General features: G+C 34.7%; 2 protein-coding genes and 1 non-coding gene across 4 annotated transcripts in view; 1 reads left to right on the top strand and 2 right to left on the bottom strand.

Moving 5' to 3' along the window:
• Window positions 1-3,480, bottom strand: part of LOC127253817 (dihydropyrimidinase) — a 3,579-nt gene extending 99 nt beyond the window's left edge. The window contains exons 1-12 of the mRNA XM_051278591.1: window positions 3,142-3,480; window positions 2,417-2,584; window positions 2,282-2,333; window positions 1,944-2,213; window positions 1,636-1,847; window positions 1,436-1,556; window positions 1,268-1,355; window positions 1,016-1,182; window positions 906-946; window positions 609-661; window positions 373-529; window positions 1-286 (exon numbers count right to left, since the gene is read on the bottom strand). The exon at window positions 1-286 is cut by the window's left edge and continues 99 nt beyond it. Coding sequence (XP_051134548.1) covers window positions 86-286; window positions 373-529; window positions 609-661; window positions 906-946; window positions 1,016-1,182; window positions 1,268-1,355; window positions 1,436-1,556; window positions 1,636-1,847; window positions 1,944-2,213; window positions 2,282-2,333; window positions 2,417-2,584; window positions 3,142-3,237 — 1,626 coding nt within the window. The 5' untranslated portion in view covers window positions 3,238-3,480 and the 3' untranslated portion in view covers window positions 1-85. The remainder of the gene's footprint in view (window positions 287-372; window positions 530-608; window positions 662-905; window positions 947-1,015; window positions 1,183-1,267; window positions 1,356-1,435; window positions 1,557-1,635; window positions 1,848-1,943; window positions 2,214-2,281; window positions 2,334-2,416; window positions 2,585-3,141) is intronic.
• A 47,140-nt stretch (window positions 3,481-50,620) lies between these two features.
• On the bottom strand, window positions 50,621-53,338 carry LOC127253705 (F-box protein At2g32560-like). 2 transcript variants are annotated; one of them, XM_051278424.1, is made up of 6 exons: window positions 52,859-53,336; window positions 51,867-52,338; window positions 51,702-51,781; window positions 51,413-51,591; window positions 51,240-51,314; window positions 50,621-51,045 (listed from the first exon to the last, which is right to left on the bottom strand). In XM_051278424.1, the coding sequence occupies exons 2-6, from the start codon at window positions 52,269-52,271 to the stop codon at window positions 50,858-50,860; spliced, it is 927 nt and encodes a 308-aa protein (XP_051134381.1). In that variant the 5' UTR covers window positions 52,272-52,338; window positions 52,859-53,336; the 3' UTR covers window positions 50,621-50,857. The 2 variants fall into 2 exon arrangements, with proteins under 2 accessions (XP_051134381.1, XP_051134380.1); XM_051278423.1 differs by having other exon boundaries at window positions 51,867-53,338.
• Window positions 53,339-57,690: 4,352 nt separating this feature from the next.
• LOC127253943 (small nucleolar RNA R71) lies at window positions 57,691-57,797 on the top strand. The gene has a single exon (XR_007839378.1). It is a non-coding gene; the product is annotated as a small nucleolar RNA R71 (small nucleolar RNA).
• The last annotated feature ends 14,292 nt before the right edge of the window (window positions 57,798-72,089 follow it).

Genomic DNA, 72,089 nt, shown 5'->3' with positions numbered 1-72,089 from the left:
AGATACCAGTTTGAAGTATATCTATCAATGGGGGAATAAACACATTTCTGAACTTCACATTACCATCTGAAACAGAAACCAGAAGCTAGGATGACGTGGCTGCACGCGCCGCCCGTCTCACCGGAGCTTTTAGGGACGACAAGTAGTCGGCATCAGCTTTATCTATCCCTTCAAACAGGTAGTTGAAGGGTCGCATTTCCACATACCTACCGGCGCCACGAACAACCTTCAGTTCGTCGTTTTCCCATACGATCCTCCCTCCGGCTATAGTCACAACTACTTTTCCCTGTCGAATAAAAAAAACAAACAAACGTGACCGATTCCACGCAGAAAAAACGTCGGAATTGAGATGCACAAGTTGGTCGCCGGTACCTTCCCTTTCCGACCTTCATAGGCATTAGTGTCTGTTCGGTAGTGATGCCGTTTCGAACTGATTTCAAATGTCGAATTTGGGTCGAGTATAATGATGTCCGCATCCGAGCCTACCTGTATTGCGCCTTTTCTCGGATAAATATTGAAAAGCCGCGCGCTGCCAAAGGGGACGAAACCGCAAGCAAAATGAGGTTGCCGAGTGATAAGACAGCGTTAGGAAATGAAATTTACCGTACCATTCCGTGCTCGTCACACGGACAAAATCAGCTACGGATAATTGTCCCGACACCTGCAAGAGCAGAAATCACGACGCATCAAGAATAAGGCTCTAGTAAAAAACCCTCACAATAAGAGAAAAATAGGTTCCGATACCGTTTTAAAAATTTAAAATTTTGAAGGAAAATAATAAAATTGTCTTATTGATTGTCAAAATAAGAGCCTCTGTAAACTCAAATAAATTTAAGTAACCTAATCTATAAATAAGATTAAATCTAAATCTATAGACTGAATATCTAAAATATCTGAGTATGTACCACCATAGCGTCCCAAATCAGATGCATTCTTTCCTCGAGACCTGCAGGAAAAAAGACGGTCATTGCCATGATTAAGGGTAGGCGAAGACCACCCGAACACTTCTAGTTACCATTAACCCCGTTGGGGATTTTGCGGAAGTCATCGATCCCCAGAGCTTTCTGCGCCGAGTTGAAGGTGCAATGATCGGTTCCTACTAGCTGTAGAACGCCTGTCGAGAGCGCTGCTTGAAGGGCCTTACCATGTCCAGCTGCTCGGATCGGCGGGCTCATAACAAACCTACAAAAAAGGAATCTCATTGTCAGTGCGCGATCTTGTAAGGAAACCAACGGTCTAAAATGGTCGAAAGATGAGAGAATCTTGCGTCGCTGCTATCTGGAAGTCGGGATTCCAGAGGACGGAATCATCCAGAAGTAAACCGGAAACCACTGGCTCCCCGATAACCTTCTGACCTGAACGTACAAAAACAGGGCTCGCAATTTACTCGTTTACATTAGTAGAAGACGGTTACGACGAATTCCTATTTATCGACCTGATTTACGCGCTTTGGCGATTTCTTCCATTGCGTCGATGCTCATGACATGAACAACGTACAGAGGCGTATTCACAAAACGAGCTAAACGTATCGCTCGACTGGTCGCCTCGCCCTCCAGCTGCATCGACGATATATAAGCACAAGTCAACATATCATCGACTACATCGAGCTATGAGCATTTGCAGTAAATAGATCACCACAGGCGGCCTCGAGAGTGCGTGCCCCTCAGGGCCGGTGATCCCGAGCTTGATCATCCTTCTCTGCCCTTCAAACACGGCATCGCCGTTCTCGGCATGGACCATGGCCAAGGCACCGAGAGCTTTGCATTTCTTGAACCCCTCAATCAGAAGCTCGTCGCTGATCATGAACGACCCCTTGTACGACATGAAAAATTTAAACGAATTGATCCCTGCAGAGGAGAGCAGCTGCTACAACAGTCAGAATTCATCTCGAAACAGATTCATATATATATATATATACATATAATTGTTTCTTCGAGGCCCACCTTTCTCCGCGACCATGATCTCCATCTCCCTCGAAACAGTGTCGTCCCATTTTGTGATGGCCATGTGGAAGCCGTAATCCATGACAGACGGCGCAGACTTTTTCACATAAGACTCGTACCCGGCAGATAAGCTCCCATTCACGGGTATCACAAAATCAATGTGCATCGTAGTACCACCGGCTAGCGCGGCTGCCTGCCCGCTGTAAAAGTCGTCAATCGTTTCTGTGCCCATAAACTCCATAGCCAAGTGCGTGTGTGGATCGATCCCTCCTGGAGTAAAAAACACAAAATAATTGAGCCATTGATTCGTATACACACATATATATATATATATATACCTGGCATGACATACATTCCGGTGGCATCGATGACCTTCACATCATCTCCAACCTGAAGTTTGAGACAACAACAGTATCAGACAGCATAAAAACTCGGATATCTCATTCAGAAAGAAACATGGATGGAGTTAATACCACTAAATCTTTTGTGACGGCGAGAATGAGACCATTTTCGATATATACATCAGTAACCTCTTGATGATGAGCATTCACTACAGTTCCTCCCTTAATCAGAATCTTTGCAGGATACGAAGACGAAGCCCCACAGCCAAAGTTGTCGAAACCAACCCCAGCATCACAAAACTCCATATCCAGAAGCAATTCATACATAACATACAAAATTCTGAATTAATAACAACAACAACAACAACAAGAAACAGAGTGTATCGATTTAATAGGCACAATGAGTCAACATTTCATACATAAATAACTAGTCGTAATATGCAATAACAGCATGTTAATAGCTCTAATTCTTTGAACTCTCGTTTTGGCATGGTGATACAGTTAATCAAATGCCTATATTAAGCTTAATATATTATGAAAAAACAAAAATAATTTCATTAGTTCAGTTCAAAATTTTACTATTCCCAATTCTTATATAAAAAATCCAAACCTTAAAGAACACAAAGTATATGAGTCGAATACAATGAGTTGAATAAAACATGTAATCGCAAACAGCAGCCACTCCTGATTTCCTAAACCCCAATCCCAATCCCCCAAAGTATCACTTTCGAAATTAGGGAATCAACAGACAGATAGATATAGAAGAAGAGGGAGAAATCGAAACCCTCTTTCAAATCCACTTTAAGGACTCTGTTATCTCTGTATTAAAAAATACACAAACATATATATATATATACCTGATTGGCGGCGTGGAGGGCAGATGGGAGCGAAAGAAAAGCAATGGCGATGAGAAATACTCGATAAAATCTTGGCGGCGGGCAGAGGGATTCCATGATTTGATTTTGTTGGTGGTGAAGAACAGCAGCAAATTAAAGTGGTTGAAGCTTTCTTGCTCCTTCTTCAATGGCTGCGCTGCTGCCTGCTTGTTGATTCATCGGTTGACCTGACCAGGTTCGAATATTTAACAGAATCATCGTACATCGGGGGGCTCTTTCTTCTATTTGTCGTTGGGAAAACTGATCATCATTGGTTCCTCTTTTGGGCTTCGTTCTTTTTTTAATTGTTCTTTACAATGGGGAAAATTTGAGGCCTGTCCAATTATTGTGGGAATTGTCAAAGATGGTACTCTAAAATTTTGGCTCATCTGAAAGCATGACACGTGTTCCAATTAATCTCCTTTAACTTTGTTTTGGGGATAATATTTTGCGGAGGAGATGGACCGTGGGGTTCTTTTTAAAAAAGAAATGATCTAATTCAAATATAATTTAAAAATTTAATTTCCAAACGATTTTTCAAAATTATTATATTATAATTTATAGCAGTTTCTAAAACTCTCATTTCTAAATTTAAGAGTTTTAAAAATTTTAACTTATTAAATATAGTAAATTTTAAAATTACTATGAATATTTTATTAAAATTAAAATTAAAATCAATATCAATATAATTCAAATAAATCCTAAAACCTATGTTTCCTTTAATGGCTATATTTCTTTACCGCTCCTATATTGAATTTATATATACATATAAATCTAATCTAATCTAATATATTTACTCCGTTCAACATAGCACCATTTATTTTTGCACGTAAATTTTTGAATATTAATATTATATTAGTTTGTAGTAAAAAAGATAAAATACCGTTATTAATATGATGTGTTATAAAATTAATGATATTTGTGTAATATATTGTAAGTTGTAAATATATTTATTATGTTAAGCAGATAGTACAGTTACTAAATTAAGAAATAGTATCTTTGTTTTGAAACGAACAAAAATAAAAAATAATATAATTTAATTATGATTTAATTAGCAATAGCTTGAGATTGGTTTAATTATCTAGTTTGTTTATGCTATGATTTAATAATTATTTCCAACAGGATCACTTTCTATTATCATCCATCTCCTTTACATTTCTTATTATTTTGTGCATGTGTGTGTGCGCGCAAGTGAGAGAATTGAAGGAAGTCAAAGTAGCTATGAAGAGTAGTGCCAAATAAATTCATCAGTGATGCTAGAAAATTACAAATTTCCTCTTTTGGCATGAAGCTTAATTTTGGACTTTAATTGTCAAAGTTCAAATATAACCACTTGAATACAAATATAAACTCCTATAAATTTTTAATGTATAAAAATTATAATAACTCAAGGTACTACTATTAGCAAAATGGTATAAAAATAAATACAACAATCAAAATATGCAATATCACAAAATTAGAAAAAATATATATACCAAAAAAAATTTCAAATATGATAAATAAAATTTTTGAAAATTAAATCATTATACAATAAGAAATAGTAAAAATAATAATAAAATAAATAAGATGATACCATGTGAAGAAGATGCTAGTGAACAACCCGGATTGAAGTGGTGCACAACATAGACAGTGAACTGAACTTTCAAAAATTTTCAACAATCCGATCGGAAATTAGGGATATAGTGAGAGAAGTGTTGATTTTAGAGAAAAGAGAAGTGAAATTCGAATTTATATGAAACTAATCAATTCAAAACACAAAGATTTAGAACAATAATTTTATCAATTTTTACATTAATCTCTCCGCCCACCAAATGTATATTCCAAACCAACAAATAAACAAAATAGAATGAATGGACAAAAAAATTGGAAAATTGATTACCAAGATCGGCGGTAGAAGAGCTGCACCAGCGGCACTGGAGAATGGCTAAAAAGATAACGCCATGGAAGAAAATAAGAGATTTTGGGTTTTTCAAATTATGATATTTATTTTTATTTCTCATAAAAATATTTATATTAGTTTTAAAAACTACTATATTTAATAATTTAAAATTTTTAAAAGCTCCTAAATTTTAAAAAGTTAAGTTCTGAAACTATTATAATTTATAAATATAGTATTTTTGAAAACTACTTTGGAGGCTAGAATTTTAAATCACACTTTGACAGTTTTTTTAAAAAACATGGCTTATGTCAAAGTGTAACTTAAAAATTTATTCCTCAAAAAGTTTTCATCACTATTATATTTATAAACTATATGCAAATGGCCGTGGAAGAAACAAAAAATATCAAATAACAAGATTATTATGTGTACATATTTTTTTTATTTTAGTTTTGAATGTGTTGTTTTCATGTCTTAATTTCCTAATTTTTTTTCACAATACTGATACTTTTTAATTTTTTTTTCCAGACGAAGATGCAAAAGAAATAATGCCAGATGCAAAAAATATCAAATAACAAGAATATTGAAATATATTTTTCTAAAAAAATTAATATACTATACACATTCATTATTTTTTATATTATCTACAATATTTCGTATACCTCATATTAAAAAAATTTCTTCAAACCAAAACACAAAACAAACACACTCTAGATTTTTTTTTATTATATTTGTTATATTTATTTAATTTTTTTTAATCATACCGGTTTATAGAATATATCAATTTCGATGAACAATTGTGTTGTCTTCAAAAAATCACTTCTGACGGCTTAATCGGAAGCTTGCCAGAATCGATTTGTTTCGAAGGGTTCCCTAGCCTACTCAAGAAAGGATCCGAGCTATCTCGCAATGATCGAAAAATTAATGTAAAAAGAAAACAGCTTACACAAGAACAAAGCTTGAAGAAAAGAAGAAAGTTGTAAATTAATTTAAAGAAAAGCCTGAGAAAATATAGAAGAAATACAGAAAAGTAATGCAGAGAAAATAAATTAAAGAAAAAGAAGATAAATTGATGAAAGGCCTCTTGTCCCCTCTGATCCGATTTGCTCCACTTATCTGTTTATTTTGAATTATGTTTGGATAAGATTTTATCACTAAGTATTCTCAACAACTGCAACCACTTTCACTTCCACTTTTTTCATCAATTGACTGCTCCAAATACACCAGGCCGGCTGGGTCTTTGGGCTAATCTGGTCCGCAAGCCCACTCGTTGATCTGGACCTTCTGCTGGGCCGCGAACCTCGAGGATTTTGGCTATACTTGTACTGGGCCAATCCAATTAATTTTAGGTGTGTACAAATATCTCCCACAAAATTATTTAGACAAAATTTAACTTGTAGTTTGGATAATTTTGTTAAAGCTCCCCAAAGTTTGAATTGAGTGGTGCACGCAAATTTCGGATTTCCCATAAAAATAACTCGTCCACGTATCATGCCCCGCACTAAGGTTTTTTTCAATTCCAAAATCTCCTTTTCACTGCTATGTTCACCTTCTGGTTACTTACTGGTAGCCAACGTCCAAGATCTGCATTCGGAAAGGTTGATTTTTGCTTATTCGGCTTGACCAACAGTGTTTCCGTCTTCCGTAAGGTCGTAGTCAACCACAACCTGATTGTGCCTTCATTTCAACTCCCAAAGAGAAGGATAAAACCTTTTAAGATGTCTTCCATTGATAAGCATTTTCAGCTCATCTCCGTCGGGCTCCATTAACCTATACGCACCGTTAGAAGACTTAGCCGATACGATAAATGGCTCTTCCCATGTGGGTGACCACTTTCCAAGCTTCGCGTCTTTGGAGTTTTCCGGGAGGTTGGCCTTTTAGACCATGTCACATTCCCGGAAGGTCTGGGACTTCACGTGCTTCTGGAAGGTCGATTTGGTCTTATTCTTTTGATGCTAAATGCATTCAAGAGCTTGCAGTCTCTCTTCGGGCAAGGCTTTAAGCTCCTGGAGTAGGGCCTGATCATGCTCTCCCATCGGCAGCTGGTTCATCTTCAAAATTCGAAGAGAGGGCACTGTAATCTCTAACGGAAGCACGGTGTCATGACCTTAAGTCAGCCTGTAAAGGGTGCTGCCGGTCACGGAGGATTTGGCGCTCTGGTATACCCATAAAGCGTCTTTCAAAGTCTTATGTCAACCCCTCTGATTGTCCTCCAGCCCCATCTTGATGATAGAAACTAGAACTTTGTTCATTTCCTCGGCTTGTCCATTAGCCTGAGGGTAATACGGAGAGAAATGGAGCAGCTGGATTCCGTATCGGGCTGTAAAAGCCTTGACCTTCACGCTCATAAATGCAGTCCCTTAGTCGGTGGTTATCATATTTGGAATGCCAAACCTGTGAATGATGTTATTCTTAATAAATCGTATGACATGATTATGTTGTACCCTGACCAATGGAACGGCTTCCGCCCAATTCGTGAAGTAGCCCGTAGCTACGAGAATGAAGGAGTTTCCCTTGGAAGATGGAGGATGGACCTTGCTGATGATGTCCATCGCCCACCCATGGAAAGACCAAGGTTTGATAATCAAATGAAGTTCTTCTACGGGGACTCGTTGAAGTGGTCCATGGCGCTGACATGCTGGACATTCTCGAGCATAATCAACGCAATCCTGCCAGATTTGTGGCCAAAATTAGCCGTAACGGATGATTGTCCACTTCATAACTGGTCAAGCCCTATAGCCACCTTCAACACCATCGTAGACTTCAGCCATGACCTTCATAGCATCTTCGTGACCCAGACAACATGCTAAAGTCCAATCGGATCTCCGTCGGTATAGCTCTCCATCGATTTGAGTGTATTTTAGAAGCTGATGACGCACTGCTTTTGAAGCAACCTTTCCAGGGTCTGTTAGACCTTCCAGGTGTGGGGTTTGCCAGTCTGGGTCCTGATCAGCCTGCAAACATTACTATTTTAGTTGTATTTTCCTTTTTTTAAATCCGGAAGCCCATTGCGCCAAGTCATTTGCCTCTAAATTCTCTTCCCGAGGTATGTCCTCCAATATCACTTCCGTAAGCTGCTGAAGAAGGTCGTGGGCTTCTCAAAGAAGGTTCTTAATTTGTGGTTCCTTGCACTTGAATTCTTAGAAGGCCTGTCAAATAACCGGTTAGGAATCCCCTTGAACAACGACCTTCTTGACATCCTTTGCAATAAAAAATTGCAATGCCAGAAACACCTCATATTTGGCTTGGTTATTCGCGATACCTTGCAAAAGTTGGTGGGCGAAGCGCCATAATTCTTTTTCTGGACTGGAGGTCACCACGCCTGCTCCGGTGCTCTCGAGGCGCTGGAACCATCGAAAGTCACCAGCTAAGGTTTTAGCCCCACATAGTCCAAAGGAACGGCCTGAACCATCCCAGGATGTTTGGCTAAGAAATCTGTGATGGCCTGTACTTTCATGGCCTTAAGGGGTTGGTATGTCAAGAGAATGGTGCCAACTTTAACTCCCATTCAACTAAACAACCTCGGAGGACTGGCATGTTTAATAAATAGAATGGGAGGTTGACTTTGCATATGACTTTAGTTTCAACCAGCATAAAATAATACTCTAATTTCGTGCATGCAGTATATAATGATGAACAAAGTTTTTCAATGCATGAATAGAGAATTTCAGCATTAAATAAGGTCTTACTAAGATAATAAATAGCGCGTTATTTACCGTCATCATCATCTTGGGCAAGAAGGCAACCTGTTGTATCGTCGGTCGCGGCTATGTACAACTTCAAGTTCTTCCACTGATTGGCAGCATTAACACTTTGGGAGATGCTAACGCCTGATTAATCTGGTCTAGGGCTTCTTGTTGGGCTGCTCCCTACTCAAATACGTCTTTATTCCCATGCAACAGTACCGAGAAGGCCTTCATTCTCCCAGCTACATTGGCGATGAATCTCCTCAAGAAATTGACCTTCCCCATCAAGTTTTTCAGCTCCTTAATGTTGCCGGGGGGGCCCCAAGGTCCTGGACAGTTTTGGCCTTATTTTTGTCAATTTTGATCCCCTTTTGATGGACCAAAAAACCTAAGAAATTCCCTGCTTGTACTACGAAAGTGCACTTTGCCAGGTTCATCTTGAGGTCATGTTGTCTCATCCGCATAAAGGTCTTTCGAAGGTCCAGCGGGTGGTGATCAAATGCTCAAAACTTCACGATCACGTCACATATATACCTCCATGCAAGCACCGATCAGGTCGTGAAAAACTGCATTCATCGCCCTCTGTTACGTTGTTCCGGCATTCTTGAGGCCCAAAGGCATTAGTATCCACTCAAAAATTCCAATTGCTCCGGGGCAGCAGAAAGTAGTTTTATGGGCTTCTTCTTCGGCCAAATATATTTGATTATAGCCACAGTAACCTTCCATAAAAAAAATGATCTCGTATCCAGTCCTAGAACCACGAGCATGTCGGCAATGGGCATCACGTATTCGTCCTTCGGTGTCGCTAAATTGAGATTTCGGAAGTCAATGCAGATCCGAATCTTTCTATTCTTCTTCTTTATTGGAACAATGTTGGAAATCCACTCCGGGTACCTGCATGTTCGAATAAAGTTGGCTCTAAGGAGTTTTTCGACCTTCTACTTCACTTTCGGCAACAATTCTTGGTTGAAACACCTAGGGGCTTTTTTTGTGGCCGAAAGAAGCTTTCGTAGGTAACCGATGCTCCAATAAGCTCCTTGATAGCCTCGGAATCTCATTGCAATCCCATGCGAAACAATCCGTGAATTCTCGGATCAAAGCAATCATTTGCTATTTCTTCTCAATATCCAAAAAGATGCTGACCCGTGTCATCCGAGGGGCTATCTCATCCCCCAGGTTGACATCCTTCAATGGGTCTTGTGCCTCAAAAGGTGGAGTAACTCTTCGAATCGGTGAGTGAATATCCTTTTTGTTCTAATCGTAATTAGGCGGCTGGAGGGACGACCTTGCCTGTCTGTCAGGAGGTTGAGCGGCGTGTTTTTTAACTTGTATAAATGGAAAACCGGACTTGAATGCTCTCGCCTCCAGATCCTATAAAATCAAGATGTTAGACATGATAACTACCTGAATTATTAGGTTGTACGTCGGCCTCGACTTTGATTTCGAACCCCTTCATGGTTAGGTTACATTATTTCCATATTCCAGCATCCTCTAGCATCATGGACAATGCGTATACATCAGGGGAGTAATAAATAGCCTTTGCGGAATGGACCTCCATGGCCGGATCAGCCTCGACCTCCACCGTCTCGACTTGATCCCCGTTCCAAAAAATAACTCTTTGGTGCATAGTCAAAGGAATGCACTGGGTAGTATGGATCCAATCATTCCAAAGAATGGCTGAATAAGTTGGCTTCCCTTTGATGACAAAGAAAACCACCTGGCCCGTCCTCATTACGACTGTCACTTTCCCGCTAAAATGTCTGTTGTCGTATGCGCGTTTCCAGTGAAGTCAGTTGTTTGCATGGTTGTCGGGATGAGATCGTTTTTTTTATTCTTGATCTTTCTTAGAGTAGACAAGGTCATTATGTTGACGGAAGCTTCTCCATCGACTAGGATCTTGCTAACTGTCCACCCATCGAGATATACAGTGAGGAACAAGGGCTTCAAATGACGCGTACTCTCGTCCGTTAATTTCTGGAAGACTACTGGTTCCAGACCTCTTTTTTGAATGTTAGAATTTTGGTCCACCCAACATAACGAACCAGCTCCTTCCAATAGAACATCTCCCTGGAGATAATCGGGTTGGACTAGAGGAGCTTCGAATTCTCGAGGTAACACACTTATCGTATTAACCTTGAGGTCTCCCCCACAGTACGAAGGTCGTTCAAGGTCTTGGTCAGAAGCAATGATATCCAAGCTAACCTCCGACGCCTCATCGAAATCGAGAGCACCGATCATCGGCTCACACTCAAGAATTTGATCATCCCCGAGTGTTGCAGTAAAATGAGGTTCGGTAGGGTATTCAACCCTTGTAAAAACTCTTTTTGATCTCCATTCCTTTCATGCCTGAAGTTGGTGACGAAGGTCCTTTCTACTAAGCTTCGGCGTTCCAGCGTCAGCTCCTTCTGAGCTCTGGGTTTGCTACCCTCCGGCCTGACCTTCGTGGTCGTGAGCCTACTGCCTCTCAGCCCGGTTTTCCTGGGAAAGGCGAGCGGCCAAGCGTTGTCGATGCATCCTCTTTCTTTGAGTCCTAGTAGGAGGTCGCATCACCTGCTCCTTCTGGTTCTTCAGCTCCTGTCGCCTAAAGCCTTCCCAGGAAGACGGGTCTGATGGGGTGTGATCACCACCTGATCTACGGAGGTTACTCGCCAAACCTCGCCTCCCTTTTTGAAGTTTACTTCCGCAATTGTATTCGTAGGAGAAGTCTGTCCCACACCGAACTCTTTCTCGGAGGTTTCATTGACCTTTCAAGCCTCTCAAACATTAGTTTTTTAGGGTTTGTTCTCTTACAATATGCTCCAAACCCCAAATTTTCCTTTCTGGACCTAGCTGGACATACTCCGACAATGTTTATCGGCGCGCAGAACGGCTCCGTGTCTATTTTTATTTTAGGTTTTTCGGCCAGCTTGAGGCGGCCTTCCTTGATGACTTCCCTATGGGATTCAGCCATAAAGGTCTCCTCTTACTCCTCATCGATCTCGGCATCTTTTTCTTGAGCAAACATGCAATGATCTACACTCCAAAACTTCTGATTTCTGGACATTTGAGCTTCTTTGAAGGGTTGTTCGGCCTTCACAACTTTGGACATCGGCTGCCGAAAGTCGTGACACTCGTGGAGAGTCAGCGAGTCACGCAGCTGATGCATCATGTTATTTATTGACACATTCACCACTTGGTCCTTTGGTACACGAACTTGACATCTAGTTTTGGCGCTCGTGAGTTGTTCCAAGAACTTCTCGACCGACTCCTTGCTGCGCCGATCGTCATACATTCTATGAATCGCATTTTCTATTACTTGTGGATTTATGATGGGATGTGGTAGCAACCCCATCTCTGCCTGCCCCCCAGACTGTTCGGAAGCTGCCTAAATGGACGGCGGATTGTTTAACGCCGACTGCGAAAAGGCTTGATGAGAAGGTCTCTATTGTGGGAAACAAAATCGAGGCCTTCCGTTGGTTCTCTAAGCACTAGAACCTATTGCAATGGTATATTTTTGGGGGCTGGTTGGTCAGGATATTCGTAGATTTCTTGCAGCCCGGAACCAATAGCAAATCAACCTTCCCCAGCAACTCCCTGCCCCCGGTGTATCTGGATGGTGTTGGGACTGGCCCCCTGGTTCTCAAGTCATTCCAGAAGGTTTTGGGACCAAGGAAGGTATTGGTATTGTTGTCTGCTCTACCCCCCATGCACTGGAAGTCTCTTGTCTGGCCATTAGACTTCTTCGAAGGCCAGGAGTGATGACAAGGGTGCTGAAAGTATTTCTAGCAAATAGGGGATTATTTTGCACATGTGGTGCTGATGGGACTGACCCGAAGGTCATCCCAAATCCGTCGGTTGAAGGCGGCCTAAAGAGAGCCTGTCCGGCCGATGCCCGAGATTCTCCGACCTTCTGGATGGTGATCGGAGGTCCTTCAGATCTGGCACTCCTACCGAACAGAGTAACATGGCCATACTTAAGTATCTGAGAGGTCGGATCTGCTGCGAAGTTGGTTGTAAGGCCCGCGGGAGGCCAAATCTCTGGCTGGCTGGAATCGACCTTCCGGACCTTACTTTTTCAAGTTTCTTCCTCTAGAAGCAGCATAAACTCGTTCCGAATGATGGGTTTCAGAACGTAGCTAATGTATTTTGATAGTTCTTGGCGAATCCTTAAAGGGACGACCGAATTTCCCCACGGATCTACTCTTGAAAGACGCTGGCTGGAAGGCTAATGTTCTGGTCCGGCCTTCCCGCAGCAGCAAAAGCCTCTTCGTGCGGGGCAGCTTCCTGTGCAGGGCGCGATGACGAATCGCTGATGATTTTTTTGTTTTTTAACATCTCCATAGTCGTCGGTGGTATCAGTTTTCTCTCGAAGTTGCATGTAAAAATCACGAGATGTCGGTGTCCCACCAAGTGTGCCAATTCTATTGTTGTAAAAACTTCACCTCCGGCCGCTTAATTAGAAGCCTTTTATAATCGATTTGTTTTGAAGGGTTCCCCAGACTTCTAAGAAAAGGATTTGGGCAATCTCGCGACGATCGAAAAATTAATGTAAAAAGAAAGCAGAATAAACAAGAACAAAGTTGGAAAAAGAAAAAGAAAGTTGTAAATTAATTTAAAGAAAAGTTGAAAAAATCTAGAAAAAATACAGGAAAAATAATGCAGAGAAAATAAATTAAAGAAGAAGAAGATGAATTCATAAATGGCGTCCTTTCTCCTCCGCTGTTCTGATATGCTCCACTTATTTCTTTATTTCGAATCATGTTTGAATAAGATTTTATCCCTAAGTATTCTAAACACAATTCCAACCACTTTCACTTCCACCTTCTTTCATCCGTTGATTGCTCCAAATACACCAGGTCGGCTGGGTCTTTGGGCTAATCTGGTCGCAAGCCACTCACTGATCTGGACCTTCTGCTGGCCGCGAACCTCGAGAATTTGAGTTGCACTTGTAGTGGGCCGGTCTAATTAATTTTGGGTTTGTACAATTTGTTCACTTTTCTTTTTTTCTTCCTAATGTGTATAAATAATTTTATATGATTTTACGTTTATTTTACAAATATTCGATTGTCGTATGTTGTGCAGGTAATTTTTATGAATAAGATTATAAAGTTATTTATTTTTATTTTAATATTTAATAATAATTAATCCTCAAATATTTAAATCTTATTTTTATCATTTTGTTTCAAACATTTAAATAACAATGTACGCAAATTCTACATATTTAAATAACAATGTACGCAAATAAATTACATTGTAGAACCAAGTCCCATACTTGCTACGTGATCCCTGAAATTCCTTAGTGGCATGGCTTTAGTCAAGGGATCGGCAACCATCAACTCTGTACTAACGTGTTCAATGAACATTTTATTTTCCTTGACATGTTCTCTTAGGGCTAAATAATTGATGTCGATGTGCTTACTTCGACTCTCACTCTTATTGTTTTTAGCCATAAACACCGCAGCAGAGTTGTCATAGTACAATTTGATCGGTCTAGAAATAGAGTCAACGACTCTAAGCTCGGATATGAAACTCTTCAACCATACATCATGCGAGCTAGCCTCGAAACATGAAATAAAATCAGCCTCCATAATAGAAGTAGCAGTGATAGACTGCTTCGCACTTCTTCAAGAGATAGCTCCACCAGCCAACATGAACACATAACCCGATGTGGATTTCCGAGTGTCAATGCAGCCAGCATAGTCCGAATCGGAGTAGCTAATCACTTCCAAAACATCAGTTTGTCTATACATGAGCATGAAATCTTTCGTACCTTGAAAGTACCTCATCACTTTCTTTGCAGCTATCTAGTGGTCAACACCCGGATTACTCTGATATCTCTATAATATTCCAACAACATATGATATGTCAGGCCTGGTGCAAACCTAAGCATACATAAGACTTCCGACTGCAGAAGCATAAGAGATATTTCTCATGTGTTCTCTCTCAAAGTCATTTTTCGGACACTAACTCAAACTGAGTCTGCCACCCTTCACAATGAGAGCTACACTAGGCGAACAATCTTTCATATGAAATCTTTCTAGAATTTTCTTGATATAGGCTTCTTGAGACAAACCCAAAATTCCTCGATTTCTATATATATGGATCTTAATGCCAATGACATAAGATGCCCCTTCCATATCTTTCATATCAAAGTTCTTTGAGAGAAATTGTTTCACCTCATATAACACCCCTTTATCATTAGTTGCAAGAAAAATATCATCCACGTACAACACAAGGAAGCAAATACAACTCCTATTAACCTTCTGGTATATAGAATGATCCATGATGTTTTCTTTAAAGCCGAATGAAGAGATAACATCATGAAATTTCAAATACCATTGGCGGGAGGCTTGCTTCAATCCATATATGGATTTATTAAGCTTACCAACTAAATTTTCTCCCCCACTAAAGGTAAATCCTTTAGGTTGTTTCATATAAATCTTTTCCTCTAGATTACCATTCAGGAATACCGTTTTCACGTCTATTTGATGTAACTCAAAATCAAACTGAGCTACTAATGCCATGATCACACAAAGAGAATCTTTCTTAAATACATGAGAAAATGTCTCGGTGTAATCGATTCCTTCCCTTTGAGTGAATCCTTTGGCGACAAGTCTTGCTTTATGTCTTTCGATATTGCCATTAGAGTCTTTTTTGGTTTTGAAAACCCATCTGCATCCGATCGCTTTTACACCATTAGGCAACTCGATGAGATCCTAGACTTTGTTTGATGCCATCTCGTCTTCATAGCATCGTGCTATAAATTGGATTCTTTAGAACTCATGGCTTCTAAAAACATTTCAGGATCATTTGCAGTTTCTATATTGTAATCGGATTCTTGAAGATACACCGTAAAGTCACTAGAAATAGCTGGTTTCTGACTCGTGTAGATCTTCTCAATATTGTCTCATCATTATTATGAAGAACTTGTTGACCAACTGATTCATCATCAGGTTGTTCAATATTTTCTTGATGTTCTTCATTAACAACTCGATCTACATGATCATTTTCAGCAGCTTGTGAAACTTCATTAGTTAATCGTCTAATACACGCTGGAACTTAAGAATTGTGGAAGACAATAAATCTATCACTCGATTCAGTAGCTTGATCTTTATAGTGATATCTTTCAGATGAGTATCTTGAAAATGACCACTCTCACTAATCAAGTCATTCTCGAGAAATTTAGTATTTCTTGATTCCACAATTCTAGTGCTATGAGATGGACAGTATAATCTATATCATTTGGACTTTTCGGCATATCCCATGAAATACCCACTAATAGTCGTCGGATCTAGCTTCTTTTCTTGTGGATTATAAATTTTCACCTCAAACGGGCATCCCCAAACATGTATATGTTGCAAACTCGGTTTCCAACCCTTAAATAATTCAAAAGGTGTCTTTGAGACAACCTTGGTTGGTACCCGGTTTAATATATACACAGCCGTCTTCAGTGCTCTAGTCTACAAGAATTGAGGAAGTTTCACATTACTCTTCATACTCCTTACCATGTCCATTAATGTTTGGTGTCTTCGTTCTGAAACACCATTTTGGTCTGGAGAACCAGAATGGACCTGCAGCTTATCCACTTTCTATGTATCTTCCGTAGTAATCACCACCTCTATCAAATTTGACGATTTTAATTTGCTTTCCACATTGTTTTTCTTCTTCAGCCTTGAAAACGTTAAAGACTTCTAAAGCTTCATCCTTATATTCTAGTAAGTAGAGATACATGTACCGTGAATAATTGTCAATAAAGGTGATGAAGTATCTCGGACCACTTCCATGACTGGACAACAAATGTCTGTATGAATAATTTCCAAAGGATTCGAACTCCTTTGTGCACCCTTTATGGACTTGTTAGTTTGCTTGCCTTTAATGCAATTCACACAAGTCTCGAAATCAGTGTAATCCAGAGTACAAGTATCCCTTCATTCACTAATCTCTTAATTCTGTCAATTGAGATATGCCCCAATCGACGATGACATAACATATATGAGTTCTCATTCATAACACATCGCTTTAAACCAGCTGCGACATACAGTGAATCAAAATTAGTGTCATTTTACAATTTAATCAAATAAAAACCATCATTTATTTCACTACAAACAACAGTTCTAGATTCAAAATCCAAAACAAAACTAGAATCGATGAAGTGAAACGAAAAAACCCAAACATGATAGTCTCGATACAGAAATTAGATTCATGGAAAAACTAAGAACATAAAAAGTCTTTTCCAATGTCAAAACAAAACCGCTACTAAGCACTAAATTGCATGTCCCAATGGCTTCCACAGGTGAATGCATCCAACTACCAGAATAGATGAACTGTTCACTTCTCATTGGTTTCCTTATGCTTTCCATACCCTGCAAGGTATTGGAAACATGGATTGTAGAACAAAAATCAATCTACCATGTGTTATAATTAATATTAACCATATTAAATTCATAACAGATAAATGCAGAAGGGATACCTTTCTTTTCGAGCTAGGTTTTGAACTTAATGCAGTCTTTCTTCATGTGTCCTTTCTTTTTACAGAAAAAACACGTAGATTCTTTCTTTATAACCCGCTCGGCTGGCACAGGTCCCTTCCCCTTTGCATCATACTTTCTCTTCTTGCCATGAACCGTCAGGTTCACTTTCTAACCTTCCTCCATCAACAGTCTCTTATCTTCTTGGACACACTTGGTCATCAATTCATTGATGGACCATTTATCTTTATGTGTGTTGTAGGGTATCTTGAATGGACCATATTGATGAGGTAAGGTGCGCAAAATATAATGGACAAGAAAAGACTCAGACATTGTCACCTCTAAGCTTCTCAGCTACGCCGCAATGACCCGTATGTGCATTATGTGTTCGCGCACACCCCTCACACCCGTGACTCTCATGGTGGAGAACTGAATGATCAGCGTGGTGGCAAGAGCCTTATCAGACTTGACGAATTGTTCGTCAATAGCCTTCAAAATCTCTCTAACATTTATTATACTGATTGGCAGACGCACAGATGCCAGCAAATATCTTGGTCTTTATGAGCATCATAGAAAGACGGTTAGATCTCTCCCACCGCTCATAAAGATCAACATAATATGGCTCACTAGTTTTAGTAATACCCAGCGATTCGTCTTTCCGAATAGCATAATCAACGTCCATCCAGCCTAAATGAAGGAGAATCCTCACATTCCAGATTTTGTAATTATCACCAGTCAATTAGAGAATATCACACTTAGTATTAGAGAAATTTATAGGATTAAACGCTGCAAAAGTAAATATACATGCTCATTAATAAAAGAGACAAATAAATTACATGTTCTACCAATGTAAACATGTTAAGACATGAATATAAACACATAAGACTTGTCTGTGGACAAAAGTTCTACTCAATTAGATTCAAACAAAACCTAACAATAAAACTATCAAATTGCTTTCCCTTTTCTTAATTCATGTGGGTAGATTAAGAAATACAATTTGATATTTTATCCTAATTAATCATATAAATATAACAAGACTGTAGATCTCATCACATTGTACATGATAATTACAATCGATGTCTATTAATGTGATTTCAAATTAATTAACAAATAAATTTTGATATGCATTGATCACTTAGATTAATGTAGCAGCATGATTAAATTAAAAAAATAATAATAATAAATAATAAAAATAGTGCATGAGTGAAATTCTGCATCTTGTAAGTAATGCTGCACAGTACAACTTTCACATAACAAATTTAATTTAGTAAGGCAAAAAGTTTGCTGCAGTTGCTTTAGAATTAAGTAGGTTATACAATTACTTATTGTAATTTGTTGTGAAACAAACATTCACACGCACAACATATTGGCCGATATTTTTTTTTAAAACAATTGCATTTAACAGAAACAGACAACAAAAAAATCATATCAGTTTCGTCCACTGAATTTGACATATATATATATATCCGAATCGCACATAGAAATAATAACAAAATTCAGATTTTGAAATCAATTTCTGCAAATTTTTGAGTTCTTAAAATAAAAAAAGAATTTATCAAACGTAAAGGAAAAAAAAAAATCTTGATCAAGGAAGTACCCGCAAAGAAATTGTTGAAAATTAAAGGTCAAGATATTTCCAAACAGAATGTAAAATCTCCAGCCATAGCTAAAATCAAATATATGCTTCAAATCTTATTCTTCAAGAAACAAGTCAGTTGTAACCCTAAGATGATGTTGTCCTAGGATGAAACCCTTACTCCCAAACAACACGATAGTGTATTCCTATTTTGTTAAAGTAGGTTTAGTAACCGTACGTAACAGTATTTATAATTAAAAGAAAAATAGCAATGTGATGAATTTAATGAGAGAAAAAGTGTGCTTTAGAGTTAGTTATAATAGACAAATTAATATATATCTTGGACTAAATAGCAAAACTAAATATAATTAATTAAACAAACAGATCCTACAAATTTTTAAACTTGAAAACCAATATTGTTATAATATTTTATATGCAGGTAAGTTGATTAGGAATACATACATATCTTTGATGGGTACGGTGGGACTTGAATTCAAGAGCTAGGGCTCTGATACCATGTCGGATATGCAAAATGACCGTCTCACTTAAAAGGTCAAAGTATTAGAGAAACACATCATTAATTTATTTATTCGCAGACGGAAGCCTTAACGATATCTGAATTGAAATGAGAGAATGACATGCATGCTTGCCGAGAAGTCAATTCTTGAACCATTCACCATTTTATTATTGATCATGTTCAATTGCCCCATGCTGGGCTCGACCAGATATTGCTTTCCAGTTTCATAATATTTCAGCATGCAGGGGTTTAAAGAACCAGATCCTTGACCTATGGAAGTAAACTCGGTCTTAACTTCAATACCCGGCTCACAAGATTATCGGCACCTTAATTCTTTTTCCCCACCATCTCTTTATTTGGTAGCCTGTCCTTCTTGCGGACGCTTGCAGGTACCTTTCAGCAATGCCTTAATGACAGAAATGCAAATTGGGTGACCTGTTCCTGAGCGCATCTTCTACTTTTTCTCATATCCATTTTTTTCTGATTCTGCCAACATGAAGAAGTGGCAGTGGTGGATCCGAACCAGGCAAAATGATGAAGAGTAACTGAATAATAGAAATTGGTTTGATTATGCGCGCGAACTATGGACGGAGGAGCTTGTAGAATGCACATTGTTGAGACTCCCATAGTATGTTCGGGTTGTCCTACAAGTCACTGATACTTTTCAAAAAAGTTATGTTAAATATAAATTTTCAAGAACCTAATAAAGTTAAAAGACCATTACATCTTTTAAGATAATATATCAATTTTCAATTTTTGAGGCTTAAGTTTATTAAAGTCAATATCACCTATAAATTTGGTTAGAAGTTAACTAGTATTCTTAAGATAACTATTTCGAATGCAATTTTGGAAGTTTTTATAAAGTTTAAGTCAAATTGTCACTTTTGGATATGAGGTTTTAAGTAATTGTCCCTTTATATATGTATATATATTAAATACTACTTTTCAAGTTTTGAAGTAGTTAAATTTAGTGCAACTTTAACGAACATTTTGAAGTAGTTAAGTCAATGTTATTTAATTATTTAATACAAAAACTGTATATTTGTTTGCAAAGCTCATCTTCCAAGCTTGAGATTGTGATTGTCCATCCATTTCCTCTTCCTTTCATCGGTTTGTAATCAGATCAATATAATGGTTTCAAAGCCTCACACAGCAAATTAAGCTTCATGGGGTCTCATGCCTCCTTCAACTCAAACTAATCCATGTTAAAGAGATGTTACTTCTTCATTACCAATAAAACTTTCTGTCATAACTCTTCATTGCTCCTCTGACTTTCTTCATCACTTTGGTCGTTAAAGTCTTCCCTTGTAATAAAAGTATAATCTGTCTCATTAAAGATTTTGGTCACAATCTCAAATGGTAAGCGTCGAACTGGCCTCACCGGACGCTGACCTGACTTTCTTCAATTCTTTCGATTGCACAAAAAAAAAACAAAAAAACAAGCATAATGAATGAACCAAGAAAAACATTTTAACAAAAACTATGATAATTGTTTCAAAATGAATTGGATGCTTTTGAGATTCTTTATATCAACAATTTCATTATGATTGTGAGGAACTGATGAACATTATTCATTTTAGTTTTACTTCCCCAAAAAATCCTTGTAGTGGGAAAGTGTCCAAAAGGACATCATATGGTTCAAAGTCTGAACGACAGCCCCAAATAAGAGTAAGAGAAAGAAAGAGACAATGATAACCAAAACTGATCCTATAAAACCAATAGTGTAATAAATTGTTTAATGCTGGTAAGTTAAGAGGGCACTGTACGTATCATGTATGTTAATCGTGTGCATAATGATTGAATCAATATACTTATCTTTATGATAATTTTTTTTGGAGATCTAAATTAAGAATCGAAAATAGGCCAAACAAAGGAAAGCACAAAGTGGTAGACAGAAATGCAAGGATGCAAATGATGATGGTCAAACAACTGAAGTAACTTATTACACGAAAGCCCAATAAATATTACCAAACCAGTTAATCTCTTCTATCATCGCACTAGGTAAAACTTGGCCGCCGGGACTCAAACAGAACGCCATTGATGACGTACGGAGTTCATGGAGGTCGACTAGTGGAAATCTAGATTCGAGTGTTTGTTCATTGTTGGAGCGCTTCCGAGGAGCAACCTTGAATTTACTGTAGTTCTCAAGTAGAAACCATGGAAATTCTAGCCCAGGGAGCCCCAGTGAAGGTGATAAGAAAAGGTTAAGGCACCCGTATTGGTCTATGACCCCCATAGTGGAAATACAAGATCCTTATGCAGGCCATTGCAAATGCTCTACATGGCCATTGTCACTCCAAGCGGGCGGCAATGGAACATGATCGGAAAAAAAAAATGGTAAATGGTGGAGGGTACTAGAGTATTGAAGCTGCATACATAAGGTTTCAAGCAATATCCTCATATTCATATATACAAATCAGATGAGTATACACATGGTGCATATCATAAAGATAATAGATCGATCTAATGTACTCATTATAGTTTTATGTTAATATTTTCAGTAAAAATAATAATAAATCTTGTTTCGAAATAACTTTGTCTTTATTATGATGTTTTGTTCTAGTATTGAAATTTTTAATTATAGATCATTTATATAAGAGTGCAAACACCATTTATTTGTTTGCAAAGCTCTGCTTTCTTGAATCAATCTTTTTCACTCTGATTGTCGCTCATTCATTGCTTCTTTTTCCATACACTTTGTAATCAAATCAATGCTTTCGTCGCTCATCTTTCATATCTCCAACATCAGTCAAATTACAAATTTCAGACAGTGAGACAAAGAACAAGAGAGAAGCAAGAGCTTCTTTGAGACAAGTTTCAATTGTGTGACTTTTGCGTACTTTAATGGCTAGGTTTCCATGGATGAAATGAGCGGAATGATGATGGTGTGATAGCGAAAAATGTTGGGAACACACACAAGGGAAGAAAGAAAAAGGCAAATAACAAGACACGGGAATCTAACGTGGTTCGGTCTCACAACACACCTACATCCACGCTCTCAAAATCGGATAATTCACTAAAATATTTGTTACAATTTTTGCACGGACAAAATTGTAAATCACTTCTCACAACTACTAACCAAAGATCAATTTCACTCTCTCTAGTTACTAAAGAAAAAAGGCTTGTTGGTCATGTCTTAAAATAAGACCCAAAGGGGTCAATTTATAGGAGCCAATGCCCCCGCCTTTTTATCACACTTCCTATGTGGGACATGGGAAGTTACACAACAAAAAAAATGTATAATTGCGGGGCGGCTCGGAGGAAGGAGCGCGATCGCATTTGCTCACTTAAGCCGATTCTCGATTCGGTTGGTACTTGACCTTAGGGGATTTACAACGAAGCTTCAGCGACACCTGACGAAGAATATTATTTGCTAGAAAAGCTGCTGTCACCGGACATTTCTATGACCCAATACACCAACACCTATGCCCCATGAATTATTCTTCCAATCGTTCCGCTAGTGGTTCTACCCCTTTGATACCTCTCTTTAATTGGGGTTAAATTCAGAACAACAACTAAGCAAATCGATAAGGCTCCCGCGTAATTAGTTGCTAGAAACCGCATAATCTCTGTTAATTAATACAATGCGATCATAGGCATGGATAATTAACCCTTTTGTCGCCCTTCCGCAACCTTGTCGAAATCTAGCTTGAACAATTCAAATCGAACATGGAATTTTTGGGTGAAAGTGAAGTGGAGAAATATAATAGGAATTTTAGCTAAAATAATATGTTGGAACTAAAAGAAAATAAGGAGAAAATTAGTTTGTTCGTGACACAAAACCGAAAATCTCGTTTTATTAAACTAGATAAAAATATGGAGGAATAAAAATGGATAAAATGGAGTGTATGATTATGTGTATAATATACACTTAAAGGGGATATATATACGGGAATGAAGCTTCTAGAAGCTTGGCAGTTACAACCGTCCATAAATAACTACCTTTAAAAATAGCTACTAATTACCTCTAAAAATAACTACTAATAACTACCTAAAAAATAACTACTAATAACTACTTATTAACTTACTAATAACTACCTATTTTGTAGAAATTTTTAGAATAAAATTATAGAAAACAACCAAAAAATTGGCTAAAAAATAGTGCAAGAATTAATTAGGGAAGCTGGGAGAATGTTGTGCAGTAATTGCAGCAGCTGGGGACGCAGGAAACATATTTAATGTTGGATGGCCAAAATAAATGCAGCCCGAAATTCTGTGCAGCTGCCGCTTTGCTCACCTCCGTACATGACCTTCCATGTGAGTAAATGCGGCCGCCGCTCACAGATTCTGCGCGGCCGTTGCTTGTTTTCCGCGCCAGCATTGACCGTTGACTTTGTCCCGCTGGTATTGATAGTTGACTTTTGTTAACTTTTGCGCCGGCGGCTGTTTTTCACTTCTAAAGCTATTTTTTCACTTTTTAAGGCCAGTTTTTTACTCTGACTATTTTTCAAACATTATTTCACCTGCATAAATGATAAATACCTTATAAATATTTATTTAAATAAATATAATTACTAAATAAAATTAATTTATCCAAAATTAAATACTTAAATTACACATAAATAATGACTAAAAATATAATTTAAGGAACACATCAATTAATTTAATTTATACACCAAATAAATTATAAATTACACCTAAAAACTAATAAATTAATATTTTTTTACACACAAGATGAAATAAATTAATATAAATACTACCAAATTTTGACATGAATAAATAATTAATTAAATCAATATAAGCTATAAAATATGACAAAATCAAGAGTTATCACCGATTCTCAGATCTAATCGCCAATAAAATCGACTCATTCCTAACATACCTTAAAACCGACAATGTACCGCCTTCTAAAACCAAGAATAAATAATACAGGAGGATAGAAATCGGAGTTGGAGATAATTTCTGGTGAGTTGAGGCGAAAACCCGTAGATTCAGTTCAGCGTGGGCGGGGAACAGGGGAAAAGGAAAAGGTGAACCAACCCTAAAATTGTTTGAAATCTATTCCCCTTTCTGTAAAACAGGGAAGAAAGGAGAGAAATCGCTAGTATCCAAACTCCGTTTTCCGCATTTTCTTTTTTATTATTTTTTTATTTTGAATTTTTTTAAAAGAAGAAAAATATATATAATACATGCTAATTTTTTACTGAATAGAAGCATAACTAATGTATTTAGGACAAAATTTCGTTATATTTGTAAGAGTAATGAAATAATTACGGTAACAAATAAAAATGAAATGTTGACCACTATAATTTTTTTTTTGTCACAATAAATTTTGTAATTAAAAACTATATTTGTTACGAATATATTGTTACGATATTTTAATCCGTAATAAATACCTATTTTTTTTGGGTAGTGGCCTATGTGAAAAGTTTCTACTACTCCACTATCCTCCCTACTCCACTACTCAATTACTAAATGTTAATGTGAACTATATGAAAGGTCTCCACTACTCTCCCCAGTCCTCACTCTCCATGTCGGTTACTTCTTTCGTGGAAGAAAGTAATTGAGACATGAATTTTAGAATTTTTAGTCCCCTAAGCATCACTATATAAAAGCTTCTATACCATCTAGAAAAATAATGCAAGTGCTTAGAAGAACCAAGAAAAATTTGCATTCGAGTTTGACACCAATGGCTGGAGGTATATTTTTGTGATTCCTTTTTTGTTTTGATTCTTGAGTTCTATTCCGCATTGAATTGATTATAATGCTTACATTTGGTATTAGAGCTTGTTTTTACTTCTGCCTTGATGTTCCAAAATTTTTATGCAAACGGATTTCTTTGGTTTGAGATATTTTTATAAAATTGATGTTGAAAATTATTATGAGATCGATGTTCTTGCAATCTTATGTGATTATTGTAGTTTTAATTAATCTTAAAATAGCCACAAATTTTCTGATTAATTGAAATTATATTTGATATTTTTACAATCACATAACATAAATCGTAATTAATCATACCTGATATAATAAAATTTACCCACAAGAAATTTGTTATATTTGTATGGCTAATTAGGATACTATATCAACTATATTTCTAATTTACCCAATGGATTTAAAAAGAAACATAATTGATAGTTTTATCATATGATTAAATGAATCTAATCGAATTAAAATTTTAGCCCACAGGCATATTTTATGTCAATAGATTCATATTTTTCCATGTCTTACATTGGTAAACATGTTGTATGGTTTATTTGAGCTTCGATTTAATTAAATTTTGAGCATGTTTATTTGTTTATTTTTTATTGCAACAATTCAATCTATTAATGTCTCTGATATGAAATCAGATATTCCCGATCTTAATAGAGACAATTACAAAGTTTGGAATGAGAGAATTCTTCTGTATTTGGGGTGGATGGACATAGATTATACCATCAGAAAAGATGAACTGCCTCCTATTACTGAAAATAGCATTCCGGATGAGGTCGATCGTTATGAAGAATGTGAGAGATACAACCGTCTCTGCATTATGTTCATAAAGACTCGAATATCTGCTGGAATAAGGGGTTCTGTTGAGCATTGTAATAATGTTTGTGCCTTGTTGAAAGCTATCGATGATCAATTTGTGACATCTGATAAGACACTGGCTAGTACTTTGATAATGTAATTTTCATCCTTAAAACTTATCGGGTTTAGGGGTATGCGTGGATATAGCGGCTCAATTGAAGTGACTGGAAGTTGATATGTTTGATTTCTTCCTAGTTCACTTTATTCTATGTCCTCTTCCTCCGCAACATGGTCATTTTAAGATCTCATACAAGACACATAAGGATAAATACTCAATAAATGAATTGATGACTATGTGTGTTCAAGAGGATGGATGTCTGGCTATGGAAGAGTGAGAGAAAGTGAACATGACGGTTTTGTTTGAAAGAAATAACATGAAGCATCAAGCCAAGAATAAAGGAAAGAAAAAGATTATTCCACAAAAGGACATAAAAAAAGACAACACCTGTTTTTTCTGTAAAAAGAAATGACACATAAAAAAAAATTGTCCTAAATACTTCAAGTGGCTTGAGAAGAAAGGTTTTCAACTTTCATTTGTATGTTATAAATCCAATATGGTTGACGTCAATTATAATACATAGTGGATTGATTATGGTTCTACAATCCATGTTATGAATTCCATGCAGGGATTACAAAATCGGCGAAAACAAGTGGGAAGTGAGTTGAGCATCTATTCTGAAAACAAGATGTCGTCACATGTGGAAGCTACTGGACGTGCAATCTAGTTTTCAGTAGTAGGTCTATGTTAACTTTGGAAAAGACTTTCTATATTCCTAGTTTTGCTGCAAACTTAATATCTGTTTCAAAACTTGTTTCAAGTGGCTACTGTTTTAATTTGTCCAACTCTGGTTTTAGTTTATCTTTCAAATCAAATGTCATTGGATACGGAGTTTTGAGTGATGGTATTTTTCGCCTTAATCTTCAAAATATTGATTGCCTAACTACTTTACACATTCAAGATAATATCGGTACTAAACGATGTATTATGGGTGAAAATTCCTCTATATTGTAGCACCGGAGATTGAGACATATCTCCATTGAGAGAATTAAAAGATTGGTAAATGAAGGAGTACTTGGTACCTTGAATTTTACTGATTTTGAGACTTGTGCGAATTGCATTAAAGGTAAGCAAACCAACAAGTCTAAAAGGGGTGCAAAGAAGAGTACAAACCTATTGGAGGCTATACATAGATATATTTGTTGTCCAAACATGGACATAAGTAGTACAAACGATGTATCTCTATTTGCTCCATTCTAAGGATGAAGCTTTCGATGCCTTTAAAGTTTTCAAGGCTGAAGTAGAGAATCAATGTGAAAAATAGATTAAAATCATCCGATTTGATAGAGATGGTGAATATTATGGTAGATATACGGAGAATGGACAAGCACCTACCCTTTTGCAAGGTTCATTTAAAAGCATGGGATTATTGCCCAATACACTATGTCTGGTTCTCCTTACCAAAATGGTGTTGCTGAAAGAAGAAACCGGACCTTAATTTATATGGTGACAAGTATGCGGAGTAATGTAAAACTCCCTGAGTTCTTGTGGACTGAAGCTCTCAGGACGTAGCTTATATATTTAATCGAGTTCCAACTAAGGTTGTCTCAAAGACACCTTTTGAGTTATTCAAATGGTGGAACCGAGTTTAAGACATATACGCATTTGGGGATGTCAGTCTGAAGTGAGAGTTTACAATCCCCAAGAAAAGAAACTAGACCCGAGGACTGTTAGTGGGTATTTCATTTGATATGCTGAAAGGTCCAAAGGTTATAGATTCTTTTGTCCATCTCACAGTACTAGGATTGTGGAATCAAGAAATACAAAATTTCTTGAAAATGAATTGATCAGTGGGAGTAATCGTCTTCAGATCATTGTTTCTGGAAAGAATCATCATGAAGCCCAACCGTCGGGTTCAAGTGATAGATTAGCTGTCGTTTATACCCATCAAATGCAAACCAGTATTTGAAAACCAACTATCGCAATTCCACAAGCTGCTGATATTGATCAAGTAGATCGCACTGTACACAAGGAACAAAAAGAAATTGTTGAACAACCAGTTGATATTGTTGATCAACCGGTTGCGCAACAAGTTTCTCAAGAGAATAATGATACAGTGTTAAGAAGATCTACTAGAATAAGAAGATCAGCTATAAGTAGTGATTATGTTGTCTACCTACAAGAGTGTGATTGCAATATTGGAGTCAAAAATAATCCTGAAATGTTTTCACAGGCTGTGAGTTCATCAAAATCGAAATTGTGGTATAATTCTATGAAAGAAGAGATGGATTCTATGACATCCAATCAAGTTTGGAATCTTGTCGAGTTAGCTGATGGTATAAAAGTCATCGGATGTAAGCGGGTCTTTAAAACAAAGAAAGACTCGAAAGGTAACATTGAAAGATATAAAACATGACTTGCTGCCAGGGGTTTCACTCGAAAGGAAAACATCGACTACACAGAGACTTTTTATCTTGTATCAATGAAAGATTCTCTTCGAATCATTATGGCATTAGTAGCTCATTTTAATTTTGAGTTACATCAAATGGATGTGAAAACAACATTTCTTAATGACACTCTAGATGAAAAGGTTTATATGAAATAACCTGAAGGATTCTTCTCTAGAGAAGGTGAGCATTTAATATGCAAGTTAAATAAATCCATATATGGTTTAAAACAAGCCTCTCGTAATGGTATTTAAAGTTCCATAATGTCATTACTTCATTTGGTTTTGAAGAAAATGTTATGGATCAATTTATATACCTGAAGGTTGGTGGGAGTAGGCTTTGTTTTCTTTTGTTATATGTGAATAATATTTTGCTTGCTACTAATGATAACGATTTGCTATACGAAGTGAAATATTTTCTCTCTACAAATTTTGACATGAAAGATATGGGAGAGATATCTTATATCATTGGCATTAAGATCCATAGAGAAAGATATAAAGGCATTTTGGACTTGTCTTAAAAGACCTATATCATTAAAATTTTAGAGAGATTTCAGATGAAAGATTGCTCAGCAAATGTAGATTCACTTGTCAAGGGCGAAAAATTCAGTTTAGATCAATGCCCTAAAAATGATTTTGAGAAGGATTATATGACTAACATTCCATATGCTTCAGTGATCGGAAGCATCATGTATGCTAAGGTATGTACTAGACCTGATGCAACATATGTTGTTGGAGTGTTAGGAAGATATGAGAGTAATCCAGGTTCTGACCACTGAAAAGCTGCAAAGAAGGTATTGAGGTACCTTAAAGGGACAAAGGATTACATGCTCATGTACAGACGAGCCGATAGTTTAGATGTTATTGGTTACTCCGATTCAGACTTTGTTGGTTTTTTTTATTCTCGAAAATCAACATCTGGCTACATTTTCATGTTAGCTAATGGAGCCTTATCCTGGAGAAGTGCAAAACAGACATTGACCGCTACTTCTACCACGGAGGCTATTTCGTGTTTTGAAGCTACTTGTCATGGCGTATGGTTGAAAAGTTTCATATCTAGGCGCTTAAGTCATGGATTCTATTGCTAGGCCATTGAAAGATATATTGTGACAATTCAACTGTGGTTTTTATTGCTAAGAATAATAAAAGTGGTAGTCTATGTAAGCACATCGATATTAAGTACTTAGCCATAAGAGAACATACTAAAGAAAATAAAATGGTCATTTAACACGTTAGCACTGAATTGATGATTGTTGATCCCTTAACTAAAGGCATGCCACCAAAGAATTTTAAAGATCATGTGGTACAAATGGGAATTGGTTCTGTGATGTAGTTTCACTTGTTCCTACATCTTTGTATTAAATAAAACTCTTATTCAGTTGATATTTGTTTCATTTGGTTTTATGCTTATATTTGTCTTGGGAAAATTATCGTAAAGGTGAGGACCTAGAATAAACATAAGGTTTATTCATTAAAATGTTTGAGTGGTTTTAGGAATCAAATTACATTGTAATAAATGGATATATAATACTCGTTGAAGAGAGTCTATCGCCATGATTCATGTCTTTTGTTTCTTATGGAGTAAATTATAGACCAAGTGAGAGAATGTTAATATTATGAGTAATGGCCTATTTGAAAAGTCTACACTACTCCATTATCCCCACTGCTCGAACTCTCCATGTCGGTTACTTCTTTGATGGAAGGAAGTAATTCAGACATGAATAAGGTTGGTTTCTCAAGTTGTTTCTGCAAGTAATATGCTGAAATGTTTTCATTGTTAATAGTGTAAATTAGAAGAATGGGGGGGAAGGGTTTTGAGGAGCATCGATTTGGTGTATGGAGGAGGAAACATAGGGTTGATGGGCTTGGTTTCACAAGCTGTTCATGATGGCGGTCACCATGTCATTGGGTGAGCTATTGTTTCTTCCTTGTAATTGTTCCATATTTAAATCATAATCTCTGACCATGCTTGGTTTCTAAGAAGGTGAACACAACAACGACAAGAAGGAATGTTGAATACCAAAACTGATATTTGTCTGTGGTGTCGTCTCTTCCGCAGGGTGATTCCCAAGACATTCATGTCTTGAGAGATATGTATAGATGTATATATATATATGTATATGTTGTCTGCTATCGCTGAAAAAGTCTGTTGCCTTTTCTTTCTAAATAAAAAATTCCATAACTGTTCTTCCAATTTATTTAATCAGTGATTTTGGTGAAAGCAGTTTGACTTTTTTTATTTTGTTCTGAGAAAATTTATGTGTCCATGTAAGTATATATCACATTGATTTGGGTTACTCATCACTTTCCCTTCCTTTCTTGCTGTCTTACTCATGTATCTGTAGATGAATCAGACAAATGAAAGTCCATATTCATTATATTCATTGCTTCATCTTCATCTTCATTCTAGCCTCACTTTAACATGAGTTTTGGTGCTGCATCATGTTGGGGAATTTATTGGGTAATAACGAGAATGGCTGGATATAACTCTGTATCGTGATGAGCTCACTTTCCGAATACGATATTTTGACCCAATTCCTACCAAGGGTTACACAAAATTCGTACTGGGATAGTACAAAGTTCAATCTCGAATTCTGGTAGAAAATATCGAGACAAGGTAAACGTAGGGAACAAATATGAGTATGAAGACAATAATTACTTGCAGAGATATCAATCAATTAATTCTACAAATTGGACCAACCCATTTATTTAAAGATTATAAGTAATTTTCATTCAAATTGAACACAATGGTTCAATTTCAATTTCAATTTCAAAATGAATGGGTGTGTTCCTTCAATTCAAATCTTAATTTGAATTCAAAATAAATTGATGTATTGATTCAATTTAAACAAAAGTTTGAATTCATAATTTAAATATTATTAGACACACCAATTCATAAATAAACACAATTTTGAAATTAAAATTCTAGGAAAATTCCAGAATAGCATGTACCACTTAGTCATGGCCATGACTAAGTTAGCTATTACATTCTGTCCCATAAATTTAATTACAGAACTTTCATATTTGTAGAGGGCAGACTTAGTCATGCCCATGACTAAAGCCGTATAAACAATCTGTCCCAGAATTTGTGTTGCTTGTCAAAATCATGTCGAAATTAGCTTATTCGAGTGCGCACTTCATGCATCCCATCCCGAAGTTCACTTAATCCCAACATTCATTGGTATCGAATAAATCCAATTACGTTAAAATTACCAACAATCCTCCCCCATTTTAGTGTAATCCTTAATTTATTCACAAATTAAATCACAACCATACACAATAAATCCATGCATAAACGATAATGTCACGAAGATTGAATTTTCGCATTAGTACAATACACGTTACAAATATTCGAGAATCAGGGTGTCGCTAAGGATTTAACCCTTTCACCTCATTTGAATACATGTAGGCAAAGTACACACGAATTTACAATTCTCTTGGTTCTAACTTGACTCTTTTCAAGCCATGTGTCCCTATCCATTCGCGAGCACATCGAAAGAAAGTCCGAACTTTCTTGAAGCTGCAAAACTTCATGCTCGTATAGGTAGCTCCTTTAGTCTCGCTCCTGCATAGCAATTTTTCAAAGGAGTTATTAAAAGATATAATCTCAACCTACGAATCTTGCATGTCTGAATGCATACCCGGGATGTTTGAATAAAATACGTTCCAATCTTCCCAAAATATGAGCTTTCCATATGTAATTCAGCTTCAAGCGTCATACTAGAAGGGAATTGGGTGTCTCACGCTAGGAAGATTTAATGGACTTCAATCCCATCACAATCGACGACTTGTACACTAAGTCTCTCGCCAACCTTTTTGTCAAACAGTCGGCTAAATTATGTTCCAACCGAATAAACACAACCAATATCACCCCATTCATGATAAATCATGAATCATGCTATGTCTCACATCTATGTGTCGAGAATACCATTATAGATTTCGTTATAAGTTTTAGACATTGTTGAGTCGCTATCACAACGAATAGAGATGGGTGGCACCGGTTTTGGCCATAATGGAATCTCATATACCAGGTTATGAAGCCATTCAGCTTCCTTTCCAGCCGCGACTAATGCTACAAATTCAGATTTCATCGTAGAACTTGTGATGCACGTTTGCTTCTTGGAAGCCCAACAAGTTGCACCTCCCCCAAGCAGAAACGTCCATCCAGTGTTGGAAGAATGATCTTCTGCATGGCTTATCCAACTCGCGTTCGAGTATCCTTCCAAAAACGAAGGAAAACCAAAATATGACAAACCATAATTAACAGTATTTTAATATTTATCCCCCACACAATTTGAGGAACTTCCCCAATTGCAGTATGGGTGTGCAGATTGTTGCTGCCAGACAACTTGTACTCTTGTTGGCGTTTCGAACGCTACTAATGATATAAGGCAATATTGGTAATCGCCACTTAATCTAGTAGCCGATTACAATCCATGGAGATTTCTCACATCCATTTCAAATTCACTCGTAAGGTTATAAAAATCAGATTACTAATAATCTCAATAACCTTATTTGAAAATTATTTTGTATAAAATTCCAGATGTTTCAATTCATATAATCTCAATTACATCAATTTCATATATTGAAAACATCTATTTCACAAACTTCAGCCATAAAATCAAACAAACATTTTAACCGAATGTAAGTAAAGTAACTTAACATTAACATGCTTGAATTTACAGCATACACTCGACAATTTACGCAATGTCGATCATATATTATTTATATACAAACATGTCTTAATCATTTAAGACATTAAATACTAATTACTTGCAGTAATTATTATCAACTATGTACACAATGTCTTGAGACTCAAGATATAAACCACTAATTATTTTCTGTAATTAGAATTCATTCGACTTATTAAAATAAGTCGATTCCTTGGCACGGTGATTCCCCTTTCCAACTCGGCAATCACGTTTGAGGTGACCGGATTTTCCACAAATCCAACAAGCCAATTTTGACTTCTTCATGGATCTTTTGTTGGATTCAGAATGCTTGCAATTCTTACCATGATTGAACTTGAAATTATTTTCTTTATGCTCATCAACCATATTTACAGATAGTCCTACAATATCATTGTCTTGATCATTTTCTTGCATTATTGTACATTCTTCTATGCGCAAATGACTTCCGAGTTTTACTAGTGTCAACTCTTCCTTCTTGTGTTTAAGTGTTCGCTTAAATTCCTTTCATGCATGCCGCAACTTGTCGATGATGCATGAAACAACAATGGATTCATCCATCTTCATGTCGTGCTGCATGAACTGACCAAGGATGTGAAGGAGCTCATTGTACTGCTCCATCACAGGCCTCGAATCAACCATCTTGTAGTTGTTGAAATCGCTGACCAAGAATTTCTTGCTCGAAGCGTCTTCAGCCATGTATTTAGATTCGAGTGCCTCCCAAAGTTCCTTGGCTGAACCCATATTTTGATAAATATCAAAAAGTGGATCAGACATTGCATTGAGAATATGACCACAACAAATGTAGTCATCATTCTCCCATTTGATCCTGCGATGCGTTGCCTCCAAAGTTTCATCTTCGGTTTCCTCGGGGCATGGAGTGCTCAGGACATACAAGACCTCCAAATTTGTGAGAAGGAAGTGCATCTTCTTCTTCCAGCGACGGAAATCGACGCCTTCGAACTTTGTCAACTTGCCAAACTTGGTCGTCATGTCGCTTAGAGTTTCGCTCGCCATGTTCGTCACTAAATATCATATTCGATTGTTGGGGAATTTATTGGGTAATAACGAGAATGACCGGATATAACTTTGTATCGTGATGAGCTCACTTTTCGAATACGATATTTTGACCCAATTCCTACCAAGGGTTACACAAAATTCGTACTGGGATAGTACAAAGTTCAATCTCAAATTCTGGTAGAAAATATCGAGACAAGGTGAACATATGGAGCAAATATGAGTATGGAGACAATAATTTCTTGCAGAGATATCAATCAATTAATTCTGCAAATAGGACCAACCCATCTATTTAAAGATCATAAGTAACTTTCATTCAAATTGGACACAATGGTTCAATTTCAATTTCAATTTCAAAATGAATGGGTGTGTTCTTTCAATTCAAATATTAATTTGAATTCAAAATAAATTGATGTATAGATTCAATTCAAACAAAAGTTTGAATTCATAATTTAAATATTATTAGACACACCAATTCATAAATAAACACAATTTTAAAATTAAAATTCTAGGAAAATTCCAGAATAGCATGTACCACTTAGTCATGGCCATGACTAAGTTAGCTATTACATTCTGTCCCATAAATTTAATTACAGAACTTTCAGATTTATAGACGGCAGACTTAGTCATGCCCATGATTAAAGCGTATCAACAATCTGTCCCAAAATTTGTGTTACTTGTCAAAATCATATCGAAATTAGCTTCTTCGAGTGCGCACTCCACGCATCCCATCCCGAAGTTCACTTAATCCCAATATTCATTGGTCTCGAATAAATCCAATTACGCTAAAATTACCAACATATCATCCGTTGGCAGATAACAGGTGTAACACTAGGGGAAGTGAAGGCAGTAACTAGTATGCATCAAAGGAAAACTGAGATGGCTAAGTATTCTGATGCCTTTATTGCCTTGCGAGGTTCGTATAAACCTCTGCTAAAATTACCATTCTTGTGCTAAAATCCAATATTCGATTCAACCCATGTACTGAAAGAGGACCAACCTGATAAAATATTCTACAACTTATCCATCCCTAATGTGAGATTGGTTTGGCTTTGTATGTGTATATATATATATATATGTGTGTATAGACAGGATGAGTAAGCTGCTGTAAGTTGTAACAAAACATTGGAGTAACGAAGTTAAGGGAGTATAATGAGATGATTGCACATGATGTGCAGGTCGGATTACTGAATGATGATGGGTAATAACTGCTTTTTGAGCTGGGAGATGGAGCAGCTAGGCTACTCTCAGTCACATGATATTTCCAGGTGAGGAATCCGACTTTTGCTGGAGTGTGGGAATTTCGACTTGGAGAAAACTAACTGCATTTTGAAATTTGAAGTTTTGCTTTAGAGGGGTAAGTTTTTGTAAATTTTATCTCGAAAACACATACACAGAGAGACATATATATATTATATGTATATATGTTATGTGTTAGAAATTTTGGTGGAAAATAATGAGATTGTCTTATTTATCATCAAAATAAGTAGCCTATATATAGACAATACAAAATAGACTCGATAGACTCAAATTTAAGTAATCTAATATATGGATAAGATCAAATCTAAATATAAAAATACTAAATCTAAAATTGAATATCTAAAATATCTCAACATCCGCCCTCAAACTCAAGTGGTATAGAAACAATATTCTCAATTGAATTAGAGTCGAAAACGACATGGCTCTCTACTGGAGCTGAAAACGACATGACTCTTTACTAGAGCCGAAAATGACAAGAGTACTCTCCACAAAGTCGGAAATAACGGGACTCTCATTGCAATCAGAAGCATGGCTCTGGAGAAACGCAGCAGACGGATCGCACAATCATGCGCAAACATGACTTCTATCGTAGACAAAATTAGGACTCAAGATAAAATCAAAATCAGAAAAAGAATAGGCTGGAAACTACAGAAAAAATTTCAAAATTTAGACCTCCGGGTACATCCTATGTTGAATGTACCCGGAGAAACGCGGGTTGGTAGGCTATATCTACGGCGGGAGAAAAATAAGCTTTGATACCATGTTAGAAATTTTGGGGAAAAATAATGAAATTGTCTTATTTATCATCAAAATAAGAAACCTATATATAGACAATACAAAACAGACTCATAAACTCAAATCTAAGTAATCTAATATATGGATAAGATCAAATCTAAATATAGATCTACTAAATCTAAAACTTAATATATCTAACATTATGTATGTATGCATGACACGCCTTCTAGCCTACCAAGTTTTCCCCCTCAGTTGATGAATTGATTGATGATACTGTATTACTTAGCTTTGCTATGTGTCAGCCATAATCCCTTTTACCATTGCCAAGCTTCTTCATTTACAGTAGAAGGCTTAACCATGCTACAGCTCGAAAAGATGAGAACTACCTTCTTACATTCGCGAAGACCATGCAGTTCACAAGCTCAAATTAAAGAGATTCTGGACAACTTATTGAATATTAATTTAACTTTGACCTTTTATTTTTTACCTTTTCAAAGTTAAATATACATATAATTATGAATTGCAAAGAATTCTCCTAAAAATACATATCAAATTTATTTATAATATAAGTACACCACGCGACGTAGCGCGCTTTCCGAGTTCTAGTGTATAGATATATATATCTATTTATACATACTTTATGGTTTGTTTGGATTATATTTTGGTTTTGAGTTTTTTGTTTGAGTGTTATTCTCAACAATTATTTAATGTGGTATTTTATAAGCAAACTAAATCTTTATTCAAAACGGTGTGAATTGATAGTAAAACAGTTTGAAATCAAAATTGAACAAACCCTTTTAATTCCAAAAATTACAACTTGTACTTTGATTAAAAGGAAAATTGCAAATAATGCTCTGTAGGTCAAATTATCATTTTTGAGCTGCTTTTTTTTTTTTTTTTTTTTTTTTTTTTCACTTTCGCAATTTAGGATATTATGTGTATTTCGGACAATTTTTTTGCCCACCGACACCCAAAAAAGCAGGTGATCGTCACGTGTGCCTTCGTGGTATGACCGGCGCATACGTGGACATCGTCGTTGCTGTGTTGTCATCCGCATGGTAGTCAGATAGGTGACATGTAATTTTTTTTCTCAGTTTCACAATATTTAGGACATTATATATGTGTACTCCGGGCAATATTTTTGCCCTCCGGCATCCAAAAATCGCAGGTGATCGTCACGTGTGCCTTCGTGGCATGACCGACGTATACGTGGACATCGCCATTGCTGTGTTGTCATACGCGTGGTAGTCGGATAGGTGACATGTAATTTTTTTTCTCACTTTCGTAATATTTAAGACATTATGTGTACTCCAAGTATTATTTTTGACCTCTGATTCCAAAAAACAATTTGTTCTAAGGTCATCGGATAGGTGACGTGAAATTATTTTATTTTTTAGAAAACAATTATATTTTTTAAAAATTTTAATTTGACCATATTTGCAATTTGATCCAATTGGACCAAATTGAAATAAAAAATCCTAGAACAAATTATTTTTCCAGCGTAAGAGGGCAAAAATAATGTCTGTACTACACATAATGTCATAAATTGCAAAAGTAAAAAAAAAGAATAAGTCCACGACACATGTCCGACGACCACGCGGACGACAACACAGCAACGGTGACGTCCACATATGCGTCGGCCATGCCAAGAAGGCGTATGTGATGCTCACATGCATTTTTCCGGCGCCGAAGGACAAAAATAATGTCTTGAGTACACATAATGTCTTAAATTGCGAAAGTGGAAAAAAAAATGTTCAAAATGATAATTGGCCTACATACAGGACATTTTTTTTACAATTTTTTTCTTGATTAAATTGCATTTTAACCATTGGGATAATATTTGAAAACTATCTGGTGTTTGATAATTAATTATTATATTTTAGTTGTTAGCTAATTCAATTAGCTGAGTTGACAAGTTGAATGAGTTAGCTACATGTGGTAGAGCGTTTGCTAAATCAAATATTTGATATCAGCCGTTTATATGTAAAATGACAGGTGAAAATATTTTCTATTTTATTTTTAAAATATATTCATATATTTTTTTAATGTGTAGATTTTTTGTTTAAAAGATTATTATTAGATATTGAGAATAATAAAAGTATTATTGAAATATTTACTTTTATTATTTCAATATATTTTGTAAGAAAAATAATTTATCTTTATAAAAAAAAAAATGAGTAATTTGTTTTATTAGAAATAGTGTAAAAATATAAAAGAAAAAATAATTCATATATATATTTTTATTATGTTAGTTTTTAATTAGTTTATTTTTACTAAATTTATAATTTCAACAAAATTTATATTATTTTGTTCATGTTTAATACAAAATTTTGTGATAAAAAATTATACACAAAAAAAAAATAAAATTAATGATATTACTATTATCTATTTTATCTTAATTTTTAACAAAAGATAATTATTTTAAAGATAAAATAACTCAAATTTAAAATTATTAATTTTAATCACTTTAAGTTAAAAAATGCATAACGTACTAAAAGAAAATATATTAAAATTAATAAAAAAAATGTTATAATATATATATATATTAATGTATATATAATGTAAATATTTAAATGCAAATAAAGAATAAAAAATAAAAATAAAAAGATGTTTGCAATATTGAAGTATATTTCATTTAAAAAATTATATTTTTTTGTTCAATAATTTATTTCAATAAACTAATTTACTAAACACATAAATTTTAAGCTCTTCAAAAAAATAAAAACACTTTAAAAAGTTGTTTTGCAAATACTCTATTTTCAATTAAAAAGTTACATAGAAAATAATTTAAATTTATAAAATTATTATTTAACTTGTAATAGATTTAAAATTTAAATGTAGTTAATTATTTAGGAAAATTTATATTATTCTTTTTTTATATTGTGTTCAACGTTACAATACATACATAAACTTATACAATCACTACCAAACAATGGAGCTTTTGTAGTTGTTAAAATTTCGTAAAAAAAAAATATATTTTTCGTGCAAAATAGTTATTTGTGTCGACTTTTTTACAGATTTTGACCGCTTTAACAAATTGCGATACAAAAAATCTTTGTTGCACAAAAATTCGTAACAAATAACTGGTGGTCAATTCTCAAAATAAGCACATGTTAATTATATTTGTTACGTTTTTCTGTATGTAACAAAAAAATCGATCATTAAATAAAAACCAAGAAAAAGGCAATTGGAATAGAAAAGCAAGACAGCACTAATTTAGCAAACCATGAAAGAAAGCAAACAAAAATCAACATGAAGTACTTAGTATTTTTAGAATGGCCTCTACACTTATAGCCATAGGGTTCGCGAACAATAAACCCTTAAAACACGTGTCCATAATGAAGTACTTTAAACAATTGCCGCTAGCGCAAAAAAAAATTGTTTGATTGTTGAGGTCGACTTCCTTCTTTGGAACACAAGGAAATTGTATGAAGCTTGGTATTGTGGCCTTAGGCTTCGTCAACTTCTCCTTCTCTTTTTCTTCTTTTCTTGTAGTTCGGCCATATCAATGTCCAAGCAACGCTATGCCAAAAACACTTCAATATTGTATAGAGGGAGACCACAGATAAAGGTGGAAAAGCAATGGACAAATAATCCACATCATTTAATAATAAAAACTCAATTTTTCCACATATGCTATATACATGACAACTAAATGTTTTTCCAGATTTGAAATTATGTTGTCATTAATGAATTACTTTATACATTGTATTTGAAATATAAATTTTCGCAATAGTGTGCATTAAATTTATTATGATTTATAGAATTTATATTATTTGCAATAGAAAAAGAAAATTACAAATATTACATATGAAACATGTGAATATTTATATAAATTTGTAATCTTTATCATATTTACCATGTGTGAAAAATCTAATTTAAAGCCATTCACTTATGTAATAACATGCAAATGTAGTATAAAAAGATCTTATGCTCATGTTTTCATGTACCAGAAATAATTATATTACCAAAATACTTTTGGATATCTTAAAAATTAAATTATAAATATTTACCCATTCATTAGTATAAATACGTTTGATTTTCATAATATGCATAATCAACAAAATTAATCCGTACATTATTATATATGTCAAATAATTTCATTTATAGTATTTCTACAAAATTATTGTAATATTAAAGTAACTTAACAATCATTGAATGTTTATTTCCAATTTTTTAAAGATTTTCAAAATATTAAACGTGATTTTAAGACATTGCCAAGTCTCAATCTGATTCTTACCCGCAACTATAAAAGAGTGCTTTCCAAATTCAATCAAATGCAAGAATATTGAGAAACTATCAAGAACTAAAAGAAAAATGAAGAAGTCATCCCTCATCACTGTGTTGTGTTTGTCGATTTTGGCGGCCCTCTTCACTCTTTCACTAGGTAATGTTTTTCTTTTTTTTTTTTTTTTTTTTTTTTTTAATTATACCTATTTCATAAATTTATATTTCCAAATGATAAATATATAATGTTTGCGAGCATACGGATGTGCAGGACAACCCAAAAAATATTGTCCAATACCCCCAATTCCTAGACAAGGTGCTTGTGGTTCAACCGGACAAAATGACTGCTTTTTAACAGTGATTGGACACTATGCTGCAAGCCAGATGCCGAAAAGCATCAAGTGTGTGGATGTCGGGCCCAACAAGAGCCAGTGTACTGCCCAAATTGTTTGTTGAAAACTCGAAACATCTTAGCATTATGATATATTTGTAATAAGGGTCTTCAACAGTATTTTTGAATGAATATTATATAATTATATGTTTTTGTCCAAGATGTAATAAAAAATTCAATATTGTTGGGCAAATATTTCATCATTATATTTTTATTATTGTTTTTATATAAATATACAGAAAGTAGCATTTTTGAAACGAAATTTTTTTATCCTTAAATTTTTATTTTTTTTGTTACTGTTGACATTAAAGACGGATTAAGGGAGGAAATTCATTAAATTCATCCCTAGAGTTCTCATAACTAACTTCATTCATTCTTAATTTTCGTTACAAATGTGTGTTTTTTTTTTTGTAGTGATACAAGCTCAATAGTATTAACATACTCAAAAGAAATTTTCACATGTTTTAAAAATTTTGAAATAAAAATAATTTTACACATTTCGAGTAAACTATTTTTTAGTCCCGTAATTGACCTCGTTATTATTTTAGTTTCGTAACTGGAGTTTGTATTAAAATAGTCCAGTAAGTATTTTTTTTGGCACATTTGATCCTCCGGCACTGGAGATGCTTGTGTGGCACGCCGGAAAACACGTGTCTGCCAAGTAAGCGCCACCTGGCGGACACGTGGACTATTAATTTTTTGGAAAATTATTTTTTAGTCCCGTAATTAACTTTCTTTATCATTTTAGTCCTGTAACAGGAACGTGTATAAAAATAGTTTCGTAAGTGATTTTTTTTTGTATTGTCGGTCCCTTGGCGCCGGAGATGTGTACATGGAAACACACATGTCCGACAGGTAAGTGCCACCGGAAGAAAACATGGAATTTTTTTCGAATTTTTTTTTTTATTAATTTTGGCATTGTCCAAATGTAGGAAAAAAATGATTTTTTTTTTTTAATTTTTTGGTATTGTCAATTTTTTTTTAAAAAAAATAAAATAAAATTCACATGTCCGCTAGTTGGCGCCTACCTGGCAAACACATATGCTCCAGTGAACCACGCGGGTGCCATGTGCGCATCTCCGGCTCCAAGGGACCAATTGTGTAAAAAAAGAAATTACTTACGAGATCATTTTAAATAGGCTCTGGTTACGGGACTAAAAAAAATATAATTTTTCCAAAAAATTAATATTCCATGTGTCTCCTGGTGGCACTTATTTGGCGGACGCGTGTTCTCTGGCGTGCCATGCAGGCATTTGCGGCACCGAAGGACTAAATATGCCAAAAATATCTACTAACGGGACTATTTAATGGTAGCCTGAGTAGCAATCGAAGAAACAGTAGTATTCGTGACCTGCAAGCTTCTCAAGGCATTGATCAAGGAATGAAAACGGGAAATGATCTTTCTTTGTCGTTGCATTCAACCCTGTATTCAATACAAACACTATTTTGTGACTGGTCCTGTATCAAAAAGCTTGATTAATTTTTTCTTCACCACTTTTTGCATATTTTCTTTAAGGCGTTGCTGAGGCTTTCTGCATGGCTTCGCTTCAGGATCCAGTCTGATATGGTGCATACACACCCCTGGGCTGATTGCTTTGATTTCTGAGATCTTCCATGCAAACGCCGTTTTTCTTCTCTTGAGAAAGGAAATAAGTTGAACCTCTTAGTCCGGCAAAAGCAAGACGGAGATTATCAACAGGTAAGTCTCCTCTGACCCAAGGAGTACATATTTGAGATGCTCTGGTAGTTTTTTCAACTCCTCCCTTTTATTGGACTCATTTTTTTATTCTCGCTTTGCTTGCTCTATAGACTCAGTGGGTATAGATGAGTTGTCGCTCCGCTCATCTGAGTCCTCAAGCTGTTTCAGTACATGTGAATTCTTCTCTCAAATTTCCTCAAGAAATTCTAAGGTTGAACTATTCTCAAGAGAAGTTAATTCATTTAATTCATTGATAAACTCACAATTTTCTTCCTGAGGTTGTCGTAATGCGTTGTTCATTGAAAACATGAATTTATCGCCACCAATGCTTAGTGTGATTTCGCCTTGAGCGACATTGATATTAGCTTTAGCGGTGGTAATGAGAGGTCTTCCCAAAATAATTGGGATTTCTCGATCTTCACTCATTTCCATGATAATAAAATCTTCAGGGAAGATAAATTTGTTCACTTTCACCAATACATCATAAATAATCCCTTTCGGGAGTCTTATTAATTTATCAGCAAGTTGTATTACAGTTGTACATGGTTCAATTTCATACAGCCATAATTTATTAAAAAATGAGTAAGGCATAAGATTGATACTAGCTCCTAAGTCGCATAATGCCTTAATCGAATTTATATTTCTTATGATACAAATAATGATAAAACTCTCAGGATCACTGAGTTTCTTTAGTAACTCCTCGCTAAACCTGGCACTGCACATACCCTCTACTTGCACCGCTGCATCCACTTCAGGCATTTTTTGTTTTCTATTGATTATAACTTTTATAAATTTAGTGTATTGTGGCATCTGCAGCAAAGCATCAACAAATGTAATAGTGACTTTAAGATTACGTAAAGTGTGCACAAACTTTTCAAATTCCTTAGAATTGTCCTTTCTCCAGAACCTTGATGGGAAGGAGGCCCTAGCTATCGCTGGGGTTAACTTCATTAGTTTTTGTTTTAACATCCGAGAGGCTTGTGTCAAGTTTGAAATCTTTGAAGGCTGAGCAGCTCGTGAAAGAAGCTCAAACGGCCTAAAATCAAAAGTTCCGGATTGGGAATCATTACGTCTTTGCTCAAGAAGGAGTTTCCGGGATCGAGGAGGAGCAGGAGGAGACCTTCTTGGCAGAAATTTTGCAGAGAAAGGCATATACATGCCCGGCTCTTAAGCCGCCCGAATGGAAGGAGGTGAATCTGAAAGTATCTTACTCTTTCGACATTACAGAGATGGAGCAGATTTCTGTCTACTTGCTGAAAGACAAGCAGCTCCGCCTCAAAGAAGGTCACAAGATTCCGACCGAAAAGGAGCTAAATGAAAAATTATTTTGTAAGTGGCACGGTGTATAGGTCATTCAAATTGGGAACTGCATTGCCTTCCAAAATGCAGTCCAGAAAACCATAAAAGAAGGCTGCCTCAAGCTGGCTGAAAATCTGACATGAAAGTAGACACCGAGTCGTTCCCTGCGCCGATAAACATTGTCAGAGTGCATCCAGCCAGATCCAGAAATTTAAATTTAAGGTTTGGAGCAGATGGTAGATGAACAGACCTTAAAAAATCAATGTTTGAAAGGCTTGGAAGGTCAATCAAACCTCTGAGGAGGATTTTAGTGTGGGATAGACTTTCCCCTACGAACACGGTCGCGGAAGTAAGTTTCGAAAATGGAGGTGAGGTTTGGAGATTGACCTCCATGGATCAGGTGGTAATCACACCCCATCAGGCCCGTTATTTTAGGAAAGCTCCGGACAACGGAAGCTGGACAAGGAATCGGAAAGAGCAGGTGATGCGACCTCCTACTAGAACTCAAAAAAAGAGAATACAACAGGAGGGTCAGGCTGGTGGGCAACAGGCCAAGGACCAGAAAGGAGCTGTCGCAGGAAGGTCAAAATTAGACCGGGAAGGTCAGACAAGGAAACGGCATGCAAATGATCATGATGCAGTTGTCACTAGAAGGCCGAAATTAGACCAAGAAGGTCAGGCTCGGAAGCAGCAACCAGACGATCAGGATCCAGTGGCCACTGGAAGGTCGAAATTAGATAAAAATAGATCTACACCATCATCTTCGGACCCGGAAAGAGTGGAGGCCGAAGCTTGTTCTAACTAACAATGATTGTCTTGTTAATTCGCAGAGCCATGCAGTACTTAGAACAACCGATATCTCAGGTGATGAGCCGATGATCAGACACTCGATTGTGACGAGATATCGGAAGCAAGTTTTAACATAATTGCCACCGATCAAGACCTTGAACGAGCTTTATATTTATAGGGAGACTTTAAGGTCAAGTTAATCAGAATTTTGCCTCCAACGAGGCCGATACACAGCCCGACAGCTCATCAGTTCATCATGAATGATGACATGATCCTCTAGGACTGGGAAACGCAAGCAGGCAAATCCACTTGTCCATTCACATATGCCGAAAATCATGCTACTTACCTTTCTGGCGGGCAGACAAGGAAATCCTCTCAGCCGCCTATTTAGGATCAAGGTGAAGAGGAGGTCTATTCTCCAATCTGAAGAGCTGCTCTACCTTTCAAAGTGCATGATCCATTAGAAGAGGTCAACCTAGGGGAGAAGACAGCCCCTCAGATGACGCGGATTAATGGTCTGCTGGATGTCGAGAAGAAGAAGCAAATGATTCATTTGATCCGAGAATTCAAGGATTGATTCACATGGGATTACTATGAGATGTCGGAGCTATCAAGGAGCTTAGTGGAGCATTGATTACCTACTAAAGCTTCATTTTGGCCACACAAACAGCCCCCTAGGCGTTTTAACCTGGAATTGTGGCTGAAAGTGAAGAAGGAGGTCGAAAAACTCTTAAAGATAAATTTATTCGAATATCGCGAGATAGCCTGGATCTTTTCTTGAGGAGGCCGTGGAACTCTTTCGAACAACTCTATGCCGACAGGCTTTTCCGATTAAGCCTTCGGTGGTGATTTTTTACGAATTACTTAAGTAAAAGGCTGTCCAGGAGCTTGGACCCACACGCAACATTACGGAGCTACAAAGCTTGATGGGGAAGGTCAATTTCTTGAGAAGATTCATCGTCAATTCGGTTGGGAGAATGAATACCTTCTTGGTAGAGTTGCATGGAAATAAAGACGTGTTCGAGTGGGGAGCAACCTAGCAAAAATCCCTAGACCAGATTAAGCAGGCGTTAGCATCACCTCCAGCGTGAATTCCGTCAATCAGCCGCGACCGGCGATACGACAGGTTGCCTCCTTGCCCAAGACGATGATGAAGGTCAGGAACACGCTATATTTTATCTTAGCAGGACATTAAATGATGTTGAAATTCGCTATTCGTGCATGCATCGAAAAAAATTGTTTATCGTTATATAATGCATGCACGAAATTATAATTTAATGTCTATTGAGACTAAAGTAATATGCAGAGTCGATCTTCTACGCTATTTATTAAGCAGGCCAGTCCTCAGAGGCCGTTTAGTTAAATGGGTGCTGAAACTAGCATCATTGGCTTTCACATACCAACCCTTTAAGGCCGTGAAATGACAAGTTATCGTTGATTTCTTGGCCGAACATCCTGGGATGGTTTAGACAGTCCCCTTGAATTACGTGGGACTGGAACCTTGGCTGGTTACTTTTGATGGATCCAGCACCTCGGGAGCATCCGGAGTAGGCATGGTGATCTTCAGTCCAAAAAGAAAAATATGGCGTTTTGCCCACCAACTTCCGCAAGGTGTCACGAATAACCAAGTTGAGTCCGAGACGGTACTATTCTTCATCGCAGAGGTTAAGAAAGTCGTCATTTGCGGGGATTCTCAGCTGTTTATTCGACAAGCCCTCAAAGAATTCAAGTGCAAAGAACCACGGCTTCAGGACATTCTTCAAGAAACCCATGACCTTCTTCAACAGCTCACGAAGGTGATGTTGGAGGACATACCTCGGAAAGAGAATTTAGAGGCAAACGACTTGGCGCAATGCGCTTCCGGGTTTAAAAGAGAAGGAATACAACCAAGATACGAATGTTTACAGACTGACCAGGACCTAGATTGGCGAACCCCGCTGCTGGAAGGTCTAATAGAACCCGGGAAGGTCGCTTCAAAGCAGTGCGCCATCAGCTTCTAAAATACAATCAAATTGATGGGGAGTTGTATCCAAAAAGATCCGATGGGACTTTAGCACCTTGCCTAGGTCACGAGGATGCTATGAAGGTCATGGCCGAAGTCCATGAAGGTGTTGGAGATGCCCATAGGACTGGACCCGCTATGAAGTGGACAATCCTTCACCACGGATATTTTTGGCCACAAATCTCACAGGATTGTGTTGATTATGCTCTAGGATGTCCAGCATGTTAGCGCCATGAACCACCTCGACAAATCCCCGCAGAGGAACTTCATTCGATTATCAAACCTTGGCCTTTCCATGGGTGGGCGATGGATATCATTAGCAAGATCCATCATCCATCTTCCAAGGGGCATTCCTTCATTCTCGTAGCTGCGGACTTCTTCACGATGTGGGCGGAAGCCGTTCCATTGGCCAAGGTATAACATAATCATATCATACACTGTATTAAGAATAACATCATTCACAGGTTTGGCATTCCAAAGACGATAACCACCAACCAAGGGACCACATTTATGAGCGCAAAGTTCAATGCTTTTTCAGCCCAATACGGAATCCAGCTGCTTCATTTCTCTCTGTACTACCCTCAGGCTAATGGGCAAACCGAGGTGATGAACAAAATCTTGATTTTCATTATCAAGAAAGCGCTGGAGGATAACCCAATGGGTTGGCATGATACTTTGGAAGAGGCTTTATGGGCATATTAGAATGCCAAATCCTCTGTAATCAGGAGCACTCCTTATAGTCTGACCTATGGCCATGACGATGTGCTTCCGTTAGAGATCAATGTCTTCTCTCCGGATCGTGAAAATGATCCAGCTGCCGATGGAAGAGCAGGAGTAGACCTTGTTCCAAGAGCTTGACGCTTTGCCCAGAGAGAGACTGCAGGCTCTTGAACGCATTCGACATCAAAAGAGTAAGGCCGATCGACCTTCCGAAAGCGCGTGAGGTCTCAGACTTTCCAGAAATGTGACATGGTCTAGAATGTCGTTCTCTCGGAATGCTCCAAAGATGCGAAGCTCGGGAAATGGTCCTCCACATGGGAACGACCTTTTATAATATCGGTTAAGTCATCTAACGCCACATATAGATTGATGGAGCCCGAAAGGGAGGAGCTGAAGACGTTTATCAATGGAAGACATCTTAAAAGGTTCTATCCTTCTCTTTGGGAGCTAGAATGAAAGCATAATCAGACTATGGTTGGCTACGACATTACGGAATGTAAAAACATTGTTGGACAGGTCGAATAAGCAGAAATCGACCTTCCCGTACGTAGATCTTGGATGTTGGCTACCTATGGTTAACTAAAAGGTGGACATAGCAGCGAAAAAGAGATTTTGGAGGTAAAAATGACCTTGGTACGGGACATGATCTGACACAGATGAGTTGACTATATGGAAAATTCAAAACTCGCGCACACCAGTCGATCCAAACACGGGAAGTTTTAACAAAATTATCCAGACTACAAGTTAATTGTGTCCAGGTAAATTTTTCAGGGGGCATTTGTACACACTCAAACAATTAATTGGGGCCAGCCCAATGTAGGTGCAGCCGGACCTGCTAACCCGTTTGGCCCATCGTTCAAGGAAGTCTAGCTCGACTCGGAAGCAGCCCAATGGAGGTAGAAAGGTCAAAGAAGTAGTTAGAAAGGTGGATGAATTGTTCGAGAAAAAATAGGGATAATATTTTATCCAAACAAATTAAACAAGAAATAAGAAGATTCTATATGCAAGATCAAAGGATCAGAAATGACTAAGGATGGATAAACCTACCGAAAATAACGAATTATTGATTTACCGTACTGTATCTTACCGAAAGTACCGAAAATTCGATATACTGAAAATTTTGGTACGGTATCGGTACCGTACTGAAAGTTTTGGTACGGTATCGGTATGACATTTCAGAAAGTTTGGTATTTCGGTGTTATACCGTGCCGATAGAATTTTAATTAAATAATTTAATTATTAATATAAATATATATTTTTATTTTCAAAAAAAAATTTATCCCGTAACAGTAAGTCAGTAATAAGGCCCATGGGCAAAATTAGCAGAAAATTTGTAACTCTAAATTCTCAATTCTTCTCCACAATCCAAATTACTTCACGCAGATAAAGCTGTCACACAGTCACAAACATAACACAATACACGATTACGCACGGCGTCCACCTCGCCGGCCGTCCTTTTGATTTTATTGATTAATTGTATTTTAAGATTATTTAGGAAAATTTTTTAATTTTTTTATGATAAATTTCGGTATAACCGGTATATACCGATATTGTACCGAAATTTTCTGTAGAACTGGTAAATACCGGTACCGTAATTCGGTATACCGAAAACTTCGGTATAGTATTGGTATGATTTTTAACATACCGAATAGTTCGGTACGGTATACGGTATGACTGTTTTGGTAATCGTACCGAACCATCCTAGAAATGACATGCCATTATTCGTCATTCACTTTCTTTTTTAATTTTTTTTTCTACATTACTTTTCCTGTATTTTTCTAGACTTTTTACAGTTTTTTTTTTTAAATTAATTTACGGTTTCCTTATTCGATTTTCACTTCGTTCTTGTTTTATTAGCCTTAATTTTACTTTCCGTTTACTTAATTAATTCGAATATCGCAAGATAGCTCGGATCTTTTTTTGAGAAGGCTAGAAAATCTTTTAAAAAAATCAATTCTGACTGGCTTTTTCAATTAAGCCATCAGTAGCGATTTTTTACGACAAAAAAAAAATAAATAAATAAAACAATAATATCTAAATATTGCAATGTTTATTTTTATACTGCTTAAAATCAAATAAATAGTAAAAAGTTTTAGTTGAAGAAAATTTCTCTTACTTTTCTCCTAAATAATTAAATCAGATTCCACTTTATTTTAATATTATTTTAAATTAATTTTTTATTTAAAATATCTCATACCATTTATTGATATTATATCAAATTATTATTTATATTTTATTTTTTTAGTATTTGAAATCTAAATTCAAATTTTAAATTCCAAACAAATACACTTGACCTAAAATTTTTAATATTTTTGATTAATTTTAATTTTTAACAATAATAATAATAATAATAATAATATATACATTTAAAAAATAAGGTGGGTGGGGTGAGGGGAGCTGCAGTCCCCTTGTCAGTATTTGAATCCGCCTTTGTTTGTTAGTTGGTTTCAGATGGGATGGAGTAAATTTTATAATTTTTGAATCATAAGGAATTTCAGTAAATTTGGAAAATTACAGGAGAATTTTTATTATTTTATCATAATTCTTTTACTTTGTATATTTTTTTAAAAAATATTAATGAATAATATTAATATAAAATATTAAATTATAAGGATATTATTTAAGAGTGATGGATGAAAAATGAACCGTTTAAATACGAAATTGAAAGCACAAATATATACCAAACACACCCTAAAGTTGCGGTGAGCACGTGATCGACTCTTTCCCTGAACTAATCCAACGTTGCTTCACATGCATGCGTATGGTATTGTAGTATTCTATTCTATTATATTGTTTGTTTCTGTGTCTTGTCCCTTCTTCACCAATCGTTGCCCTCTCTCTCTCTCTCTCTCAAACCTACATAATTACTCCGTCCGTCCCGCTTATCGTGTCTGATATTTTTATTTTTGTCAATCCCACTTATTCTATCACTTTCATTCTTTTTTAGAGTATTATACATTTTAATTTTATTTAAAAATTTTTTATTTTATAACTTTTTTTATTTTTAATTATACTGATTAATTTTCTTAATTTTAATTTAAAATTAATTTTTTTTAATACATTTTTAATTATTTACTTATTATACTCCACATAAATTCTCGTGTCTACAGCGGTAATACACCGCACCGCATTTCACACTTTCTTCATATATCCTTATTGTGGTCGTTCTTCTTCTCACTACAAGAATCAGTTGCGAAACGATGAAGGGCAATTCTTGGTCGTCAGCGAGCCTTGTGCCCATCCTATTATTCCTAGTGTTGTTGGCTGCCACTTTCTCTCCATGTCCAGCCACAGCCAGATTGTGCCCCATACCCTTAATTCCCAGGCAAGGCTCCTGCAACTCCACCGTCGAGCGGAGCTGCATTTTGATCGTTTTGGGAGAGTACGCCGCAAGCCAGATGCCGACCAACATTACTTGCATCGATGTGGGAGCTGATCAAAGCCAGTGTTCCGGCGACATAGTCTGTTGAAACTCTCTTTTTTGATATAATAGCGTCGTCCAGATTATGTTGTATAATAAGAGGATGTGTTTGATTTGTTCGCACATGGATATTAGCAAAGTTAGAGTTGAGCATGCTATATATAATTCACCAAAAATTCAAAAATTTACCCCTTAAATACAATCGACATTTTAAATCATATATAGATCCTGCAAAATCCTATATATATATATATATATATCTATGGGCTGCTTCAGATCCGATGCCGGATATATATGGATATGTTGTGTGTTGTGTGCGATGGGTGATTCTAAGCTACCTCATCCGGCCAGCATTGTCGATGGTGGATAAGAATAGACGGTACTCGTAGAGTAGAACCTATTCAAGGATTTGTGAAGGCCAGAACTTTCTCCACATGGAAATCTCTTGGGTGCTGGCGAGTTTGCGGACTCCCCCGTAGAATCCCTCGGCAGCATTCCCCTCTTCCCTATGGTCCCTCCGGCTCACGATGGTTCTTCTCCACCGCGAACCACGGGCGTAATGGTTGAACTCCAGCACCAGAGTGTCTGCACCACACCATATTTATTGCTCTCATTATTTCTCACCAAAAATTTGCATACCCCTTCACACCCATACATCAAAATTGTCGAATCAACAATCACTCACAAGTCTAGGATCGACATAATTTGTTATAATAGGGCAAGAAATATTTGTAATAAAATTGGTGCAGTGTGGAGTAAGCAGGCAGAAAGAAACTGACCACTATCTTGACATCGGCAGTAAGTGGCGTTGCCATCACAAGTCTCCAAGTGGCCTACCACACCATACCACCAACCTGCATTGAATTGAATTGTATTGTAAGCATGTCATCCAATTTAATACTAATTCATTCATAGGATTTGGTCATATGTATGTTGTCCCATGCATGCATACCATATGGAAACTCTTTGTTTCTTCTCCATTGGATTTCGACGTGATCGCCCGGTCGCAAGGCGGTTAGGCAATCGGAGGGATGAAGTTGGTGCGGCGACGTTTGGACAGGTGGAGCCCTCACTCGGTCCCACGTTATGCCCGTCTCCACAGCGAACGGTCTCCTCCCGTGCGGCGGATATCTGCACCTCACCTCCATCATCTTCCATTCCATATATATACAATGCAAATTCAAAGAGATATGGAAATTAAATTAAATTAAATTATATGATCAAGCAAATCTCATCTCCACCTAGCCTGGAAAGTGTCAGTTTTCGGATCGTAGCTCAGCTCTGCATCGTAGCACGACAGCATAAATCCAACATGACCATTCTGCAACAATTCAAATTCAAATTCAAATTCAAATTCAAATTCAAATTTACAATAAAGTAATCTAATTTACAACCAGCCAACCAACCTCGCGGTTATAGACCTGCGCCGGGAACCACAATTTTCCAGACTGAAGAGCAAAGTAGCAGTACATGATGGAAGAATCCATGGAAGTGGAGTTGGAATTGGAATTGGAATTGGATGTAAGAGGAAAGAAGAGGGTTGTGAGGAGGTATCCAATTAGGCCGTTTGGATTGCATTGTTGATCAAACAACACTTTTTTGGAAGCAACATGGAGCTGCCATTGTTTATAAGCAGCAGCAGGGCCCACAATTCTGCCCCATTTGGAGTTGAGATGTCTCGCCCACAAGTGATCGCTCACACACCTCTCCCTCAACGTACTGCACACATTCGACATCTTGTAGAGCCCCTCGGGAGGGAGCTTTTCCAGGATGCATTCCAGTACCAGGTCGGGTAAGTCCAGGAAGGACATCTCCCTCGATCTGATGTCGCTCTCCGCTTTGGAGCTGCTGCTATTAATATTACTCTTCTTCTTGTTGCTGGAGCAGGGATCAAAAATGAATGAGGATGATCTAAAAAGGGATCGGGTAATCGAAAGACAACATATTTCTCTCCAAAACCACAAGGGTTTGAACTTGAAGGGAAGAAGAGATTTGTGGAAGATGAGGAAAGAGAAGCAGCAAGTGATCAGCAAGAAATACATTGGAAAAGATCTATCTCGCTCTCTCTCTCTCTCTCTCCCCGATCGTCTACAATTATCAATTCGACACACACTACACTGCACACACGTGTATATATATATATATATATGTATTTAGGATAATCAAGAATATATTATAAAGGTTAAGTCGAAAAGAAAAAAAGCTAACAAGAATGAATCAACCAAGAATTGAAAGGGTAATGGCGTTTCTAACGAAGCCCACCTAACCCAAATTGTGGGCCTCGTTCGGAACGTCTTACAACAGGATTATGATTATTCAGCAAAGAATGGAAACTCGATTGATTGATCACACATCTGATTGAATTGAAAGGCTAAAAAAGCAAAAGCAGGAGCAATACCCTATCTAATCAGACTCTCCTTCTGTCTGTCTGAATGAACAGTTTATTTATTACTGCAGATAATCTACCAAACATTTGCAGACTGGAGATATAAAATAAAATCAAAATCAGAGCAAAGGAGAAAATATTGAAGGAAAGGTCTTCTTATCTTCGTCTGAAAACAGACACAACAATGGAGGAGGAATTTCTCTCCGGGTGAAAGAAAGTCGAAGGGGATTTGAATTGAAATTCAGGCCCCCTTTAGATCCTTCCTTCACCCACTCCACACGAATTCCCCTATCGACCCTTCCCTTTCTCTTGTCTGCTGTTCTTGTCGATGAGGAGAAATGGCAGATGCAGATTTGCAGTGATTTCGAAGCAACAAGTTGGCCCCTTTCTTTTAGTTTTTTGGAACGAACGCTTAAAGGAAGCTTTGGAATGCGTGTAGAAGATGATGACAGAGAAGAATAGGATGGATAGGAGGAGTCAAATCAAATCAACTCATTGATTGAAGCAGAATATTAGGGTAATGTAGGAAAGGGATAATGTAATTTTGTTGTGTGGACGGAGTGAATTCCGGGCTTCCTTTCATGTTTACCGTTGAAGTCTTTTAAAGGTGTGTTTATTTGGAATATTTTCTCAAATTTTTATTATTTATTAAATTTTTTAAAAAATAAAAATTAAATATTTATTTTTTATTTTTTTATATTATATTAAAAAATAATTTTATATTCAAAATATAATATTAAAATCTAGTTATATTTTATTATATAATTATTTTAATTTAATTTTTATTATTTAATTTTTTCAAATTTTTATTATTTAAATTTTTTTTAAAAAAAACATGAAATTAAATGTTTATTTTTTATTTTTATATAATATTAAAAAATAATTTTACATTCAAAATATAATATTAATATCTATTTATATTTTATTATATAAATATTTTAATTTAAAATTTTTATTATTCAAAATCTCAAACTCAAAATTCATAATCCTAAAAAACAAGCTTTATAATCAGTGTTCATTCATAGTGGAGTATTATTTATTTCTTTTGTATTTTATTATAAGTAAATAAAAAGCTAAATATTATAATGATTTAAGGGAAAATTAAACTTTAAATTCTTTTTATACATAATAAGTTAATATTCATTACTCATTTATAATAAATTGATATGTACTTTTCTTTTCTGATTTGATTTAGATGAGCTCCCTTTTAGTAGTTTTGTCTTTATTTTAATATTTAAATACTCTTTTTGTTCCATAAGTAAGTATTCATTTGCTTTTTTCATTAGTATTATATTGGGATATAGTAGGAATAAAGTAGAAATGACTAAAATAACTTTATTAGTATGTGTGATATAAAGGTAATGACATTTGTGTAATATATTGTAAGTTGTAAGGATATTTGTAATGTTAGGTAGATAGTACGATTACTAAAAAATTGAAATGGATACTTTGTTATGGAACGGACTAAAATGAAAAAATGGATATTTTGTTATGGGACGGAAGAAGTATTAAAAAATACTGAATATTTCGATATCATATATATATATATATGCATACATAAGTATTATATATATATCTATAACCTTTCTTGTTCTATTTACTTTCTTCAACAAATATACTTATGTATACTCTATGAATAGTGGAGTAAGGCAAAAACTCACTACATACTATTCTCTCTGAAACAAAACCCGAACCAATTCTTCGGTGCAGTCGATCGGTTTCATTTCCCTCTCAGTGGGCAATGCAAAAGAATTGGTAAGTATACGATTTGAAAATCGTTATCCGTGTGAATATTCTGCAATCGTAACAAAAAAAAAATTAAGCGAAACATGTAGACCCGTTTTTTATACTTGTACCTAAACACTGTACATCCATGGCCCATGGTAAGAGATACTATGGAGTACGGTTGTAAATGAATTAAATAATTTTGTTTGATTTGCTATTCGCCTCAAAATTTTGATATTCTCATTTAAAATTTTATGAATTTAATTTGAATAAAAACATTCAATTTGATTCAAATATGAATCAAATACAAATATAAAATTCTTAATATTCAATTCAATAATAAAATATAGTATACATATATATGGATTTCCCAAAATAAATAAAACTAAATTTATTAAATATAATACTTTTAAAATTTTATATAAATAAATATTGTTATGTAGAAATTCAATAATAAAAAGTGAAATTTGGAGATATACTTCGAATTTGAATTGAAAAGTGTCCGGGATCACATATCCCTAAACAAAGCACACAAAAAGCTAATAAATGAAACACAAAGGCAACTAAGAATGTAAAAACGATGATCCTAATGAGATTCTCATGAAATCGTTGTTGGTTGAAGATGTCTTAATCTTCTCATAAGAATCGTTGATATACACACCCATCAGAACTGTCTAGAACCGTCCCTGGGTCGGTTACCAAGATCGTGCATTGAACCATTGTCGGTTACAATCTGTGTATCCCATGTTAGCACATGGTCATGTAAAACTGTTACCGACCAATTCAGTAGTTCCAAATCAGTTCCTCCAAAACCAACCGTCCAAGAAATTCCAGTAAGTTGAGCTTTTCACACAATCAACCGTCCAATTTTTCAAACAACCTCTATGGGCCCCCTTCAGGTCCCATCAGTCTATCCCGACCTGTGTCTGATTTGAACATTCTGCTGGACTCATCACTGGGCCTACTCTCTCCCTCCTCTTGGGCAGAAAACCTTAATTTTGAAATTTGTACTAACAACTTGCCCCTTTTCCTCTAATTTTCAAACCCCACGCCTCGATCGCCGTAAGATTTGACGGTTGGAAGTCTGCGACTCACAGCAATGGCCATGACTAAATACTATCTATCAGAAATTGGGTCACTTAAAAAAAATTAGGCAGTGTGACTCATATATTTTAGTCCTGACCATGACTAAAATATACATTATAACTAGATTATTTTATTTTATTTTTTGCCAAAATTCTCCATGAAGATTTTCCTATAAAAATAAAAAAATTAAAATCAAATATATGCTATGATTAAAAATAAATAAATTAAATTAAATTAAACAAAATAAAAGAAATAAAACTAGAAAACTTAAGTTGCTTCCCGAGAAGCGTCTTTCTTTGACGTCTTCAGCTATACGCAGTTACCATATTAGCCATTAGGTAGCACTACTTCAGACCGTCTTACCCACTTCAATTTTCGTTTTTTACTTCCATGTTTAAAACGATGATTACTCAAAAAAAAAAAATTTCTCTGCAAGATTCATATCATCATTTATGTGAACAGGTTCCAACTGATTCGGAGGGGGTTTCGATTTTATGTTCAGAATAGATTTATCGTGCAATCCCAAAACTCCTTGTATATTTCTGTCAATAACATTCACACTATACAAAGTGTTAGATTTTTCAAGGTATTTCATAGAATCTAAAATATTAAATTGCATTTTTCACCAGCAAATTCCATAGAAAGCATACTTTGTTTCACATTAATTTTAGTTTGTGTGGTGCACATAAAAATCAACCGGAATAATTAATTCGTCAACTTGCACTAGGACATCTTCAATTATTCTTTCAGGATATGCATTTGTCCCACTTGCTAATTGTATAATAATCCCAATTTCTTTTAAAAAGGTCCAATATTCAAAGATTTGTAGATAGACTTAGGCATCACATTAATTACATCTCCTAAATCTAACATTGCTCGTTTAATCTTCAACTTACCTATCTTACAAGGAACCGAGAACATTCCTGGATCTCCACATTTAAGAGGAAGCTTACATTGTAAAACGGCATATACGCTCTCTCTAGCAATAATGTATTCGTCTCCTCATAGTCTCTTCTTGTTCGCGCAAAGTTCTTTCAGAAATTTTACTTACTTCGGAACTTGCTTGATCACATCCAATAGGGTTTTTTCAATTCCACCTTCTGAAACATCTCCATCATTTCCTTATTTTTGTCATTCTTCTTTGATTTCGCCAACCTGCAAGGAAACAGTGCAACATTAGTTTTAGTATTAGTAGGTGTATTGGAAGTTACCTTGTGCGATGTTTCATTTGCGGCTTGCTCTATTTCTTTCTCAATGTTTTTTTCATTCTTATCATTTGGAACTCGAATCTTTGATACTTCCGAATCTTCTCCATTTTGTATAACAATTGAGCTCACATTCCTCGGATTGACGTCGGGTTGTAAGGGCAATCTACCTTTCTCTCTTGACTTCATCTCGCACATCTCATTCGCTATTTGACTTACTTGTTCTTCCAAGTTCCTTATGCTATTCCGAGTTTCCTGTTGAAATTGCAACATGTTAGACGCCATAGTTTTCATCATATCCTCTAAGGAATTACTCAGAACTGTTTGAGAGGGTTGTGGATGGTGTTTAGGTGTTGAAATCCTCTCGAATGATCTCCAAAGTTAATTTGTTGATTCCCATACTTTTAATGTTGGTGATCTCTCCATCCTGGATTGTAGGTGTTCGAGTAAGGATTGTATGCTGTTGGGATGAATCTCGCAGCATTGACATCTACTTCTTGAGTTAAGGTAGGAAAAATATCATTCGGATGTTCCTGACTTGTGCAAATCCCACAAGCCTTAACTTGTGTCTTCCCTAAAACAAATTATCGAACAAATGAAGTTAGTTCAATCAATTGTTATTGTATAGAACTTACCTCGCTTGCTTCTTTAATTGCTACGACTTCTCTTGGTCCGAATTGTTGTGAGTACATAGCTATGTTATTCAGTAAGTCCCACGCCTCTCTAGGAGTTTTGTTCATCAAGGCGCATCCACTTGTTGCGTCTATGATTCTCCTACCGATGGAATTCAAACCTTCATAGAAATAGTGACTTAGTAATTGTAAGGGGATTTGATGATGAGGACATCGAATAAGTAAAGCATTAAAGTGGTCCTAATATTCAAATAAAGACTCTCATGTATGTTGTTTGACTCCGCATATCTCTTTCCTCATGATGGTAACTCGTGAGGTAGGAAAGTACTTCTCGAGAAACAATCTCTTCATTCGGTCCATGTAGTGACACTTCCGGCATGTAGATTGAAGAGCCAATCTTTCACAGCATCTTTCAGTGAGAAGGGAAAGACACAAAGCTTGATTTTGATCTTCTGTTACTCATGGTGGCTTCATACTTGTGCATATGACATCAAATTCTTGAAGATGCTTATGCGGCGGCTCTTCACCTAACAAACCATGGAAAGAAGACAACAAATTGATTAGTCTCGATTTTAATTCAAAAGCAGTGTTACCATCTACCGTCGGGTATGTGATGCAAAGATGTTGCTTAGTCAAGTTAGGAGCTGCCAGCTCCCTCAGTGTCCTTTGATCCATATCTTCTTCTAGCTCGATCTCGTCAAAACTAAAATCGTTAGATGATTATGAAGCTAAATCTTTTTGGCGACGTTCCTTAGTTTCTTTTCTCAATCGACGCGCAGTCTTCTCAATATCGGGATCGAAACTCAAGATTCCAGTGCGATCAGATCTCGACATAAAACAAAAAAAGTCAAAAAATTTAAATAATATGAAACAACTAAAGATAAATTAACTAATTTAAACTCCTCGGAAACGGCGCCAAAATTTTGACAGAGGTTCGTACACGCTGCAAAATTTAAATAAAATAAACCTAGTTCCACGATAAAAATAACGTAGTATAGCTGAAGTAGGGTCATTTCCTCATGGAATAAAAAATTTTTATTTTCGCTTGTTTAATATATAGATATAATAAAAGTGGGGGTTTTGAAAGATGGAAATAAAAATAATAATAACAAAATAAAAATATATGACTAAAAGATAAATTCAATAAAAATAGGCTTTCAGTCTATAAATAAAATTGACAACTTGAATAGTGGATTTGGTCATTGATAAATATTTAATTTTATTGGTTTTTAAATAAATTAGTTATAGTTACCGACACGCGTCTAATAACCAACTATTCCTTAATTTCTCGACGGTCTATATACGCCCGTCAATTGCTTCCCTAATTAGACTAGAACCTAGTGACGCCACAAAGAATTTACTAGCCTAACCGCTTTGCGAACTATAAGAGTCTAATTCCATTTAACAATTACCTATGCAGAACTGTTTAAAATTGATTATGTGATTTCCTAGTGGTGCCTGCCCCTAGTTGCTACTTGAACTAAATTAAAACGCAATTATAGACGCCTAATTTAGTTTAACAATTAAATTTTAATCTAATTGAAATACCTGGTGACAATACCCAATCAAATCAAATATTATTACACATTATAATCATAAATCACAAAAATACTTATGATCCAAGAAATAATATAAATCAAAACATAGTTTAATCTCACAAATTCATACTGTTGATGCTACTTTCAACAATAAAAAGTAAAATCCGAAAATTAATTTCAAATTTGACTATAATAATATCTGAAATTGTAAATCCCTAGATACCGTACAGAATGTAAAAAAATATAAATAAAAACAACGGATACTGAAAGATAAAAGGATGATCCCCAAAGTGAATTTCACTAAAATTGATGCTGATTGAAAATGCCCTTTGCCGGACGCGAGGTGCGTGTTATATGTCCTCCAAGTCGGTTATCGGATCGTGTGCGCAGTCAGTTGTAACTGCTGAGGAACCGTCTCATGGTTGTAACTGCCCTGAGGAACCCTCTCAAGGTTGTGACCGCCTGAAGAACCGCTCTTCGGTTGCGTTCGATGCCACCAACCGACTAGCCAACCAAACAGACTGCTGACGGACCAGCCGACCAGACAGGCTACTGATTGACCAGCCGACCAGACGGGCTACTGATTGACCAGCCGACCAGACAGGCTACCGACTGACCAACCAGGCTACCGACTGGTAGACCGTATCCCTTAATGGGTGTTTGAAAGCCCACTTTCTTTTGGGTTTATCCGCGGGCCCAAACGTTGGAATCCATTTACAGGCCCAATAAAACTCTAAAATATTTTAATATATAACAATTTGTCTCCTCCCCCCGACTCCCTACCGTCACTTCTCGATTAATGTGAGATGTGACGTTTTTATTTCATTGGCCCAAAAATTTCATCACAAATCTCTACCTTTTCGGGCATGAAAGATTGTGTATTACTGGGTGTCATAACTGTCCGAACCGTCGTTGCTTCGAAATATTATAGTTCATTTTAAAAGAAAGTTCATTTTTGCCAAATATTGAATTATTGTCCAGTATAAAGAAAATTGAAATCAAGTTAAGTTTAAAAACAATATAGAAATCTACTATGATACATAATAAAACCTAAAGCTACACATTGTTTCTCAGAATTCCAATGTAGCAGATACAAAATTGATCTTCCTCCCGCGTTAGATTAATTGAGGCCACCTTTTAAGGGTAAGTCAATCCAAAGTTTGATGTGTTACAACATGTACGCTTTCAAACTTTGAACAATAAATTTGCCATTGGTGAACATCATAATTTCAACCTTTATCCATATACAAGTTTTGTCCACCACAGTTGTACTTCGTGACTGAAATTACCAAAAAATATCAAAGCACATCAAATGATGAAAAAATGGTTAACGCATTATTTTTATGGATTTCGATACAATTAAGCTCAAATTTAATCAATAAGAAGAATATGCTTATAGGAACTGTTCGAAGAAAATATTCAAAATCCATGTTATCATCATTTATCTTGTCAATTAGATTTATTACTAATAATATTTACTAGTCAAAATAATATCAAGATAGTGCGGATGTTACCCATGTTGCAACTTATTTATTTTATGTGGAAAATAGTACTACCTCCGTTGACTTTAAGGGTCTCATTTGTTTTTGCGTGTTGATCTTTGAATATTAATTATTATATCAAAACGTAGTAGAAATTAAGAAAAATGGCAAAAACTATTTTTATTAGTGTCTTATATTATTATTATAATGACATTAGTGCAAAATATTATACAAATATAAAGTATTTTTAGTCTTAAGTAAAATGATACAAAAGATAAATGAGACCCTTAGATCCAGACGGAAGAAGTATTGAACATTATTTTTTGTAATAAACAATCTTTGTATATCTTGTATTAATTTTATTTAGTAGGCAATAAAAATTAAATTATCATTGTAACGGTTGAAACTTTTAGTTGTATTATTATAATCCTATATGATCTTTATCTCATTATATACAATTTGCAAAATTAACAGCCACACGACTATAATGATGAATAAATAAATACATAAAATTCTCCGGTATTCATTTCATGTATATATATTAGAAAAAAATTATTCAAATTTACAAATTTAAAATATTTCAACATGATATCGATTTCACGAATTGAGATAGCTAGAAAAGGAGAGTTGGTAAATCAAAGATTCAACAATGTTTTCAATAAGACGGAAAAGTTTAATAGGAAGACAAAATCCAAAACATTTATAAGTGCAAATAACCAAATTCTAAAAGAAATAAACCTAAACTAAGAAAAATTAAAATTTTAAAAAAGGCCCTAAAGAAGAAAAATCATATTAAGGCCCTAAATGACCTTAAATGGCCAAAAAAAGGGAGATTCATATCGTCTTTTTTGTTACAGTAAAATTTTATAACCATAGTTATTTTAACGACTAAGAAGTATTTAGAATATTTGTTTTGTTACAAAAAACATTACAATAAGAAGTTATTTTCACAAAAAATAATTATTAATATTGACTTTTTTGTTACCGATAAATTTGGAACAAAAAAATGATCTAAACATTTTGTTGCATAGCAAAAATAGTTACAAATAAATTTTTCATATGCCTTTGGAATACATTGGCCATAAACTTTTCCTTATTGAAAGTGCTGCTATAAAGACTTTTTATTACTCCATTTTTTTAACGCTCAAAGTCCGCATTAAAATCGATACAAAGGGCTTTTTATTACAAAATTTGAGCATTTGCAGTAGTGTAAATAGTCAAATAACTGGTAGTTTTGTCTAATTTTGAATCAGAACACGAAGAAATGAAAAATCAACAAATTACATCACAACATAGTCTAATTATGTAAACAATGATGTATGTTAAGGTGGAGATGTGTATACATTGTTTTACCCACTCTCGTGCTAACAAAATATTGTACGCTCAAATTTTAAAATTGTAATGGTTCTGTAAACAAATATAAAAATTATATATACTATTTTAATAAACATAGGGATGAAATTTTTATTTAAAACGTAAATAATAATAATAATAATAATAATAATAATAATAATAATAATAATAATAATAAAGAAAAAGTAAATTATAAAAACATATTAATCACGATCAACAATAATGTGGACATTTGGCACACCCATTTTCATATTCATAAGGATAGTTTTTCTTTTTTTGATGATTAAATAATCATGTTATAAATATTATTCAAACATTTTGTTATTCCTAATCCAAGATCGACTAAGCAGTATTTTCTTGAAACCAAATCAATATCGAACAAAATTGTGATGAAAATTTAGATTTATATAGGAAGCAATCGTTCGGACTCAGATTATCCTAATATATATATAAAAAAAAAAAACCGACATCACACACATCCAAGACCCCGACCACAAATGACACGCCATGGAAATGCAACAATCTCGTTAAACCAAAACCCAATCTAAGGAAACATCAACGATTTCAAGCCTATTTACACCGCGAAGAACATATACATCGCAAGACACAAAAAAAGGCCCAAATCGAATTAACCAAACCATGAAACCACCGAAGGGAAAGGTGCGCATTAAAGGACAAGGAGAACTTCCCAAATCGCCGGACAAAGTCACTGGAGAACACTAGCGAAGACGACGGAATCGCACTTGAATCACGTCAGGAGAACTGGGACTCAGAGAGGGAATCGCGATGTGAATGAGTGCAATTAATGTATGAAGCGGTGCAGCATATATATAAATAAGAATCAGATCAGACCGGTTCAGCAATCTGACCCAACCATCCAGCAAACCAACGAGTCTCACAGACAGATCGGGTCGGGCAATGAGTTACCGGATCCGGGCTTCAATTCTGGCTGGTCGGTTGTGTGTGATTGGACCTCTTTATTTCATTGGCCCAAAAAATTCATCTCAAATTTCCACCTTTTTGGGCATTGAAGATTGTGTATTTCCGGTTGTCATCACTGTCTGAACCGTCATTGCTTCCAAATATTTTAGTTCATTTTAAAAGAAAGTTCATTTTAGCCAAATGTTGAATTACTGTCCTGCACAAAGAAAATTAAAATCAAGTTAAGTTTAAAAACAATATAGAAACCTACTATGATACATAATAAAATCTAAAGCTACATATTGTTTCTCATAATATTGAAATCAAAATTGAAATCAAGGTTGAACTGCAAGCTTTCAAACTTTGCACAGTAAATTTGCCATTGGTGAACATCATAATTTCAACCTTTATCCATATACAAGTTTTGTCCATCACAGTTGTACTTCATGACTGAAATTACCAAAAATAATCAAAGCACATCAAATGATGACAAAATGGTTAACGCATTATTTTTTCATGGATTTCGATACAATTAAGCTCAAATTTATCAATAAAAGGAATATGCTTATAGGAACCGCTAGAAGAACATATTCAAAATCCATGTTATCATCATTTATCTTGTCAATTAGATTTATTACTAATAATATTTACTAGTCAAAATTATATCAAGATAGTGCGGATGTTACCCATGTTGCAACTTATTTATTTTATGTGGAAAATAGTACTACCTCCGTCTAACTTTAAGGGTCTCATTTGTTTTTTGGGTGTTGATATTTGAATATTAATTATTATATGAAAACGTAATAAAAATTAAGAAAAATGGCAAAAATATTTATATTAGAGTCTTATATTGTTATTATAATGACATTAGTACAAAACATTATACAAATATAAATATATTTTTACTCTTACGTAAAATGATGTAAAAGATAAATGAGACTCTTAGATCCGGACGGAGGAAGTATGAAACATTATTTTTTGTAATAAACAATCTTATTATATCTTGTATTAATTTTATTTAGTAGGCAATAAAAATTAAATTGTCATTGTAACTCTTGAAATTATTAGTTGTATTATTATAATCCTAGATGATCTTTATCTCATTATATACAATTTGCAAAATTAATAGCCACAGGGCTATAATGATAAACAAATAAATACATAAAATACTCTAGTATTCATTTCATATATATCTATATATTAGAAATCTATATTAGATTAATTGGCATTGCATAAATCCCTAATAGTATTTTATTTCTTTTTTAGTGATATTATACAAGTTTTTTATATTTAATAAGAGTATAGAATCAGTAATTCAAAATTTTTACAATCAATTAATGTTAATTTTTAAAATTTCACATATTTTATAAATATTAACACTGAATAAAAAAAAAAATTAAGAATTGCCCAATTTCTTAATATATCTTGTATTAATTTTATTTAGTAGGCAATAAAAATTAAATTATCATTGTAATTCTTGAAATTTTTAGTTGGATTACTGTAATCCTAGATGATTTTTATCTCATTATATACAATTTGCAAAATTAATAGCCACAGGACTATAATGATAAATAAATAAATACATAAAATTATCTAGTATTAATTTCATATTTATGTATATATTAGAAATCTATATTAGATTAATTGGCATTGCATAAATCTATAATAGTAATTTTTATTTTTTTTAGTGGTATTATACAAATTTTATATTTAATAAGAGTATAGAAATAGTAATTCAAAATTTTAACAATCAATTAATGTTAATTTTTAAAATTTCACATATTTTGTAAATATTAACATTAAATCAAAAAAATTTAAGAAATTCACAATCTCAATATGATTCTTTGACAAACCTATAAAAGAATAGTGTCCCAATTCAAGCAAATGCAAGGAATATTTAAAATACAAACAAATTAAGAAAGAAAACAATAATAATAATAACAATAAACATGAAGAACTCATCCATGATCATTGTTCTATGTTTGTCTATTTATGTTGTCCTCTTCACTCCGTCTCTAGGTAAATTCTAATTATTTATATTTTATTAAATTGTATTTCGAAAAATATTGTATGTATATAATTTGTTTGCATTGGCATCAGCATGCAGGAGCATCAGTGAAATATTGTCCAGTACCTATAACTCCTAGAACAAGTGCTTGTGGCTCAACAGGACAAAAAGAGTGCATTTTAATAGTGTGGGGACGCTATGGGGGAAGCCAGGAGCCAAAAGTCAAGTGCGTGGATGTTGGGCCAAAGGAGAGCCAATGTGTTGGTCAGTATGCTTGTTGAAACCTCGAAAATTTTAAGAGGGTAGTGAAACAAATATTTTATATTTATACTTTGTTTAAAGTATAACAACTTCAATTATTGTTTAGTGAAACTTTTACGTGTATACTTCCTTTATGTTTTAATCCCTATTTGCTTGTTATACTGTAAGATAATTATTTTAAGTAAATAATATCACATGAAATATAGAAAAAAAAAATTCAAATTTACAAATTTAAAATATTCCAACATTATATTGATTTCACGAATTGAGATAGCCAGAAAAGGAGAGTTGGTAAATCAAAGATTCAACAATGTTTTTAATAAGACAGAAAAGTTTAATATGAAGACAAACTCCAAAACATTTATAAGTGTAAAAATCCCAAATTCGAAAAGAAATAAACGTAAACTAAGAAAAAATAAAATTTTAAAAAAGGCCCTGAAGAAAAAAATCATATTAACGCCCTAAATGACCTTAAATGGCCAAAAATGGGGGGATTCATATCGCCTTTTTTGTTACAGTTAAATCTTGTAACGATAGTTATTTTAACGACCAAGAAGTATTTAGAATGTTTGTTTTGTTGCAAAAAAAACTTTACAATAAGAAGTTATTTTCACAAAAACAAATTATCAATATTGATTTTTTTTACCGATAAATTTGGAACAAAAAAATAATCCAAACATTTTGTTGCGTTGCAAAATAGTTACAAATAAATTTTCCATCTGCCTTTGAAATGCATTGGCCATAAACTTTTTTTTATTGAAAGTGCTGCTATAAAGACTTTCTATTACTCCATTTTTCTAACACTCAAAATTTTCATTAAAATCGATACAAAGGGCTTTTTATTAACAAATTTGAGCATTTGCAGCAGAGTAAATAGTCAAATATCTGGTAGTGTTGTCTAATTCTGAATCAGAACACGAAGAGATGAAAAATCAACAAATTATATCACAACATAGTCTAATTATGTAAACAATGATGTATCTACGGAGGAGATATATATACATTATTTTATGCACTGTCATGCTAACAAAATATTGTATGCACAAATTTTAAAATTGTAATGGTTCCGTAAACAAAATATAAAAATTATGTATACTATTTCAATTAACATAAGTATGAAATTTTTATTTAAAACATAAATAATAATAATAATAATAATAATAATAATAATAATAATAATAAAAAGAAATAGTAAATTATAAGATAAAAAAGGTAAAGTAATAAAAAAAATAATATGCCTACTATATATATTAATATAGTAATTTTGACAAGCGGAATTTCATTTAAACATAATTTATATTATTATTTTGATTTAATTTTAAGATATTACAAATTATTTTTAAAATTAATTTAAATTTAAATAGAAACATATTAATCACGATCAACAGTAATGTGCACATTTGGCACACCCATTTTCATATTCATAAGGATAGATTTTTTTTTTTTATTTTTTTTATGATGATCAAATAATTATGTTATAAATATTATTCAAACATTTTGTTATTCCTAATCCAAGATCGACTAAGCAGTATTTTCTCGAAACCAAATCAATATCAAACAAAATCGTGAAGAAAACTTAGATTTATTTAGGAAGCAATCGTTCGGACTCAGATTATCCTAGTATTAAAAATAAAAAAAAAACCGACATCACACACATCCAAGACCCCGACCGCAAATGACACGCCACGGAACACAACAATCTTGCTAAAGCAAAACCCAATATAAGAAAACATCAACGATTTCAAGCCTATTTACACCGCAAAGAAAATATACATCGCAAGACACAAAAAAGGCACAAATCGAATTAACCAATCCGTGAAACCACTGAAGGGAAAGGTGCGCGTCGAAGGAGAAGGAGAACTTCCCAAATCGCCGGACAAAGTCACCGGATAATACTAGCGAAGACGATGGAATCGCACTGGAATCGCGTCAGGAGAACTGGGGCTTATAGAGGGAATCGCGATGTGAATGAGTGCAATTAATGTATGAACCGGTCCAGCATATATATAAATAAGAATGAGATCAGACCGGTTCAGCAATCCGACCCAACCATCTAGCAAACCAACGAGTCTCACAGACAGATCGGGTCGAGCAACGGGTTACCGGATCCGGGCTTCAATTCTGGCGGGTCGGTTGTATGTAATTGGATCTTTTTATTTCATTGGCCCAAAAAATTCATCTCGAATCTTCATCTTTTTGGGCACTGAAGATTGTGTATTTCTCTGAACCGTCATTGCTTCCAAATATTTTAGTTCATTTTAGAAGAAAGTTCATTTTAGCCAAATGTTGAATTACTGTCCTGCACAAAGAAAATTGAAATCAAGCTAAGTTTAAAAACAATATAGAAACCTACTATGATACATAATAAAATCTAAAGCTACATATTGTTTCTCATAATTCCAATGTAGTAGATTCAAAATTGATCTTCCACCCACGTTAGATTAATCGAGGCCACCTTTTGAGGATAAGTCAATCCAAAGTTTGATGTGTTACAACATGTAAGTAGCCTTCTCTAGGTTGAAATGCAAGCTTTCAAACTTTGCACAATAAATTTGCCATTGGTGAACATGATAATTTCAACCTTTATCCATATACAAGTTTTGTCCATCATAGTTGTACTTCATGACTGAAATTACCAAAAAATATCTAAGCACATCAAATGATGACAAAATGGTTAACGCATTATTTTTTCATGAATTTCGATACAATTAAGCTCAAATTTATCAATAAGAGGAATATGCTTATAGGAACTGTTCGAAGAAAATATTCAAAATCCATGTTATCATCATTTATCTTGTCAATTAGATTTATTACTAATAATATTTACTAGTCAAAATAATATCAAGATAGTGCGGATGTTACCCATGTTGCAACTTATTTATTTTATGTGGAAAATAGTACTACTTCCGTCCGACTTTAAGGGTCTCATTTGTTTTTTGCGTGTTGATCTTTGAATATTAATTATTATATGAAAACGTAGTAAAAATTAAGAAAAATGGCAAAAATATTTATATTAGTGTCTTATATTATTATTATTATAATGACATTAGTGCAAAATATTATACAAATATAAAGATATTTTTAGTCTTACGTAAAATGATGCAAAAGATAAATGAGACCCTTAGATCCGGACAGAGGAAGTATGAAACATTATTTTTTTTAGTAGGCAATAAAAATTAAATTTTCATTGTAACTCTTGAAATTATTAGTTGTATTATTATAATCCTAGATGATCTTTATCTCATTATATACAATTTGCAAAATTAATAGCAACAGGACTATAATGATAAACAAATAAATACATAAAATTCTCTAGTATTCATTTCATATATATATGTATTAGAAATCTATATTAGATTAATTGGCATTGCATAAATCTCTAATAGTATTTTATTTTTTTTAGTGATATTATACAAGTTTTTTATATTTAATAAGAGTATAGAATCAGTAATTCAAAATTTTAACAATCAATTAATGTTAATTTTTAAAATTTCACATATTTTATAAATATTAACACTGAATTAAAAAAATTAAGAATTGCCCAATTTCTTAATATATCTTGTATTAATTTTATTTAGTAGGCAAAAACATTTAAATTATCATTGTAATTCTTGAAATTTTTTTAGTTGTATTACTATAATCCTAGATGATCTTTATCTCAGTATATACAATTTGCAAAATTAATAGCCACAGGATTATAATGATAAATAAATAAATGCATAAAATTCTCTAGTATTCATTTCATATTTATGTATATATTAGAAATCTATATTAGATTAATTGGCATTGCATAAATCTATAATAGTATTTTTCATTTTTTTTAGTGGTATTATACAAATTTTATATTTAATAAGAGTATAGAAATAGTAATTCAAAATTTTAACAATCAATTAATGTTAATTTTTAAAATTTCACATATTTTGTAAATATTAACATTAAATCAAAAAAATTTAAGAAATTCCCAATCTCAATATGATTTTTGACAAACCTATAAAAGAATAGTGTCCCAATTCAAGCAAATGCAAGGAATTTTTAAAATACAAACAAATTAAGAAAGAAACAATAATAATAATAATAACAATAAACATGAAGAACTCATCCATGATCATTGTTCTATGTCTGTCTATTTATGTTGTCCTCTTCACTCCGTCTCTAGGTAAATTCTAATTATTTATATTTTATTAAATTGTATTTCGAAAAACATTGTATGTATATAATTTGTTTGCACTGGCATCGGCATGCAGGAGCGTCAGTGAAATATTGTCCAGTACCTATAACTCCTAGAACAAGTGCTTGTGGCTCAACAGGGCAAAAAGAATGCATCTTAATAGTGTGGGGACGCTATGGGGGAAGCCAGGAGCCGAAAGTCAAGTGCGTGGATGTTGGGCCAAAGGAGAGCCAATGTGTTGGTCAATATGCTTGTTGAAACCTCGAAAATTTTAAGAGGGTAGTGAAACAAATATTTTACATTTATACTTTGTTTAAAGTATAACAACTTTAATTATTGTTTGGTGAAACTTTTACCTGTATACTTTCTTTATGTTTTTATCCCTATTTGCTTGCTATACTGTAAAATAATTATTTTAAGTAAATAATATCACATGAAATATAGAAAAAAAATATTCAAATTTACAAATTTAAAATATTCCAACATTATATCGATTTCACGAATTGGGATAGCCAGAAAAGGAGAGTTGGTAAATCAAAGATTCAACAATGTTTTTAATAACAAGGAAAAGTTTAATATGAAGACAAACTCCAAAACATTTATAAGTGTAAAATTCCCAAATTCGAAAAGTAATAAACCTAAACTAAGAAAAATTAAAATTTTAAAAAAGGCCCTGAAGAAAAAAATCATATTAACGCCCTAAATGACCTTAAAAGGCCAAAAATGGGGGGATTCATATCGCCTTTTTTTGTTACAGTCAAATTTTGTAACGATAGTTATTTTAACGACCAAGAAGTATTTAGAATGTTTGTGTTGTTACAAAAAAAAACTTTACAATAAGAAGTTATTTTCACAAAAATAAATTATTAATATTGATTTTTTTTACCGATAAATTTGGAACAAAAAAATGATCCAAACATTTTATTGCATTGCGAAAATAGTTACAAATAAATTTTTCATCTGCCTTTGAAATGCATTGGCCATAAACTTTTTCTTATTGAAAGTGCTGCTATAAAGACTTTCTATTACTCCATTTTTGTAACAATCAAAATCTGCATTAAAATCGATACAAAGGGCTTTTTATTACAAAATTTGAGCATTTGCAGCATAGTAAATAGTCAAATATCTGGTAGTGTTGTCTAATTCTAAATCAGAACATGAAAAGATGAAAAATCATCAAATTACATCATAACATAGTCTAATTATGTAAACAATGATGTATGCCAGGCGGGAATATATATACATTATTTTATGCACTGTCATGCTAACAAAATATTGTATGCACAAATTTTAAAATTGTAATGGTTCCTTAAACAAATATAAAAATTATATATACTATTTTAATTAACATAACTATGAAATTTTTATTTAAAACATAAATAATAATAATAATAATAATAATAATAATAATAAAGAAAAAGTAAATTATAAGATAAAAAAGGTAAAGTAATAAAAAAAAAATATATGCCTACTATATATATTAATATAGTAATTTTGACAAACGGAATTTCATTTAAACATATTTTATATTATTATTTTGATTTAATTTTAAGATATTACAAATTATTTTTAAAATTAATTTAAATTTAAATAGAAACGTAATAATCACAATCAACAGTAATGTGCACATTTGACACACCCATTTTCATATTCATAAGGATAGATTTTTTTTTTTTTTATTTTTTTTATGATGATCAAATAATTATGTTATAAATATTATTCAAACATTTTGTTATTCCTAATCCAAGATCGACTAAGCAGTATTTTCTCGAAACCAAATCAATATCAAACAAAATCGTGAAGAAAACTTAGATTTATTTAGGAAGCAATCGTTCGGACTCAGATTATCCTAGTATTAAAAATAAAAAAAAACCGACATCACACACATCCAAGACCCCGACCGCAAATGACACGCCACGGAACACAACAATCTTGCTAAAGCAAAACCCAATATAAGAAAACATCAACGATTTCAAGCCTATTTACACCGCAAAGAAAATATACATCGCAAGACACAAAAAAGGCACAAATCGAATTAACCAATCCGTGAAACCACTGAAGGGAAAGGTGCGCGTCGAAGGAGAAGGAGAACTTCCCAAATCGCCGGACAAAGTCACCGGATAATACTAGCGAAGACGATGGAATCGCACTGGAATCGCGTCAGGAGAACTGGGGCTCAGAGAGGGAATCGCGATGTGAATGAGTGCAATTAATGTATGAACCGGTCCAGCATATATATAAATAAGAATGAGATCAGACCGGTTCAGTAATCCGACCCAACCATCTAGCAAACCAACGAGTCTCACAGACAGATCGGGTCGAGCAACGGGTTACCGGATCCGGGCTTCAATTTGGGCGGGTCGGTTGTGTGTGATTGGACCTCTTTATTCATTGGCCCAAAAAATTCATCTCAAATCTCCACCTTTTTGGACACTGAAGATTGTGTATTTCCGGGTGTCATCACTGTCTGAACCGTTATTGCTTCCAAATATTTTAGTTCATTTTAAAAGAAAGTTCATTTTAGGCAAATGTTTAATTATTGTGCTGCACAAAGAAAATTAAAGTCAAGTTAGGTTTAAGAACAGTATAAAAACCTACTATGATACGTAGTAAAACCTAAAGCTACACACAAGTAACATAGGCTAATCAAATGTATCAAAGTACAAACATATTATTTTTCCAAAACATTGTATCTTCGCTAACAAGATTATACTCAAATTCAACTATTAAAAAAACTAGTAAATATTGTAACGTGTCTTACAACAAAAACATATACCACACAATATACAAAAAAAAACAAAAAAAAAAAAAAAAACAAAAAGCTTTCTAGTGCACATAATGTATAAACTAAATTTAAATTTTTAT

Source organism: Andrographis paniculata, unplaced genomic scaffold, assembly GCF_009805555.1.
Source record: "Andrographis paniculata isolate CXL003 unplaced genomic scaffold, ASM980555v1 Contig51END, whole genome shotgun sequence".
NCBI classification, from domain to species: domain Eukaryota; kingdom Viridiplantae; phylum Streptophyta; class Magnoliopsida; order Lamiales; family Acanthaceae; genus Andrographis; species Andrographis paniculata.
The sequence above is the reverse complement of the archived record's forward strand: the minus strand, read 5'-3'. Positions and strand labels throughout refer to the sequence as shown.

Excerpts from the sequence above, each read along its gene's own strand:
- LOC127253705 (XM_051278423.1), bottom strand. The coding sequence starts at position 52,502 with ATGTATTTCTTGCTGATCACTTGCTGCTTCTCTTTCCTCATCTTCCAC. Across the intron at positions 51,782-51,866 it reads CGCAGGTCTATAACCGCGAG|AATGGTCATGTTGGATTTAT; the intron begins GTTGGTTGGCTG and ends GAATTGTTGCAG. Across the intron at positions 51,315-51,412 it reads AAACAAAGAGTTTCCATATG|GTTGGTGGTATGGTGTGGTA; the intron begins GTATGCATGCAT and ends AATTCAATGCAG.